Here is a 53,734-nt window from a genome sequence, read left to right on the forward strand (position 1 = left end):
GTTTAGGACTGAAGATGGGAGGAACAGGAATCCTCCAGATTGAGCGCCTTCGGGGACAAACTAGAAACGGAAACATTGGTCAATTGCTTGATATGAAATGGCTCATCTCAAGTGGGAAGGGCTTAAATTTCAACCCTTTAAGCAATACTCAGCCAAGCACTCACCTCTATTGGTAACCCTCCCAGAAATGGCTTCATCCCGGTGCCCCCTCTTTTTGGAGATACTCTAAGAATGACAAAACTCATGTTGACAGCAGCAATACCACTGAGGTTCTTCACAAAATGAATATTTTTAAAACTAAATTTTTAAATTTAAATTTGTAAATATTTTTAAATTGAAAAGATAGCCCAGAGAGTGAGAGCTTAAAAATATGAGTGAAAGCTCCAAACAGGCAAAACCCTAGAACGTGGGGACAAGGCAGACAGGCATGCAAGGTGATCTGCACATTTTTTTGGGGGGGTTGGGTTTTTTACTTTTGTTTATTTATTGATCTTTGATGTTTTGATCTGTACATGTGTTGACATCAAGACCAGGAGATCGCCTAACTCTCATGGAGAAAATTACGTTTTTAAAAAGATAATACTTACAGTAATAAAACACATTCACAACTATTAGCTCACTTGATCTCCCAAATAATCCTATGAAATAAGTTCAGGTGCTATTATTGTTCCCACGTTATAGATAATGGAATGAGATTCAGTAAAAATAAACTGAAATACCGAAGGTCACAGAGCCAGTATACAGCTGACTTCTCCAAGACCAAACGTTATGCTTCACCCTTACCTATTGTATGGTCAGGCCATTCAACGTGAGTGTGGGGTTCTTCTTTCCTCTATTTATGGCTGTGCTGGGTCTTCACTGCCCTATGAATTGTGGGATCTTAGTTCCCTGACCAAGGATTGAACCCAAGTTCCCTGTATTGAGAAGGTGAATTTTTAGCCACTGGACCATGGGGAAGTTTCCCAAAGTGGCTGTTCTCTTTCTCTTTTTATATAAACCAGTCCCTGCTTTACTCACATGACTATCCACTCTTAATTATAGAACTTAAACGGTAACTGCCTATGTGTTTGCCCCTGACCCAGCCGGTAGTTTCCTTGGTAACTGATAAGCCAACCTGATGTCAATTCCCCCTATAAACGGTAGCCTCCTGAGCAGCCTACCCTGAGTAGTGAAGATAAATGCCATGTCCTGCCTGCCACCTGCCATACACAGTAGGGGTGTAGCTCCAAGATATTTTGTTTCAGGTGTGTAAGACTCCCCTGTCTAATAAACCACTGATGTCTGTGTCTCTGGGTTCTTTCTTCAGCCTCAAGGCTGGGCAATTACAAGGCTTGCAGCCCAACAGCCCTACACTAGGCATTGAGACTAACATATAATGAATGTGCTAATTTAATGCAATTATTAATTAATGAATTAATTCAACAAACATGTTTTAATGCCTATTAGGAGCCAGACCAAGGGTAAATCCCTGATCCCAAGGAGCTTACAGTCTAATGGGAAATAAGATATGTAAATAGAATTGTAAATGAAAAGTTTTATAAGAATATATATATATGTGTGCTCTCTAAGTGGCTTCAGTCATGTTCAAGTCTGTGACCCTATGATTGTAGCCCGCCAGGCTCCTCTGTCCATGGGATTCTCCAGGCAAGAATCCTGGAGTGGGTCGCCATGCCCTCCTCCAGGGGATCTTCCTGACCCAGGGATCAAACCCACGTCTCTTACATCTCCTGCATTGGCATGTGGGTTCTTTACCACTACACCTGGGAATCCCATAAGGACATATATATAAGAAAACATCTAAGTGTGCCCAGCAAATTAGACTGTGTTGTCCTAAAACAAGAGTGGCCAGCTGCCTGGAGTCTAGAAAGAAGTCAAAAGGTAGCTTCTTAACAAGGTGTCTTTCACCAGCTCTGACTGAAGTGCCCAGTACTAGTTATTGAAAAAGAAAAAACAACAACAACACTTCTAGTACAGAGAAAAGCAATTCATCCAGTTTTATAACCTGGTAGACATATCCAACCTTTTCTGCTCAAATGCTGAGCTGACCAAACAACCTTTCAAATTTTACTTAGGAACACTGGGTTGACACACTCCGGCAAGAGGAAATAAACACCTACTATAAATAACCTGTTGCTATTTATCCTGCCAAAGTCCTCTTTTTGTTGTGAATTAATAGATGCTTATTCTGGTCTAGAAAGCACCTGTGGCAGACCTATCATGAGTCAATTTTTATACCAGTGCCATCCAGTGGAACTTTCCATGATTATGTTCAAAAGGGTAGCTAGCCAAATGTGGCCATTAAGTGCTTAATAAGGAGCAACTAAAGAAATTATTTATAATGTTATTTAATTTTAATTAATTTAAATAGCCACATGTAGCTAGTGGCTACTGTCTTGGATGTCATAGCTCCAGATCCTTGGTACTCAAAATGTGCCCTGTGGATCAGCCATGTCTGCATCACAAAAAGTTATTAGCTTTTTAGAAACGCAGACTCTCAGGACCCACCTAGGATTCAGAATCTGCATTTTAACAATACCCCCAGGTGATCTGTATACACATTAAAATTTGAAAATGGCAAGGTTACTTCTGAATGACCTAAAAAAAAAATTTTTTTAAGGGATTGACCACCATCTCTGTGGTGACCTCTTCAAAGTGTAGACATCCATATCTGAGGCCAGTGTCCAGCATAAAAGACCTTCTTTGTATCTGTCTCTCATCCATCCATAAACGTAGTGAACAGGAAAAGGAGAAAGCCTGGTACACTGGGTCTTAGGAAAGTTCATACAGGATATAGGAATGGGATGGAAAGAGCAAGAGTTTCTCAGGGATATCTCCGCAAAATAAAATGATGAGATTTCCTTGATGATTATTAAATATGGATGATGGGTATATGGGCATTCATAGGACTATTTTCTTTGGTGTATGTTTGAAATTTTTCAAAATTGAAAAATAGACGTGATTTTTAGAGATGATAAATGTGATATTCAGCCTCCAAGAATGGCCTCCAAAGATCATCTCCTCCTGTATTCATACTTTGTGTAGTCTCCTGCAAAAATGAATTGGGGCTTATCCTCGTGACCAAAGTGAAGGTGACAGGTGTGGCCTCAGGAAGCTAAGTCATGGTGACTTCTGCCTTGTTCTCTCTTGGATCTCTTGCTCTGAGGGAAATTAGCTACCCTGCTGTGAGGAAACTCGGTCTCATAGAGAAGACTTTATGGACAGGAGTCAAGGCCTCTGGCCAAGAGCCAGCCCATCATACAAGTGCGCCATGGAACTGAGCCTCTGCAGAAGTTGATTCTCCAGCCCCAGTCAAGCCTTCCATTGACTGTAGCTCCATTTGACTGCAACTACCAAGTCAGAACTGCCTTTCAAGCCACTCCTGAATCTCTGACCAACAGAAATTGTGAAAGGCAATAAATGTATATTCTTATATTAAAACAGTGAGTTTTGGGGTAATTTTTATGCTGTAATAAAGAACTAATACAATGTGACTTCAAATTTTCCCACCCCCTCAATACCTTCCCTATCTTATCACTGATGCCTGAAATAAATAGGAAAGACCTTTTCACACTGTGCATAGGGTTAACATGCTAATACCCCTTGAAAGCTGGGAGCCAAGAAATTGATGCTTTCAAATCGTGGCACTGGAGAAGACTCTTCAGAGTCCCTTGGATTGTAAGGAAATCAAACCAGTCAACACTAAAGGAAATCAGCCCTGAATATCCATTGGAAGGACGATGCTGAAACTGAAGCACCAATACTTTGACCCAAAGAGCCCAATCACTGGAAAAAAGCCTGATACTGGGAAAGATTGAAAGCAAAAGGAGAAGGGAGCGGCAGAGGATTAGATGGTTAGATAGCATCACCAACACAACAGACATGAATTTGAGTAAACTCTGGGAGATAGTGGAGGACAGAGGAGCCTCGTGTGCTGCAGTCCATGGGATGACAAAGAGTTGGACACAACTTTGCAACTTAACAACAACAACATAACCCCTTGAAGAGATAATACATTCCCTTAAATTTATGGTAAAATATGTGACAGATATAAATTCTTTCCTTTTAAAACTCTTAGCAGGCTAATGTATTGAGACATTAATTTCAGTCTTGCTCTTGCTGTTGTAAGAAACTAGAAAGAACAGAAGGTAAATCTGTTCTTTCTAGTTCTAGCATCTGAAGAACAGCTAAAGTTTTAATTATAAGATCTAGACTCTGCTTATATGCCCTTCTTCCCATGCCCAGCCCTAAAACCCACACTGGTTAACAGCGTCTTGGTGTTTCAGGGATTACCCTAAAGATGACAAGCCTCCCACCCCCTTCATTTTGAGGATTAAGTAACAGAGAAACTATGCTGGAATTGCCCCATGAAGGAAGTGGAAAGAAATTATACTGGTTTAGGAAGACGGCAAGTGGCCAGGCCTAAGGGAGGAATGAGTTCCCCCAGGTTGGGAAAGATGTTTGAGCTTCCAGAAATGGAAACTTGTCCCTGGCTTGTACAAAATTGGGTTGTGTGTGTGTACGTGTGTGTGTATGTGTGTACGTGTGTGTGTGTGTGACAGAGAGTGAGAGATTGCTTCACAGGGTGTACCCCTACTCCTGCCCATCCAGCTTGTAGGTTGTAGAGCTGTACCCTTTAAGGGGTACCCCATGGGTCATGGCATCAAGTATTAAGAAAAAGGCCCTTCTCCAAATCTTTCCCCAAAATGTTGGTGAAGAAGGAATTTATAGGGTCTAGACTCCATCTTAGGCCTGTTCATGCTGATCATGCTCAGCCACCTTTCCAATGGACTCTGAACTCTGTGCCTGAACTTTAGTGCCTGAACTCTGAACTTTAGTGCCTATGAAAACAACAACAGAAGGATAAGACCCCCTCCAGACAGGAGAACCTTGAAGATCGTATCTAGGTTAGACATCGCCTAAGAGAAAACATACACTAATCACCCCTTCCCCCAGACAGGCCATAAATTTTTCTGTATCTATCGGAGTATAACCTCAGGTTTATTGATTACTGGCTAATTGTTTGACTGTTTGAGCACATGAGCACATAGCACATGAATGATGGGTTATTGGGATTGTGTTTTCCTTGGTTTATGTAAGTCTCAAGGAATTTGGGGTGTTGGGTTCGGACACGTACACATAGGGTATAAAAGATTTTCACAAACGCTGGTTGGGGTCCTTAGCTAAGAGGAGACTCTGCCTTGGGCCCGCCGGTGTAATAACCTGCACGGCACTGTCTGCATTGTCCTTCTGAGTGAGTTTGTTTCCTGGAACGCGTGGCTACAACATTGGAACTTCACAACCCTAGCGGGAGGGGAGGGAGTACCTCGGGAACGTGACTAATGAATTTCCCGCCAACATTGACAGCTGGGAGCTGAGCCAGATTTTTCTAATTTGTAAAATTAGAAGACATGTGACGCGTCTCGGCCTGGAGTCAACTGCAGCGAATTCACTTCAGTTAGACCTACTTTTCCTGAGAGCGGTTTGGTAAGTAGAAGGGTGGGGGTTGGGGGGATGAAGAGGATGGAAAAAGGTGGAAGAAGTAACAGGAAAACTAAGGGGCCAGACAGTTTCCTTTTCCAGGTCGGGACCTGTTCTAAGACAGAATGAGCAGCGCGCGGCCGCCCATCCAGCTCCGACACAAACACACGCACGTGCGCCCCGCCCCCGCCGCGCGCACGCGCCCCGAAGCTCGGCGGTGGCGACGGGCGCGCGCGCGGTGCTCGCTGCCCCCACGCCGCTCCCTGCGTTCTGATCGCTGCGTCTCCAGCTCCCCGCACCGCTGCGCGCCTGCCCCGCGGATCCAGAGACGGCGGCCGTGATCTGGGGGCTCCGACGGCGCCGCGCTGGGGGAGCGGAGCGCCTCCCGGCGCGTCCCTGGGAGGCGATGTGACCCGGAGCGGGCCCCTACGTAAGGCGGGCGCCGCGGCAGGCCAGCCGGTGAGGCGCTGCTGGGGCAGGCCGCGACGGAGCTCCCGGACCCGCCATGGGCTGAGACACGTCCTCGCCGAGCAGGTGCAGTGATCAGAGGTCCCGGGGTAGCGGTGGGGAGGCCCCCTCAACAGGCCCCTTCAGCCAGGTTAGGACTCGCCCTGCCTAGCCTGTGCGGGGTCGACCTTCCTTCAGCTCCTCCCCAAAGGCTCTGCTGACCTCGCCTCCAGACCTGGGCCCTGCAACCCCTGTGACCCCAACAGCCCCGGACATCCCGGGAGATCCCGGCCTTCCGCTCCTGTTACCCCAGCCTGGTAGGGCCTTGTGCTCACCTCCTCCTCGGTCCCAGTATTTTGAGCCCACCGCCCGCAAGGTACCTGGGAACAACTCAGCATCGCTTCCTTTCTCTTCTAGCCCTACGAGGGGTGGTGCGGGGTGGGTAGGGGGAGGAGAGCAGAAGGAGGGAGACTGGGTCCTTCCCTCCAGAGACCCTGGTGACCACAAACCTATACTCTCTCGTAAGCCTGTAGTGAAAGTGACCCTTCCTTACCCCACCAGAACACGCCCCGGTGATTTCCTTCCAGACCTTCCTTGTGGCCCTCCTCGCCCTCCGCAGTGACACTATGCAACCCCAAGGAGACCTGCGAGGCCTCTGGCTCCTGCTGCTGTCCCTGTTCCTGCTCCTCTTTGAGGTGGCCAGAGCTGGCCGGCCAGTGGTGAGCTGTCCTGCCGCCTGCCTGTGCGCCAGCAACATCCTCAGCTGCTCCAAGCAGCAGCTGCCCAACGTGCCCCACTCCCTGCCCAGCTACACTGCCCTCCTGGACCTCAGCCACAACAACCTGAGCCGTCTGCGGGCCGAGTGGACCCCCACGCGCCTGACCCACCTGCACTCCCTGCTGCTGAGCCACAACCACCTGAATTTCATCTCCTCTGAGGCCTTTTCCCCGGTTCCCAACCTGCGCTACCTGGACCTCTCCTCCAACCAGCTGCGGACGCTGGATGAGTTCCTGTTCAGTGAACTGCAGGTCCTGGAGGTGCTGCTGCTCTACAATAACCACATTATGGCAGTGGACCGCTGCGCCTTCGACGACATGACCCAGCTGCAGAAACTCTACTTGAGTCAGAACCAGATCTCCCGCTTCCCTCTGGAACTGGTCAAGGAAGGAGCCAAGCTCCCCAAACTAACGCTCCTGGACCTTTCCTCCAACAAGCTGAAGAACTTACCATTGCCTGACCTGCAGAAGCTGCCCGCCTGGATCAAGAATGGGCTGTACCTACACAACAACCCCCTGCACTGCGACTGCGAGCTCTACCAGCTCTTTTCCCACTGGCAGTATCGGCAGCTGAGCTCCGTGATGGACTTTCAGGAGGACCTGTACTGCATGAGCTCCAAGAAACTGCACAATGTCTTCAACCTGAGTTTCCTCAATTGCAGTGAGTACAAGGAGCGTGCCTGGGAGGCCCACCTGGGTGACTCTTTGACCATCAAGTGTGACACCAAGCAGCAGGGGATGACCAAGGTGTGGGTGACACCCAGCAATGAACGAGTGCTGGATGAGGTGGCCAACAGCACGGTGACCGTGTCCAAGGATGGCAGTCTTCATTTCCACCGGGTGCAGATTGAGCATGGGGGTGTGTATACCTGCTATGCCATGGGGGAGGCTTTCAATGAGACCCTGTCTGTGGAGTTGAAAGTGTACAATTTCACCTTGCACGGACACCACGACACCCTCAACACAGCCTATACCACTCTTGTGGGCTGTATCCTCAGCGTAGTCCTGGTCCTCATATACCTGTACCTCACCCCGTGCCGCTGCTGGTGCCGGGGTGTTGAGAAACCTTCCAGCCATCAGGCAGACAGCCTCAGTTCTTCCATGCTTAGTACCACACCCAACCACGACCCTATGGCTGGCGGGGACAAGGATGATGGTTTTGACCGGCGGGTGGCCTTCCTGGAACCTGCTGGACCTGCGCAGGGTCAAAACGGCAAGCTCAAGCCGGGCAACACCCTGCCAGTGCCTGAGGCGACAGGCAAGGGCCAGCGGAGGATGTCGGATCCTGAATCGGTCAGCTCGGTCTTCTCTGATACGCCCATTGTGGTGTGAGCAGAATGGGTTGGTGGGGAGATTCTGCCCCAGGAGAGGTAATGCGCCCTTGAAGGATGTGAGGGGGTGGAAGAGAGGGCTAGCTGCCCAAGGGAGTGGGTTCCCCTCGAACTCAAGGGAATTGGCCACAGGTACAACAGCAGGCAAGTCCCCAAGCAGGGTGTGGCTGCCATGATTTTCAAACGTGGATATATTAATCCTCAGGCAAATACGACACCCCTTCCCAGAGCCCTGACAGCTCTCAAGGTGGTGGAAGAAGAGGGTGTCTGCTGGTGGGAATGAGGAAAGGGGTGAAAGAGCAGAGCCCCTAAACTTTTTCGAAGTCATCCCTAGCTCCTTCAGAGAAAATCATCTGGGAAAAAGTCACTTTTTTCCTTTCTCTGCCCACCCACACCTGTGCTGTTGTGTGTACTGGGGGGAGCTTCCACAGGAGCCACATTAGGGAAGAGCTAGATTGTCCTCCTTGGCCAGGAAGTCACGCGTCACAGCTGGGGAAATGGGAAACCTTTGGAAGAAGAAGTCAGGAAAAGGCTGGGACCTCAATAACATTCCCCAAAGCTGTTGTAAGACTTCCCAGGAACACCTTCCTCTTTCCAGAGGAGGACTGTGTGCATGGGTCTTTGCAGGAGCTTGGCCTGTTGCCTGTCAGATATGGCAACAATGTGAGATGTGGTATCTGTGTCTTGTCCTGGGACCAGTGGCGCAGAGGGGTACAGCATGAACCAAGGGGTCCCTGTGACAGTATAGATGCCAGCACAAAACCTGTAGATGGGGGATAAACTCCAGATTGGAACCGGTTGGTGAAACTCTTGGTTAGCATCTGATTCCCAGCACCCGTGTGTCGGGTCAAGGTGTGGGGTGCTGGAAGCAGAGTGTCTGTGGATGCCTGCCACAGACGTGCGATGAGGGCCTCTTTGCACGAGGAGGTGGACAGTAAACCAGCCCCTGTTATGTAGCATCCAGCGGAATCTACCTGATTTTCTATGTATGCCATCTCTTCATTTGTTCTCCTGATAGGCTCAGGTAGCATTCTGAGTGTTCCCTAATATGCTGCTCTGCAAAAGAAGGAGTCCAAGAAGTCTGGCCCCAGCTGGGTTAGCTTGGGCTCAGGGATGGAGGGGACCAGGCAGACATCTCCTTTGTGCTGACAAAGCCGCCTTGCTCCTCTCTTAGAGATCTCACCCCTGCTGCAGAGCTGGAGCATGGGATTCATCTGCGGGGCTGGAATCAAGTGGTCCCTGCCACAGAGGAATGGCGGTTCGGAGGGTGGCTTAGAGTTCTGCCCTCTCCACAAGGTTCCAGACAGTCTTGTAACAGAGACAGTCAGAGGCACTAAACTTTCAGGAGACCCTCTCAGCCAGAGGTGTGCACAGTTGTCAGACCAGAGGAACTTAAGAGCAGGCCCAACATTCCATTCCATCAAAGTGGCAGAATACTTTGAGCATAGAGGTGGCCACTTCCTTTGACTCTACTGCAGGCCCTGGGGGTTGGTGGCTCTGAGCTTTGGCAAGGGGACATGAAGGGCAAAGGTAAAAATGTTCTCTGACATTGGTCTTTTCAGTCTGTCCCCTCTCTCCCACCAAGTCCCCTGTCCTTGGAAGTTCTCCAGCTCTTCCAGTTTTCCAATCTGCTGTTTAGGTTCCAAGAAGTGTCATTTACCTGTGGGTGAAGGCTGCTTGCTAGGAGGTCCTAACTCCCACTGCCTGTTAAGATCCGAGGTGGGGACTGGAACTCAACATCTTCCCCTTGTCTGTTGCTGGGATGTCCAGACCACTGTCCATCCTTTATTAGTAACCTAGCTTTGTCGAGAGAGGTGCAGCGTCTCCCTCAAGTACTTGCATGCTCATAGGGATGCATGCTTATAGGTCTGCATGCACCCCAGCACCTTGACTTCCATCTGGATGAGTCTTCAGTCCCCACTAATGTCCACTTCCAGAGTGGTTTCTACTTACGTGCACTTCATGCACATGATTTTCTTGCCCTGTAGGAGACCGTGACCATGCCAGGCTCTGCAGATACAGACTTTTGTACTTTTGATTTCTGAATTGCCTAGATCTTCACCCCACATCTCTGTGGCACTCTGTAAAGCCCAGAGTTAGGAGAGCTGCAGGTTGAAGACCTTGAGAGAAGGGTTGATGAGGAGCAAGCTGGCTCTTCAGACTCCTCAGAAACCTTCCTTAGAGTAACGGTATGTCAGAAATAAATGTAAAACTAGGTCAGTGACAAATCCAGAAGAACACTGGCAGGGGACCAAGCAGCTGTAAGTTGCTCTTCCTATGTTAACTGCCCTAGTAAGCTAGAGGCAGGAGGGAAAAATTGTGTGGTCATATTCCAGAGACTTCTAAAGATTCTGACACTGAAGCTGTAGGAACCAGGATCCCCTCCTCAGACTTATCAGAGAAAATCTCACCTCCAGGCAGCATCTTCCCCTCCCATCATCTAGGGCTCTGAAAATCTTTCAAGTGGATGTCAGATGAAGTAGGTCCTCTGGACATCCTGAGTTCCCAAGGACTAGGAAGGCCATTTTCCTCCTAAGTCTTACCCAGTTTAGGGCATGAGGCTCTTAGTCTCCCCACTGTATCCACTAGGTTAGCCAGGACCTACCAGTTTGAGAGCCTGGTAGGTGTTCCTGGCTTCCCCACCGAGACTGAACTGATTGGCCTCTTCCCATGGTTTCAGTGACTAGAACCCAAAGGTAGCTTTCTACTTGAGGGACTGGGTACTCAGCAGATGTAAGCTCACTGGAACCCTATGTAGGAAACTGCCAGGTCTGGTTATAAGAAAAGGTCAAGCAATCACGCCCACCCCCATCAGTCAACCAGACATGTCTCCCAGGAAGCAGGAGTCCCTGGAGACAAGAGTATGTCAGGGCTGTACAATCTGTCTGTGTGATTGTGATCTTTCTTTCCCTGTATTTATGAGGCTCCTAAGAAGGAGCCAGGAGTGGGAGAGTGAAGGCGACTGATTCCAGTTCTCCGTGTGTCCTTACCTCTGTACTTCCTTGTAGCCCTGCTGGCGAAGTGAGCAGGCCTCCCCACGTCCAAGATCCTAGTCCTTCCACTTGTGTACTCCCAGGCTGGCAAACCTTGGAGCCTCTGGGCTCTGAAAACTAGACAATGATCATTAAAACCTGGCTTGAGTCTCTGTTCTGGTGTAGTCTGTGACTGGTTTATCTTTTCAGCCTGTGGGGAGGGTTCACAGCACCTCAGAAGGGTGCAACCTGTCTAGGGGTAGAATAGTTAAATGCTGTTGTGAGGGCATGGGTAGAGTCCACATCGAGGCATGAAGATAATCCAGGGGTCAGCCAGCCTTTTCTGTGAGGAGCCAGACAGGAAACATGTTAGACTTTGCAGCCCGTATAGCCTCTGTTACAGCTCCTCAGTGGTGCCGTTGTGGCAGAAAGGTATAGAAAGTGCACAGACAGACGGTGGCTCTGTTCCAGTCAACTTTATTTATGGACATTGAAATGTGATTTTCATATCATTGTAACATGTATGTGAGGGTTTTTTTCAACCATATATAAATGCAAAAACTCTTACTGGCTCACAAACCACAAAAAAACCAGGCAGCAAGTTGGTTTTGGCCAGCGGACAAATTTGCCAACCCAATGTTCTCAAAAGAAATGTCATTGACACTTTAACAGGAGTCTAGAAATTCCATGACTTGGGGCTAGAGCCTGTAGATAATGAAGGCTTTCTGGATCCCTGGGGAGGACGGTTGTCTCCCTGAAGAGCCCTCTTGAAAGTCTGGATCAAGCCTACAAGCTGTACCATGGAAAATATTTGAATTGGGTTAAAAGAAATGATGGTGAGCAGCTTGGGTCCACAGTATTTTTATTATTAACCAATATATGTTCATGTTGTGAATGGTAACCATCTTAGTTTGGCTTAAAGTATATTAGTCTAATGGGCAGGTGGTATTCATTGACAATGTAATGTGTCCTAGCATTGCATTGAACAGAGAAATGCAGTCCCTGCTTTCTTGGTACAGGAGACAGCCTATCAGAAATTGGTCCAGATTCTACTGAACTCTGAATAGGCAGTTTCTTTGGCTACTCTCTTGGTACTTCTGGAAGGGGACTGTCATGGTAGATTCCCAAAAGGGAGGGGAAATGGTATAACAAAAAAAGAAATGAATCAAAACTGGGGGAATTCCTTGGCTGTCCAGTGGTTAGGACTTGGCATTTTCACTGCCCAGGGCCTGCCTGGGTTCAGTCCCTGGGTGGGAAACTAAGATCCTGCAAGCCGCGCAGTGCAGCTGAAAAAAATAAAGAATCAGAACTTGAATAATTACCTCATTTATTACAACTGCTAAAATCTTGACTGAAGGGTGGTCCTCTTCTGTCTGGAAAGTTGACTTTTTCTTTTCATGAGGGAACAACTAAAGAGTGAGGGATGGAGACACTTCACAGCCAGTCACACCAGACATATCAACCCTGGCAGTCGATGACAGATGTTGACGCCAGGCTGCCCCCCTGAGTCTACACATAGTTGGTATTTTTTAAATTTTTTCAAAGCAGGTTTTGCTATGGCTGAGTTTAGCCAAGAGGACGAGCTGGTAAAGAGAACAGGTCTGGGGAAGAAGACCACTGAAAATCCTCCCCTCTGTTTTGGCCTGTGTCAAGCCCTGTCTCTGCGCCTAGGAAGTTTTGATACTCCTTTCTCCATCATCCCCAGGCTACATCTCTTCAACCCTCCCCATCCCCCTGCCAGTCCCCAAGAAGTTCCATAAATTCTGGCCAAGATGGTCTGCCATGTCTTGCGGCTCTTCCCCTAGCTCCTCTTAGGTAGCACTGCGGGAGAATAGAAAAGGTTAATACGATGGTTATCTTTTAGAACAGAAAATGAGAGTTCAGTGGATTGGCCAGCCTGGTGTCTCTCCCATCTGATCTGTCAACTCCTTCCCTTTCTGCAGTTGTAACTCTTGGACCCCTTATCTTGTCCCTGAAGCGTCACTAGAGGAGCTTCACTTGCCCCACCCACACTGCAGAAAAGACTCAGGACCATTCAGTGGTGTGGTCAGCTTGTTTGGTCTGGCTACAGGGAGCCTACGCTGGATGCTTCCTCTCCCCAGGGCTGAGAGAGGAAAGCTAAAGCAGCTGCCACATCAGGCCCCATCATCAGGCATATAGCCTGTTGTGTGGAAAGCATCAAGGGGTGAAGATACTTAGACCTGCCCTGAGGCCTTCCAGTTGACATCAGCCTGGTTACAGTCCCAGAATCACTGCGGGTGTGGAGAGAACCAACCTTTAGGACACAGACAGGAGCCTGCAAGGACTTCTAGGTGCCTACAGCACTAGCATACATAAAGTAAGGGTCACTGAGCCCAGAGCTGGAGGCTTGTACGCATATGTGTCTGCAAACACACACACGGAGCACCGCAGCTGGACAGACTTCATCCTGCTTTTCCTTCACCTCCCACTGCTCCTTCCCTTGGCCATAGTTTGCTTTAGGTGTGGACCTCAGCAGAAAGGTCGAGCCCAGTCCTGGGAATCCTTAGAAAGCACTGGGAGATAAAGGGGATCTGCCTGAAAGACAAGGGTGCCGGGGGGGCCATACTCAGCGAGACAGAGTTGAATCCTCTGGTACCAGAGGACAGAATCACCTGAAGTAGCTACTTAAAATGCTTTCAAAAGAGGTTTTACAAAATCTAGGAAATTCTGATAGAAGCAGGTAGATTTAAAACTGGGACTTATTCCCTGCACACTGGTGAGTTAGTCAAGGCTTCTGGGTGAGTGGGTGGGTAGGGAGAAGGTTGTCTTACAGGAGGGAATCTGCCTGCTTTAAGCTGAGCTGGAGACCATCTACGTTAAATCACCCTCCGGAGCAGTTCTGGGGCACTGTCCTCCTGCCTTTCAGCTGTGTCTTCCCTGTGTCTACACTGGTGACAGTTGTTGAGGCCGTGACCACAATGCCTGATCAGTGTTTCATTCCTGGATCCCAGGATAGGGGAGGAAAACCACCCAAGATTAAAAAATACTGAAGCCTCCATGCTACTATGGTGCCTGCCTCCCTGGGTCCACTCTAGGAAGACTGCTGACTGTTCTCAAACCAACGGAATGGAAAATATCCTCAAGTTAAACAGAACTGCTTTCATGGTGCATGTGTGTGTGTCAATTCCAATAATGTCCTTTGAGGAGGAAAGGACAGTGATCCTACTCCAAGAGCCTGAAACAAGGAAGGAGAAACAAAGCTGTGAACAAGCCAGGGGCTGTGCCTCGCAGCTACCCACCTCCACCACTGCTGCTCCTCCCTTCCTGGCCTGTCTGCTCCACCTTTCCCTCGGAAGAGCAGGATCAGCCAGGAGAAACTTAGATAAGACTTGCAACCGGGAGCTCCAGACTGGACCTGTGGCATAATTGGACTGACTCCAGATCTGCAATCAGCCCATGACTTGAACACATCAGCTGGCAGCAACTTAGGACAAGCTTCACTACAGTCATAGCTTCCATAGCACTCCTGACCTTGCATCCAGGAGGAAATGTCTGTGTTCTCTGACGGTGGCCAGCAACACAACCTCTCTGAGACTTGGATCCCCTAAGCATCATTATCCATAACTATTTATTACCTCCCTAAAAGAAGTATAAAACCCAGAGCCAGGCTGAGTAAGCGATAAGGACAGGAACATAATAAGCCGCCTGTTTAGATGTGTTTACTACTTTGAACATCCCAATGCCTGTTACCATGCATTCTGTCATCTAGCGCTCACAACATCCCTGTGAGACAGGTCATGTAGTAAGTGATTTGCCTGTGGCCACACCGGTGTCAGGGGCTGGGTAAACCCAGACTGCAAGTTTCCTAGCTCCTGGATCGATGTGCTTTTCACTTCATGATACATAGGCTCTTTATGCCAACCAAACGCAGGGGCAGCGGGAGCCTAAGGTTCCCTGCTCCCTAAGCCTGCAGAGTCATCAGAAATGCTGGGGGAGTCAGGGGTGTCCCCCGGAGGCTGAGACAGGTCAACAGAAGGCTAGGCAGGAGTACTAGAGAGTCAAGGCTAACGACCACCAATGCCACTCCCAGAGTCAGCGAAGCGTGTACTGTGTCCTTTTGTCAGGTGAAAAGACCTGACTGGTTTACTCAGAGGACGCTCAGGGATGCTTCCAGGAGGAAGGCAGGCTCAAAGCATGGCTGGGAGGTAAGGCTTCTGACCCCTCCTCCCTCTGCAGCCCAGGAAGAGGGGGAAGGTGAGGGCTGGCTGACTCAGTCTGCAAGTGCTTGGAGATCTGGAGCTGAAAGGCCCCAGCCCTGTTCAGCTAATGATTATTATTAACTCTGAGCAGGCCTTGGCATAGCAGCCAGCTGGCTCTGGGAGAATGCCTGGATCTCCGACAATGAGGTTTTAAAAACAAGACCCATGGCAGCCATGCCTGGTGTGGTGGGGGTCGGGGGGAGGACAGGCTAGTGTCAGAGAGTGGGGAGGGGTAGTCTGCCCTGTGAGAGGGTGGGGCCAGGAGGTGGCACAGGCTGGCAAGAGATACCTTTAATGCAGCTGAAAAGCCCAGAAGGTGAGGCTGGGAGACTTCCCCACACAGAGCTCCTGCCATTCAACACCACCCCCAGTAGTGGGTGGGGGAGTGGAGTATGGAGGGGAAAGGGTGGTCAAGGGAAAGATGGGGGCTTGGGTGTGGCATCTGAATCCAGAATGGTAATCTTATTACCATCTGGATTTGGATACAAAAACCATCTATATTTCTAATGTCCTCAAGGTTGAGTTTGAATGTAATCATATTTGGAATCAGGACTCAGTGAGCCTGATATGCAAATTTGTGCAAATGACACGGAAATTTAAAAAAGTCTCGAGCACCCTGGCTTTTATTTTTAAAGGCAAAAGAGGCTGGCTACTAGCAGCTTTGCTTAGTCAGACAAGGGCAAAAGGGCAGCCGTTTGTTTCTCCTTCAAGACCTCTGCTTCATTTCTGAGGAGCCCAGATAATACCCCAGATGGGGAGACACTGGATGGTGGCGGGGGGACAGAGGGTGCAGGGGGAGGAAACACAAGCAGGAGGCATATGCAGCCACCAGCTACTGAGATCCCAGCTGGAGGAGGAGTGCCCTGGCACTGAGGTCTAATGGCTGTCCAGCTGCTGCCCTGGGATGGGAGGGCAGGTGGTGATGGAAGGAGCAAGGAACGGAGGGGAGGGAAGTCCCTCCACAATCTGGCCAGCTGGGAAGAAGGACTCCTCCTGGTGACCTCCTCCCAATACTTCAATCAGACTGGCTAAGCAGGCGGAGACCACCTGTGCCCCCACTCTGCCCTGTGCCCCTGCCCACCCCCAGCCGGGGCCTACCGGTCAGAGAAGTGACAGCTGGGACCCCTTCCTTCTGCAGAATATAAATGACTTCCCCCTTCCTCTCAGGGCTGGGAATAGACATCAGCTGGCACTGCCCACGCAAACTGCCGGCTGTCAGCCCGCCTGCCCGCCCACCATCCCCCGCACCACCTGGGAGGAGGCAACACCTCAGGCAGGCTCGGGCTCTCTGGTGTTGCCTGCTTGGCTCCCCAAGCAAGCTCACCCGGCCTTCCTACCCTGCTGGAGACAGAGCGAGACCCCCAGCACTGATTGTACGGGCCAGCAGAGAGGGACTCCCTGGCCAGAATGACCCGAGGTGACAATCTCCTCCATGCAGCCCCAGTAGCCATCTCTCCCAAGGTCAACCATAGTGGAGAGCTGGAAAGCGGGAAAAGGGCAATGAAAGAGACAAGAGTAACCAGCAGGGGCCCCCTTGAGATGCTCAGGGTCTGGAGCGCTTCTAGGAGATGCCATCCGACCCAGCACAGTCTGCTCTGAGGACCCTTCTGCCCCTGCCATTCTCATGCCTGTCCTGTCGAATCATACTGACCTCCCTGCTGCCAAGTCACCCAGGGAAGAGGTCTGGAATCTTCTAAAGGCCTGGGATAGACAAACTATTGCTATCTGGGAACACCTCTCCCTGCTCCTGAGACCTCAAATTCTAGGTCCTACTCCGCAGGTCTCCCAGAGTCCCCAATGAGCTCTCTCTACCTGCCTCAATGCTGCTTTCCAGGCTCGGCCATTCTCAGTTTTCGCCATGATCTATGGAGGTCCCAATCCAATGGACAGAGGAGCCTGGCAGCATACAGTTCATGGGGTTGCAAGAGTCAGACACAACTTAGCAACTAAACCACCACCAACCACCACAATGGAGGTCCCAACTCCCTGAATGAGTCAGACCACAGTTAACCAATGTAACATCCAGCTCTCACCAACGAGGGATGAGGGCAGTCTGCGGAACTACTTTCAGTCTGGAACGAGGAGGGGTCTCTGCAGGGAAGAAAGCCCAGCCCTCATTTGCCAGCTGGCACCAAATTCAGCCGCCTCTTGGGCCAAAGAGCTGGCAAGAGACGACACTGAAGGGAAGCTTAGCTGATGAGGAGAGAAGGAGAACCAGGGAGACTGTTTTCTCTAGATCAGAAGTGCCCTGCCCCATTTCCTTGGCTCTTACTTTGTTCTAAAAGCCTTGGAATAGCTCCAGGAAGCTATGTGCTAAGGCAAGGACCGAAGCCCTAAGAAGGGCAAAACACGAGATGCTCAGGACTGCTCTGCCACAGAGAATGGACGTCTTGCGGCCCCAAGCCCAGATCCCAAGATTAGCTGAAGAAAGTTCTTAGCTGGGCTTAGACACCCAGCCAGGAGCCAAGGCCTGGTTAAGCCAATGCCTTTCTGCTCCTCCAAAGTTTAAGGTGGCTTTAGTGCCCTTACTGTCTTGGTATTCTGGAGACCTTCACCTGGGCCCCTTCTCTCCACAGCTCCTGATGCTTTGTCCCCTGGTGCAGGGGCCAAATCAGCACAGGTTCTTGGAAAGCCGGGAGACTACGTTGGTCCCTCTAGAGGGGTAAGGAGACAATGAATGTAAGAATTACACCCTGAGTCTGATGAGTGGTCCAGCCACGGTTCAGAGCTGGGAAGATGCTCTGTGACATCAACTTGACAGACATTGAATGCTAGGAGAGATTGTTTAGAAACAATCACCCATTACACAGATGAGGAAACTGAGTCCCTGAGACACTGGACTCACATAAAGTTGCACAACAGAGCCTATAAGGACCATACCCATAAAAAAAGTACATTGGCTCTCTCCACTACACTGATTTCTCAAAGTGACCCAAAGAGCTGCTGCCACTCATAAGTTACAGGAATCCAATTTTTCATTAGGCATGCAAGCAAGAAATGACTGCCAGCACCACCCAACACTTCCCTCCCATCAAGAGTGGAGGCTTCAGGATCAAGCTCTCCATCACCTGTCACTTGTGCCCCATCCACTTCCCCGTTTTGGCCCACTGAATCATCTGTCAGCAATGGCAGCTTGGGTTTCTGCAGCCTCCACCCCAGCTAAGACATACAAAAACCCTACCCCTTCTGAAGTGGATCCCTGAAGGTCACTAAAGGAGCCAGTGAAGTCCAAGTCAAGTGTCCCATTTCGATTCAGAGTTTGGAGGAACTCACATTTCCATTTTCTTCCTTGGCAAGTAGGAGCTGGAGATCTGGTGCATTATTACCAGGGCTGGATAGAGGGGCAGCACCAGGCACAGGTACCAGGCTGCACCTTTGATCTGAGCCTGGAACCACACAGAGTGCATGCCCAGAAGCACTGTTACTGTAGCCATCAGGTAGACCACCAGTCCACATGTCAGATGGTAGAGCTTGAGACGAGCCACCCTTGAGACCCTGGCTGCCCGGGGACACAGGAGGCAAAGTCCACACAGTGCCTGGCCGATAGTGGCCAGCAGCGTCAGAGCTCCTACCCAGCTGTGCCAGGACGCCAGGTGGGGCAGCTCACTGCGGATCCTGCTGGAGATGATGAAGCCCAAGCCCAGGGCTGCACAGAGGATGGCTAGGGTCTGCCCTGCCCAGTGGAGTCGGATCCGGGCCTTTCGGGAGCAGAAGAAGAACAGGGAGTGCTCAGGCGAGAAGAGCAGGATGGCCTCAGCCATGCAGAGGCAGAACTGTGAACACAGGAGAGGGCCAGTGAGCCTCAGGCCCGGCTCAGAGGCCTGCAAAAGGGGAGGTGCCCTCATACTTCCAAACAAGGAAGACAGAGGGTGGGGGCTAAAGAACTCCCACCAGACCACCTGCCTCACAGGTGGGCATTTGTGGGCAGAATTGGGAATCCATGCTTGAGTGGAAGTGTCATCATTCAGGCTGACATCCATGCCCTACCCCCCGCCCCACATCCTCAACAGCAAGGACTCTCATTTCTTGACCAATGGGAACAACAAAAGTTAAACCTTCTCCTGAACTCTGGGGGTGGGGAGCAACTGGATAACGCCCCTTCCACTTTCTCTTTTCAGGCCCAGAGTGGAGAAAATAATGGTATCTTCCATGCCCTCCCACCCCATTATACCACCTGATTACTTATAGCCCAGCCCTCCATGTTTCCTAATCTCAGTGGTTGCAAGGAAAGACAGGGCCCTGGGTATTTCCCCCCACCTCTCTGAGCCAAAGGAAGGTTAAGCCTTCTAAAGGCTAGATGCTTCCTTTGGGGCATATCCAAACCAATCACCCAAACTCACCGCCAAGGCCATGAATACAGGGTGCCAGGAGAAAAGACCTAAGAATCAAAGAGAACAGACTGACGGCGGGGCACTATTGGTTCTGCCCCTGTGGCTGGCTGGAGCCCAAAGAATCTGGCTGGAGGGGAAAGGTCAGTGTAGTGTCTTCAACCCTAATCAGTAATCAGGATCTCCAGACAAAGTGGTCCAACCAAAGGGCCTTAGGCTGAGCAACCAAGAGGGCAAACATACCAGTTTGGCCTGGATTCCCCATTCAGCACTTCGCAGCTACCAGCCCAGTCCTAAAATAGACCTGGGCCTCCCTCCTTTACTGTTGCATCCATGAGGGGCTCTCCTGGTGACGAACTAGCGAGTTCAGTTAGTTCGCTTCAGGCTTCTCCTCTCCTCCCAGCACCCAAAGCCCCACCCTTCCAAGACCCACCCCCAGGACCACGCCCCACCACGCCCTTACTACCCCTCGACAGTCGCCCATCCACTCACTCACGCCTCTTAGCGCTCCAAGCCAAGCGCAGCCCCTCAAATATCTCGGCTCCGCCCCCTTTCCTGGCTCCGCCCCTCCCTGCACACTCACTGGTTCCTGGCCGGGACAGCACAGTCAGGAAGATGGTGAAGCCCACGGCGACCAGATGCGCCAAGATCCCACTGCCTCTCCGCAGCCAGCGGGTCAGTCTCGGCTCCCTCGGCGGAGCGAGAACCGGACCTACCTCCAGAGACTGCATGGCGGCGCCCGGCAGCCGCACACTCCCAGCTGCCAGGGCAAGTCTTCCGGGTTTGCGATCGCGGAGGCGGCCGCGGATGCGGGAGAGGCTCCTCCCCGGGACGCCGCCGGCAATGCGGCGGCTCGCCCACAGCGCCCTCTGCAGAGTGGGGGAAAGAGCCTCGGTCCTGGAGAGCCCCGAGGGCAGGAAGCGAGTGGACAGCTCCGGGCCGACCTTGTTTCTTCAGCCAATCTCATTGGTATTTTTATGTCTACACGGGCTTATGGGGCTTATGTCTCAAATAGCCTGTGAAAATTACTTTCATGACAACTGATTTCACCCAAGTCACAAATCTGGTATACAGAACCAAGAGTGTGAAACCAGTTTTGAGCAAAACTACTGGATTTCCCTGATTGCCCACTCTCTCCTGCCACCCCTCCTTCCGTCTTGTTAAGGGAGTTAGAGTCCCCTCTGCCTACAAGCAAGGAGACTGAAAACGAACGAATAAAGCTAAAAACTAGTGCCCCGTGCCTGGTGAATTAGGGTTTGAGGACCAAAGGAGGGACACCCAACAGTCGTGTCCCCTATCTGCACAGTAGCTGTTGTCCCCAGTGAGACAAATGGAAAATCTAGGGCACTCCCAGCCCTTGCCGCCTGCACACCATCTGCTCAGCCCTGGGGAGCCAGGTGATCCTGAGGGACTAGGACCTCCCACACGCTGGCTGCCTCCCACACCAAGGGGAATTCTGCAAGTGGTCTTAGCTTTTCCCTTTCTGCCTCCAGAAAAGGTGTGCTTCCACTTAAGGAGGCCTACCTGGGAGAGGCTGCACCCCTTCCTTAAGGGTAAACCCACAGGCCATGGGGTGAGAGACCAAAACAGGTAGTCCCACAGGAATCAGGGACATCCTGAGAGCAATTACCAACTCCACTTCTGCCCCAGTGGTTGAGAAAATGAGGCTACTAGTAGGAGGCAGGAGGAGCTGAAGAAACTGAGGCAGTGATTCAGAGACAGGATGCAGGCATCAGGTTGCTGGAAGACCAGAATAGGGCCACAGGCTGATTCTCCTAGACCTTCAAGGCAAAGATCCAAGAGTAGACCCGGAGGTGTGGCTCCCCTCCCCATCAAGTTTCCTTCCCCAATAGGACAGTAGTCCCCTTGCTCACTAGGAGCCACATGCCTCCTCATCCTAAGACTCCCCCAGTGACACAACCCCTAGCCATTTCCAGAGACTAAAAGTACAAAAGCATATGAGCATAAGAGATTCTTTTGCAGGCAAGTGATAGGAGCTGGAGGCTGGCTGCCTATCAGGTCAGCCTCTTGGGGTGTAGCTGGGGACAGTAAGGACACTCATTTTATTACACTTCTTTCCTTCCTATGTTTCTGTTTTTATATTTTCTTAGCAGCAACAGAACAGGAAGACAGTCTTGAGGTATTTTAAAGAGGTTTTTTTTTTTTTCTTAAAAAAAATAATATAAAGTTATAAAAAGCGGCAGCAGCCTGGGGCCCGGATCTGGAGGGGAGGAGGTGCTGGCGGCTCCATTGCAGTGGGCAGGCACTTTCTCGTTAATGGGCTTTTGACTGCAAGAAGACAAGAGGCAAGAGACAGGGTCAGGCTAGGGGGTCTACCTGTGCTTCTATCTAGCGAACTATGTGGGCCATAAAAGCTAAGGTTCCATATCCTCCTACTGGTCTGTTGAGTAAAGCTAGGCACGGGGGAGGATAAATGCCTGCCCAGCAGAGGCAGTCTGGAGATCACCCATGCAAGCGGGGGACACAAACACACTCAAACCCTGGGCAACTGTCAACTTATTATTACTCTCATATGGGTGCCAAATGTGTTGGGATGCATCTGGTCAGTGCCTAAACCAGGAGGGCATCCCCCCTTCCCACCCAACTCATCCCTCCTGGCTAAGATCGTAAGTATAGCTCAGAGAATGCTACTCCAGGGCTCCCATCAGAAGAGACAAATAAATCTGGCTACTGGCTTTACTGGAAACCCTGGAGAGTTTGCCTGACGCCTGAAAACTTGGCAATGGATACATGTGCAAGGTGGGCAGTCATGCATATGGGGACCTTGGGTGGTGTCCCTGCCCTTTCAGGCCCTAATGCCCGGACACAAAACCAACGAACAAGACCAGCCCACCCACCCTGTGCCCAGCGTGTTAGGCCACAGCTCTGGGACCCCAGCTCAACCCCACTGCCCAAACCTTTCTTATCAGAGCTCATGGAGTCCAACTTCCTTTCCTTCAGGGAACAGAGGTAGCTCCAGTTCCTGGAGTGAGGGCCACAGCCAATTCAGAAAGTGGCCCTTTAATTAAAGCAAAAGTGGGGGAAGAGGGAGAGGCAGAGGCAACATCTCCTTAGCCCAAGAGAGAGGGCTGGGGACAGGGGAAGGCCCACCAAGCCAGAGCTGGGGTCACCTCTCCCTAGAGAAGATGGCCAGGAACTCTCAACTTCCCCAGTCTTCCCCTCCCTGCACAAATGTTTTACTTAGGCACCTCTTTCTGTCAGGTTCCTGCTGGGCACGCCAACCTCATCCATCCTGACCCTTCCCCGCCCCCGCTCTTCAGGGAGCCGGGCTGGTACCTGCAGTGTAGAACACTTCTCCTCAAAGGCCAGAGCCGGACCTGGCTTCTTGCGGCGCACAGAGCAGGCCGCGTCGGCAGGGGCACCGGCCTGGCAGTGCTTGGCCTTCACTGGCCGGCAGTAAGTGGCCAGGTTTTTCCGCTTCTTGGCTACCTCCTCCTCAGAGAGGCAGTTGGTTGGCAGGGCCTTGGCCGCGTGTCCAGCCACCCCCTGGCTGTCCAGCTGAGAGGCCTTGACTGGCGTGGGGGGCTGATGAGGGGAACCCCGACAATCCAGAGGCCCTGACCTCTTCACTCTTGGCCCCACCGTCCCATTAAGCCCCAGGCCCAGAGTGGGTTTAGTCTTGGCTGTGAGGCCCCGGCATCCAGAGGGCTTGCCTTTTCCAGTGGGCTCCAGGATGCAAGTCCGTTTGAAAGTGGTGGGGCCGGGCGATAACTTTCGCTTTCGAGAAGGAGCCTCCACCTCAAGCCTGTCCTTGCCTTTGGACGACTTGCTGGCCTTGGAAGGTGGGAGCTTGCTGAAGGATGGGGACGGCGTGTTGGCAGGCAGTGGTGAGGTGATGGCCTGGCTCCCGCCCGTGCACTCCGCCTGACTACAGGCGGCTGCCACGTTGGGGGAGCCTGCAGGGTAGCTGGGGACAAAGCTGTCCTTGGTCGGGGGCGTAGAGGCGGGGCAGGCGGGTCTGGGGGGTGGGCCTGGAAGGCGAGGGCTGCTGCCCGCAGGGGATGGACTCAGGGGAGCAGATGGGAGGGAGCTGACAAGGTGGGATGGAGGCTCAGCCGCCGGTGGGATCTTCCTGCGGCAAAAAGAGAGCCCCACTGTGATGCCAAGCAAGCCAGAGGGCATCCCCACCAATATACAGCAGCCTTTCCGCCCCCACGGAGAAATGGCCCAGAAACCCTGGCAGTGCTGCCATCTGCTGGGAGACGCTGGAACTGAGGAACATGAAGAAGGCCCAGGGACAGACAGAGATGGAACTAATACATAGATGCTTTAAGAATCTCACTGTAAATCTCAGGTTAGCCATCCCCTATCCCTACTTACCTAAAAGGTACTGGAAGTGACAGGTAAGTGTTAAGATCCACCCCTAGACGACCCATTCATGCCTGACCTTAGCCTAGCTCTAGGCCGCCAAGTTTCCCCACTTCCTCTTCATCCTACTTGGGGGTTTCCTGGCCAATAGCCAAGCCACGTCTCTAGGTATGTGTGAAGAATTAGGGCTTCTGAAGCCCACGAGTGCCTGGGACCCAGGGAGGGAAGTTCTGGGGCCGAGAGACTCACTTCCACATGTGGGAGCTGAGGTGCCGTTCCAGCATGGAGCTCAGGGCCGAGCAGAACCGGTCCAGCCGGCGGCTAAACACGTAGCATCCTGGACTCACCAGCCGGCTCCCAAAGGTGCAGAACTGGAGGCAGAAGGAAGGTACATGGTTACCAGTGCCTGAAATACAGGGAGAGTACCTTCACACAGAATCGGACCTCCTTCCCACACTCTGGGCCAGGAGGGCTGCCCCCTCACCCCCACCCCCCAGGGTCCTTACCGCCTGTGGCCGAGGGGGCCGGTTTGCATAATGGCAGTCAGTAGGGAGGTGGAGTTCATCAGATGTCCCCTCCTCCTCACTCTCCTCGCTGGAGGCCTGGGCCCCACCCCGGGGCAGGGGGAAGGGGAACAGGCCTGGATCCCCATCACCACCACAAGGGCCTTCATCATCCAACTCACTCTCAGAGGAAGCCCGGGACCTGGAAGGGCCAAAGGGGACGTGAGGGCAACATGACGGAACTGGGGCGGGGGCGGGGTGGGTTGTCCCTGAACCCGCCAAGCTCAAAAAGCCAGGGCAGACACCCTGTGGGCCATCAGACAAAGAGGAAGGGGGCCAGGGAGGGAGGGGACAACAGAGCTCACAGAGTTAAGGGCCGGAAAGATCAGGGGCCACAGCTCCCAAGGGATTCTCTCCCCAGCCCCTTCATTTCCCAGGCCCTGCCTCCTGAGGGGAAAATCTGCTCCAGATTCGCCTCCTCCAGAAAATCTTCTGAGTGTAACTGCACTCAGCTCAGGTCAACCCAGTCAATCTTCTCAACCCCTTTCTTGCACCACATATTCCTGTGAGCCTGTCTGTGAGCTGAGCCTGTGTTTCGTGTCTGCCCCTCGTGTTACAGGCAGAGATGGGTGTGTGTCTCCTTCGGCAAGGCAGGCTCTCCCCCGGGTCCAGCACAGCCTCTGCACACGAAGGGGCCAGTGAATAAATACACAGAAGGACTGCCTCACCCAGGACCCTGACCCTTCTGGCTCCCAAGTGACGACTTTTCACCTGGTGGGAGCAGCTGGGAGAGGGTTTTTATCCTGGGTGTTGGATCGCTACAGAGAGGCAGGGGTATTGCAGTATGCCAGCATAGCAGTGGGGGAATCACCTGCTTCCACACGACTGCCAGGGCTCCTCCCCCCACATCAGGGTGGAGTGAGCAGCATCTTCCAGGACAGCCCCCGGGCCTGTCTCCAGGGGTCCCTGACAGTTTGGGGCCAAGCGTCCCCAGGTCAGATGGGTGCTGGCTCCAGGACCTACCTGGGCAGTGCACAGTAGGGGTAGGTCGGCTTGGCACGAGCAGAGAAGGCGCCGCTGGGAGCAGCCGCTGCTGCCACAAGTTGGACTGAGGCGGGGGGCTCCTGGGAGGGGCGCTCTAGAGCTGCCTCCTTGCGCCCTGGGCTCTTCTCCTTGGGAGACTCCCCTTTGCGGGAGTTGGCCTTCAGCTCTGCCACCAGCACGTCAAAGTCCTTGGCTCGGCCCTGGACCTCCCGGCGCTGGTGTACCGAGTGGATCTAGGACACAGCAGGGTGGAGGGTGGGGAGAGGGTGCGAGCTGAGCAAGGGAAGGGGCAGCAGTGTGCTCCGGCTTAGGCAAGCAGAGAGATTGGGGGGATCTGGGAGCCACCCCCCTGCCTGCTGTCCCTACCTTGGGCCCACTGGGGCAGCCCCTTCTCCCCATCCCTGGTCTGGGCTTAATCCCTATCCCTTGAGTTGGACCTTGGATAAGATCGCACTTCCTCTCCCTTCCCAGGGCCCAGGTTCTCCCTCACCAGGCAGAGGGAGTAGAGCTTACCTTGCAAGTGAGAAGGCGGGTACAGATCTTTTTCGTCTCTGGATTTATTACCCCACACTGCCTGTTGAGGTCGCACTCCTTCCCTGTGGGGAAAGCAGGTCCCATGAACCCCACAGCCACTTAGAGGAGGCCCAGGGGAAGGTCTGGCATCTTCATGCCAAAGGCCTGGGAAGAGCTGGGCCTAAGGCAGGAAAGCCTCTGGCTCTCAAGTCTGCGGCTGTAGCCTTCCAGACAAACTCCTCTGGGCATCAGCAGCTCTCTGCTGAGTATAAGAACCATCCCGTCCCCATTACCAGCCCAAGAATCCTTTGGGGGGCTCCAAGCCCCCAAAAGAGCAACATATACCAAGAAAGAGGAGCAGCCACAGGCATCTGGAATGCCAGGGAAACCAGCTATGGGAGGTTTCTGGTGCCCTGGATCTAGGTGAGAAAAAAGATAAAGGTCCATAGCCCAGTGTGAGGAACAGTACCTTCACCTACTTGGGCACAGGCTCCCATAGCCTTAATCAGGACAGCTGGACTGAAGAGAATCTTCCAAGAGAGTAAGCAGGTCAAGTGAGTGCCCACTTCAAGGGATGACCAGGGGTCCCTGTACCCCAGCAATCTGTGATGGCCAAGCCCCCTCTTCACTGACCCCCTCTCCATCAGACCCAAGGACAAAGCTGTCCAAAGGAGTCCCCACTCTACCTTCCTGACCCCCAAGACCATGACTACTCACGAGCCATCTTCCGGTGGGTTTTAGGGGGCAGCTTGGCCCCACCAGGCTCCTTTTCAGAAGGGCTGCCTTCAGTCCGGTGACTGGGGCCCTCGCTAGGGGCTATCTCGATGCTCTCTCTGCCAGGAAGTTCTTTAGAAGGGGATGCCATGGGATTTTTTCCAGGGGAGTCCTTGGTGAGGCCACCTGGCTGGCTGAGGAAAGCAGAGGGCGGGGCCACCCTGATTCCATGTCCATCGGGCTTCGGAAGACTGGACATCTTCTCCAGATTCACCACAGGCACGAAAAGGCTATACGTGGAGAGACGGTGTGGGCTGGGAGGTAGGGAGGCTGGGTCTGGGCCCCGGATTCTAGCCCAGGACCATCTCCTTTCCCAGAATTTGGGTGGGCTCCTGCAGGGGTGCAGAACTCAGGACAAGGGAATCCCATATTCCCTGAAGCCAGCGGAAGGGAGCTGCAGAGAGAGCTGGCTCCCTCCCACCACGAGCAGTGCCCGTCGCCCCATGGCTGCTTCCACTTGTGTCAACCCCTCCTTGGGCTATGTGATCAGGGTTTGCTTCAGGGAGTCTCCAGCCTTTCCTTACCAGAGGTTGTCCTTCTGGGTCTTCTCAGGAGGCTGGTGGCCACGGCTGCGAGACCCCTGGCCCTTCTCCCTGGAGGAGGTTTTGGTAGAACCTGGGGCCCTACAAGCAGGGCCCTGCCCATTCACTACATGACATTTCTGAGAGCTGGCAGGGGCTGGAGGTGGAGGTGGGGCCCGGGTGTAGAGCTTGCTGAGGGGCCCATGTCTTCTTTCTGTCGCAGGAGATGGAGAGAGCAATCGAGGTGAGTGCTGTTAACTGCCTCCTGCCCCATCCTCCTAACCCTGCTCACAGATTTATGATAGAGAATCTACAGTTTCCGAATGTTAGGTTTTAGATTTGCCTCCTTCCCCTTTGAATCTGCACCTTCAAGACTGAAAATTCTAGGACTCTGCTTCCTGAACCTCTTAGCTCTTCCCAGATGCTAGAAACTTTCCTCCACCAGATGCTAGAAGTTTGCTTAAACAATAATCCCAACCAACCACAATGTCTGAAGCTCCACCCCACCCCACCTTCCTATTCACAAAGCCTCCCTCCATTACCCATGTGACCTCCCAACTAGCCCTGTCCTCCGAGTTCCAAGTTCCATCTTCCCCTGTTCCCTCTATCTCCTCCCTAGGGCTCCCCTCACCGCAGTGCTTCTGGAAAGCTTGAGGCTTCACCACTTGGCTGCAATGGTTACATACAACCAAATAGAAGTCGTCATGGGCAGGGCAGTGCCCGAAGATGGACATGTCTGCAACGACAGAAGCCCTTATCACTGGGGCTGGGGATACCAGGGTTTCCCGGTAAGATCAGAAAACAGACCCACCCACCACTCAGATGACACTTCCCCTCCCAGCTGATATAACAGGCTTTATGATGGATGCTTCCAGAGTTCAATCTAACCAATCCCTAAGAATGCAAGCTTTCAGGTGCTGCTGCTGCTAAGTCGCTTCACTTGTGTTCGACTGTGTGTGACCCTGTAGATGGCAGCCCACCAGGCTCCCCTGTCCCTGGGATTCTCCAGGCAAGAACACTGGAGCGGGTTGCCATTTCCTTCTCCAATGCATGGAAGTGAAAAGTGAAAGTGAAGTCACTCAATCGTGTCTGACTCTTAGGAACCCCATGGACTGCAGCCCACCAGGCTCCTCCGTCCATGGGATTTTCCAGGCAAGAGTACTGGAGTGGGGTGCCATTGCCTTCTCCGAGGCTTTCAGGTGAGAGAGCACCAAACCTCAATGATTAGGATCTCCCTCAGTAAGTCACAGGAGCCAGAGGAAGAGGCTGACTCAGACCTATCAAAGTGAGAATGCCCAGACTGGCTGCTTCACCGGCTGCAGCCACCTCCTGGGTGGTGGTGGAAGAAGGAAAAGTGGTCCTGTCTGCCCTGGGCCCCAGCCCTAATGTGTGCCGACTCCCACCTTCTTTAATGAGGGTCATGGCATCCAACTTCTTCGGGTTTTTGTTACTCTCCTCCAACTCAGTCCCTGAAGGAGAAACACAGCTCAGAAGGACCACTCCCATCCCAGACACCCATCTCCAACCCGACCAGGTGCTGTGGCCAAGCAGGAGGAAGCCTCTGCCTCTTGACAAGCACCTGGTCCTTAGGACCACCCAGAGAACCAGTCAGTGAATCTTTCTCAAGTGGTCATTCTTTCTTCACTTGCTACCTCTGGAATAAGCTGGCTTCATCAGGAGGATCCTTTCGTATGGCTCCTTTACTCCAAGGTGCAGTTCAGGATCCCATCGCAGACTAGTTGGGTGACTGTGGGTACTTGTCTCTTTTCTGGGCCTGCTTCCCCATGTAAATGGGGAACAGTCCTTCACTTATTTTACTACAGATCCCTGAGGCCCTTCTTGAGATTTCTCAGATGTGTTCTTTCTGCTTTTCTGTGGCATCCCAAACAGATACTCTCCCAGGTTCCCAACCTTAATTTTGTTTCACTTGGGTTGCCATGGCATTGTGAAAGTTACACCCAGTTGCTCAGGTCCTGCACTGACAGGATGGCCGTAGAGCAGAGAAACTACTATCTTGGGGCCCTTCAGCGTCTTCAAAGTCCCCTCGGTCAGCTACACAAACCCTCTTCCTCTTAAGGGGGTTTGGGCAAGGGTTGCCCTTGTACCTCAGTTTCTAGGTTGATGACAAAAACATCTTAGCTATGCAAAGCAGCTCTTTCCCCATCCCCCTACCTTACTGCTCTTCCCTCCCTCCTCTACGCCCCCTCCCTGTCCCTTGGGAAAAAAAAAATCAATTCTGAGTCACCAAACCTGTCTGATTCCGTTTCCGGTTCTCAATGCACCCAGACCCTGACAATGGCCCCATCCTTGCCCACCCAGCATGGGGCAGTTCTAGGGTGGCCTGAGGTTCCCACTTAGGTCTGCTTCTGACACCTACTAACAGACTTGCGCCTTTCTAGAATGAGAATACTGACAGTCTTATATAATCTCCAGATGTGGAGGGGGGGTGGGTTAGGTATGCAGGAGACAAGGGGCAGCCCCCACTCTGAAGTCCGTTAAAATGCAGTGATGGACAGAACTGAGCTGGGAGTTGGATGTCTCAGAGGAGAACAAGTGTCATCAGAGACGGCTCCATGCGGTCTCCTCCTCCACCTCTTCTCACTTGCAAACTTCTTCAGGGGCGTGATGCCTGCTGTCACCCCAAAGGCCACGAGGCCAGATGCCCCCTGGGGCCCAGGAGACAAAGATCAGGAAAGGGGCTGTCAGTCCGCTCCACCAAAAGCACTCAGGGGCCTAGAGAAGGTGGGTGTCAGGGGAGAGAGCCCGGGAGGTAGGGCAAGAGGCCCGGGAAAGGACGGGGGGTTGGAGGCATGGATGGATGGACAGAAGGAGGGAGGAAGGGAGGATGGATAGATGGATGGACCGATGAACTAATGCGGACGAGGCGGGGGTCCAGTGGCACTGCAGTCGACAGGCAAACGCCGAAAAGGAGCAGAAGGTGTGGGGCAGAAGGCGACGGAACAAGGGGGGTTGGGAGGGGGGCACAGAAGTGGGGTGCGTGGGAAACACGTGGAGAGGACTGTTGCGGATGGGGAAAGCCCGAGGCAGGTGCAGGAGGGGCGGAAGCTGGAGGACAGCAGGCAAGAAGAAACATAAAGGAAAACAGATGTAGGGGCAGGTTATTGGGCGACGGCAGAGACAGAGGTGGGCAGGGTGGGCTGCTGCCGGAGAGCCGGCGCTAGGACCCGGAGGCGCGAAGGTTGCGGAGAAGGCGGGCACTAGGACCCGGCGGGTCCTTTGTTTGGGGGGCCGGGGAGCCGGACGGCGGCTCCCGTCGGCAGCTCCCCTCTGCTGGCGGGGGCCCGGAGGGGGGGAGGGGAGACAGGGATGGGGTCTTTAGACTCTAGGGGAGCTTCACTCACCGTCGGCCGCGGGCAGATCGGCCCGCTCCACCCACGAGCTCCAGCTCTGTCCCGCGAAGTCATCGAGACTCGGCACCCGCCGCTCCAGAGCGGCCATTGCTGCCGCCGCGCGTTCACGCACCGCCATCACCGCCGCGGACGCGCGCCCGCCCCGGCGCCGCCGCCGCGCGGCCCCCTCCCCTCATCCCTGCCGCGGGCACGCCTCCCCTCTCCCTCCCACCTTTCCAGCTCTCTTGCGCAAGTGCATCACTGTTCGTCTGGCTCTCAGTGTCTCGCCCACATAGCCTTCTGGGAAATGTAGTCAGCTAGGTGGTGCTGTTGCCTACTGAACTTGCCGCGAGAGCCCCTCCAAAATGCATGACTGCGGGGGTAGAAAGAGACCAAAGCCTCAGGACCTCCTCTCCTAAGCCTTGTGAACACATTCTTTCTGCTACCAGCCCCTCTCTTAAACTCACTGCACACAGACCCCAGTTCCAAACCTCTCCGCCCAAGATGCCCCTTTAAGCCGTGCCTCCGCCAGCTGACTGGCTCCCCTTCCCGGGCTGGCGGCCACGAGCGACTTCGCTTCCCTGTAGATCGAATAGGGTAGGTGCAGGGAGGTGGGCGCTGTGAATCAGAAGGGCAAAGGGAGGGGGTCTGTAGGATGTGCTGAAGGACACAGGGGTTGGAGTGGGGGAGGATCCTCAACTCTGGTGTTGTGCCTTTGTGGGAAACCCACGCTGCCCTGATGCAGAGCAGAGGGTTGGAGTAGCGTTTTCTGGATTTGGTAGGTCCTAGCTGAGCTGACCAAGATCACCTGTCAGGATGACAGAAGGCTATCTGTGAGCCAGAGCCAGCCCCCGAACAGGGGTAGCCCCGAGGCTGCTGGTGTTTGCAGCATCTCTGCTGATCCGTCTCTCCTCTTCAGATAACTGCGATCGATGATCGATACCCTGTATCGCCTCTTCCCAAACCCTGGTTGGACCCTGACTTCATCCATCACTTTGGCTTCTTTTTCTAACGAATATTTTCTGTGCTGGCAGGGCTGCTACCAGAGCTTCGTCATAGGGTGATTTCTCATCAGATCTGTTATTTTCCTTGCTAAGGCCTAGAAAATATTGATACCTTAATCACCCACATCTTTCTCCTCAGCTGATAACGTTCTTTCTCACCGTCATACACTCAACAGACAAAAGCCTGTCCCCTACCCCATCACATCGGAAAAGAGATACTAATTATCTTTTCCCTTACACCTCACCCCGTATTCATTCTTTCATCTCAGGGAAAACCAAACTGGAGGCAAATAAGTCAAGGTCTGACTTCAAGACCTCTGAGCATCTTCTCACTTTCACCCAAGGAATGTTAAAGTACTTCAAGGATGATCTCTGATGGTAGAGCTTCTTAATCTGAAAACCATAGATGATTCCTAGGAGGTTGGTGAACCTGGTGACATTGAGTGTAATATTTTGCCCAAGTGTATTTTTCAAGGGAATATAAATGAACCCTGTGACTATCTGTCAGAAGGGGCATAGAGGTGCAAGTTTGTAAGGTTGAGAGGGCAACGCATAAGGCCCTCAACTCCTGACAGAAAGCTAGATTAGGTCACAAATGGTAGGAGAGCATATGGAAACAGCATTATGGAAGCCACTATCTCCTGCCTTTGGAGTTTGCTCTAAATTTATTAATGAGTCTCAGTTATTTTGGACTGAGGAGATGTCACCAGGCTGAGGTCTGCCAGGAACAACTCAGCCTTCAGACCCTTATCACTGGGAGTGCAGAGTGGAGAGGAGTAGAATGATGTTTTGGTTGAAAATGCTGATATTTGTCCAAGAACTTAAAGCAAGGGAAGGAGGAAAAAAAAAATCCCCATAAGGGCTACATTCTTGGCTCCTTCATGCCAAATGCTTGAAGCACTGTTTATTCATATGTATAATGACAAGCACCAGAAAACAACATGCAACATTCTCCCCCCACCCCTGATCTGCAATCCCAGAAGAAGGACATCTACGACCATGATAGTGGAGGGAATTCGTGTTCAGAAAAGGTCCAAGGTGGGCATCCTGGCAGGGTCAGAATTTACTAGGGCAAAGGCAAGTGCCCCGCCAACTGGCCTCCTCCTAGCAGCTGGAGAAACCAGACACCTTCTCCTACCTCAGGCCCCACTAGGCAAAGTGGTGATGCCAGCCCTGGTTGGAGGGAACATGAGTCCTCTGAGGACAGTCCAGCCCTCTGAAGGTAATGAGGTGAAGCAGCCTTTCCTTTTAGGATGGGCATGAAGAGAGAGGCCATAGCCTAGATCAAGGCTCTTCTGGCTGAGAACAAGCCAGCCACTTAAGAGGATAAAAGAGCCTTCTTGGCCTAAGGGAGAGTTCTGGGCTAGGAGTCCTTGGCAGGAGTGTATACCTACCCACCCCCTTTCCCTAGCTGAAGGGCCAATTAGTAACTTAGGCCCCCCAAATGAGAACACTTTATCCATCACATTTCAGATGAATTATAAATACGTACACAGAATGAAACATAGTTCCAGTAGAAGCTGCGCACAGACCCTCACAGGGGCCAGCCTGAAAAAACATGAAGGAACCCCTTTGTTCTCTGTGGCTCTGGAGCTGCAGGCAAAGCTGTCCCACCTTGTCCTTGAGTAATCACGGGGACAGCTCAGGACAGAGAGAGGTTCAGACTTAGAAACACCCTCATCCCCATCTCCCAGCTTCCCTCCTCAAATCCTTTCCCCGAGAGCTAAAAAAACCAAAATACCTAGTTTTTCACTGAAGGACTCTGGGGCATTTGAAGATATAAATCTCACACTCCCCTATCAAGCGGGGAAACTCTGACCCAAAAGATTGGCCCGAAGTCAAAGGTCCTGCCACCCAGGTTCCCCAGTAATGCACACGTTACTGTGGAGGGTGCTGAGGAAGGCGAGAAGGTTGGAGGGGTTGACTCAGTCCTGAGGAGGAACCGGCACAGGACACATCCACCTTTGGGATGACAAATGGGCTAACTGGCACTGGTTTGGAAAATGGCTGGATTCTGCCTTCATCATTCTTCCCTGGGCAGCTCTATGACCAGGGCAGGCTGACATGTTTTGAGTGGCATGGGAGGCAGGTGGCCCTTATCCAGTTAGCAGTGACTCTTGGGCCCTGGGGTCCAGAGAGGGACTGAAGGAGGTGTCAGGAAGAGGAGACACACCAAGGACAAATATGGAACTGGGTCCCGAAGTGAAGAAGCACCAATAGCATCGGCCTGCCCTGGACTGAGGTGGGGGTGCGGGCTGGGGGGATAGAGCTTGGAAAAAATGAGACAGAGGAGGAATGGAGGACAAAGTGAGAGGGCATATTCTTTCATAAAGGTGAGAAGGGGAAGTGTGAACCAGCGTCCAGAGAAGGAGCAGGGAGGAGAAAAAAAAGGAGAAGAGAGTGAAGGGGAAGTGGGCCCATCCATCCATGTCCTAGGGCTCTGGGGCAGCTTAGACTCATGATGGTCCTTTTTCCTCCTTCCAACACCCCTAGCTGGCCCCACAAGAATGAAAGGAAGGCCTGAACAGACTCCGAAAGGGACCTTGAATGCTTCAGATCTAAGAGGCTGGGGAAGGGGGCTGGACAGAGAGGCAGGAGGTGGGGAGGGCTGAAACAGAGAGCCTCCTCGCTCCCTCATCTTGTGTCCCAAGTGTAAGACAAGCCCAAGAAGGAGGACAGGGAGAAAGGTAGAGAATTTCTAGGGCAAGTAGGAGTTCAGAGTGTTGGTGGAAAGTGCCCCAGCAGGGAGGGGTGGGAGAACTAAGGGAACAGAGAAAACTGATTCCCCAGCAAGTTTCCTGGCTACTGTTTCTTAAAGTTGCAATTCAGTTGCAACTGGGACCCTCTGGAAGGCTGCTTTCTAGGCAAGTCAGCCTCCTGGGTTCAAACATGATGGACTCTGTGGGCAAACAGGGGCCAGAGGAGGGAGTGGGGAACATACTGAGCTCAGACTGATGTCAGGTCAGTGCAGACATGGCCTTGATGACAGCCACTGAAAAGAGGTCACTAAACCACTGGTGGGCCCTCCATGCAAGAGAGCAGGGAGAAGGCTGCCAACCAATTTTCCCTCCCCCCAATTTTATTGAAGCTGGACAGATCGATAGATGTGGCAGCAAGGAACCAGTCTCAGGTCTCCTGACCCCAGCCCTTGCCTGCAGCAGAGGCTGGTTCTCAGAGGCTGTGAGGGTACGTGTAAGACCCCAAGGAAGATGCCTGTGTCCAGGCAGTAGACAAAAAGCACTGAGCTCCTGCCATCTGGGACTCCAGGAAGAGGAGGGATAGGAAGGCACTGGGAGGGCTGCCCAGGTTTCCGACAGCTGGTGCCTGCCCATCAGTGAAGACGTCTCAAAGCCCAGAATGATGGGGGAGGGAAGTTGGAGGAGAAGGAAGAGGGAGGTCCTGGAAGCCGGAGGTGGTTGAAGAGGTGCTGTCCTGTTCGGGAGTAGCTGGGGCCTGCTTACTGCTTCTCCACCGCTCCCTGCTCAGCTGCGCTCTCCGGACTGGCGCCCTGACCCTGGTCCTGGCCCTGCCCATGCCACGGGGTCTCCTTGAACACAAACCAACAGTTCCCGGCCCACAGGAAGAAGTTGATAAAGCCGAAGAGCTGCAAAGACATGGTGGGGGGAGGAAGGTCGTGAGAATAGGAAGGAAGGCATTGTGGGAACAGGGAGGGGGGATTCCTGCATGAGGTTGGGGGAGGGAGGCATAGAGGGTTAGAAAGCCTGAAAGACAGAGGACTGGCTGTAGAAGCATGGTGTAGGGCCATCACCCATTAAGGAGCTCTCTGATGAAGGTTATCTAACTCTGTCTGCAGCATGCACCCAAATTGTGGCTTGGTTGCTGGAAGAATGTGATTCCTGGAGTGGAGTACCATGCAAAGCAGAGCAAAGAGCAAGGGCTCTCATGGTGCCTCGCCCAGCATCCTTGGGGCCTCCTGGGGTGGGCGGGGCCAGAGCTGTCCAAGGTGCTCCTTTCCTAGGGCAGCCACCCAGCTGGCTCTATCCAAATATTTATTCAAAATACTTAAAAAGCTATCAGCAGGAAGTATTTAGGGGAGGTGTATGGATGTCTGCAATTAACTTTGAAATGCATTAACAATAAGATGGATTGATAGATGAACAGAGGCAGATAGATATGTGATAAAGCAAGTCTAGTAAAATATTAATGGTACAGTCTAGTTGATTAGTGTGTGGGTGTTCATTGTAAAAATTCTTTCAACTTCACTGTATGTGAACCTTTTTACAGTACAGTCTTTGGGGGGGGGAGTGGTGGGGAGGTGGAACCTATCATCAAAATTCCAGCAAGGTCTAGAAAGCTCCCTGGTGTACCAGCCATTAAACCTTTCAGTTACTGGGCCTTAGGGATGTTTTGACCATTTTCAGGGAGAGATTTCCCTAAGTAAAAGTCTCTCAGTTGTGTCCGACTCTGCAACCCCATGGACTATACAGTCCATGGAATTCTCCAGGCCAGAATACTGGAGTAGGTAGCCTTTCCCTTCTCCAGGGGATCTTTCCAACCCAGGGTTCGAACCCAGGTCTCTATCTGGGGATGTTTAAGCCAAAGCTTTCCAGGGCAGGGCTGAAGTGGCTGGGATGACAGGGGTACATTTGCAAAACTCGAGGCCTCAGCTATTTACCAACTGATATAGAGATATTTTGATGTTCTAACAACTAAGGTGGCCAATACATGCATACCAGCTGGACCCACCACTGCCCAAAACTCTTTTCCAGCCTGGAGCTCCTTCTCATGCACTCTGGGTCAGCTCCCAGCTTTGAGCCCCACCACAGCCCTAGGCGCCTTCTTCATGCACTTCTGTGCGTGCACACACACACACATAAAGAGACAGGAGGAGTGGGAGGTGGTCACAGCAAGCATGCCAGGAGGTGGGGAGAACAGAGGGAAATGGGAGGCAGAGGGCAGGAGGGGGAAGAAACGGGAGGTTGAGTGGCCCTTCCCAAATGTCCCTTGGGGTCAGCCAGAGGTCAGCAGCCAGCGTGAAGCAGAGGGGATGTGCTGGCTGCAGGTGCTGGGGATACCAGCTGTGAGGACACCCTCCGTGTTCTTCTCAGCCCTTACTGCTGTGACTGGCCTGGGCATTAGGGACAGTGCTGCCTCCCCCAGACCCCATCAGTGGCCACAACTCTCACCACGGAGATGTTGGCCAGTCCCATGGAGGGTGTGGCCCCGGCACTGCACACCGCTTCCTCTCCATGGCACACAGACATGGCGGCAGTCAGGCTGGATGGCCGTGTGGCCCCCTTGACATCAGTCAGGCCCTTGCCCCAGGCAGCTGCAGCTACCAGCCAAAAAAAGGTGAAGGAGACAGTCACACAGAAGTCCTGGGAGGAGCAGAGGGACAGGAAATACAGTCAGAAAGGACTCCATGATTCTGCACTTCTTTTCCTCTTGCCCTAATCCACTGTGATCCTGGGGTCCCAAGACAGCTGCCTCTTCCCACTCTACCCAACAGCTGGAGGCTCAGGGAGCCTAGATCATTCTGGGGAATCTGCCATCAAGAGAATCCTGCCAGCCAGGGCTCCCTTGCCCATGCCCTCAGAACTGAGGTCAGGGAACAAGTCATCTATTGGTCAGTGTCATCCCCAAACCCAAGCAGCCTAAATGTACCATGCTCCCCTGCCCCAGCCTTTGCTTTGATCACCATTGCTCAGTTACACCTGGTGGCAGAGTTAGGGCAGGCTGCAGGAGATAAGTGGGGATCCCCTAAGGCACCCTTTCCACCTTGCATGCCTAGGATAAGAAGAAAGCAAAGGGGAAATAGCATTAATAATAGCTGGCACTTATGGAGGCTAACTATATACTATATATTTTTATACCAGATATTTTATCCTTCCAAAACAGTGAGATAGTTATTGTTATCTTTCCATTTTCTAGTCGAGGAAACTGACATTTAAAGAGGTTAAATAACTTGTCAAGAGCATATGGCTAGTAAGGGACAGTGCTGGGGTTTGAACCCAAGCAAATTTGACTCTAGAGCCTGCTTCTTGAAGCTGTTGTGCCTCCTGTGAGCAGAGCGAGTGATGGGAAGTCGGTAGACACAGAGCCTTGCGACGTGGGCCTTCTACAGGCCCAAGGAACTGGCAGCCCCAGCACCCAAAGGGACCAACAGCAAAGAGCTGGCAGGGAGATTGAGGATGTTCACCTGCAAGGGTCAGGGACCCAGGAAAGCTGCCATGCTTGTCCTCAGCCAGGACGTACACCTCCTCAGTATCTCCTCCCCACCCCATCCCTCCTGGCTGTGCCCACTCACCACCAGTGGGAAGCGCCTATTTTCCGTATAGAGTTTGTGGAAACGCAGGTAGATGACAAGCGCAGCTATGGTGTAGAAGAAGGAAAAGATGCCCAGGGTCACGAAGAACTCGGCGGGGGCAGAGAAGTCTCCCATGAGGTGCATGGTCTTGGAGGTGGATTCATCATCACAGAGGGGCATCTCATACTGGACCCGGTTCAACCTGCAGGTGGCATGAAGCCAACCTTGAGCTCAGGGCGATCCTCTCCCTGTGCAAGCAGCAGGCCCTCCCTGCCCCAGAGGTAGTCCTGCTCCAGTTCTCGCCCAAGGACTCTTGCAGAGCCAAGAGAGGGGCATGTAGGGAGGAAAGTTTATGGAGGGAACCTTGGAGTCAAGACAGGAATTTCCCTGGAATTCTGGCCAAAGTCTACCTCCCGCTCGGCCACCACCCCACATTCGTCCACGCTGTCCAGACACAGTGACCCTGTATTCCCAAGTATCTCCAGGACCCTTTAGGTCATAACCACAATATATATAGTTCATCTATTTCTGTCAGCCAAACTATCAGGGGAATCAGCTTCATTCTGCCCCTGGGAAAGCACTGTGCCCAAGTTAAGATTGGAATTACCAGTTCTCAAAATTTAAGTCCCCTAGTGAGACCACATTAGACCAAATCAAGAAAGGAGAACAAACACACTATTATGTGCAAGAGACAGCTGATCTAACTTGGATGCTGCTACTAGAAATTTCTGAAGAGGTGAGCCCTGTCCCTATTCCCCTCTGAACACTTGGGCTCCCCTTCTCTAAGCTCCTAGATACCCAGGAAAGAGTATTCCCTTCTACCTCCTGGTCAAGGTGTGCCTCCTCATATTCTGGTGGTACAGGTGAGTGTCCCCCTTCACCTCTTTAGGATCTGAGTACTGACAAGCTTCCTTACCTTCAAGGCAGGGAGGAGGCTGTGGAGGGTAGAAGAGACTTGCCCAACTAGCCCAGACTCCTATAAGTCTCCACCCCACACAGTGGGGTTCTTTCTGTAGGAGTGTCATTACTTGCTATTGGTTATTCATGGACTGGAACATTATTAAAACAAGAGTTTATCTGAGTTTCCCTTATATTTTTCTCTGGCTGCTGCTGCTGCTGCTAAGTCGTTTCAGTCGTGTCCGACTCTGTGCAGCCCCATAGATGGCAGCCCACCAGGCTTCTCTGTCCCTGGGATTCTCCAGGCAAGAACACTGGAGTGGGTTGCCATTTCCTTCTCCAATGCATGAAATTGAAAAGTGAAAGTGAAGTCGCTCAGTCGTGTCCAACTCATAGCAGCCCCACAGACTGCAGCCTACCAGCCTCCTCCATCCATGGGATTTTCCAGGCAAGAGTACTGGAGTGGGGTGCCATTGCCTTCTCCTGTCTGAAATTCCTAAAGGGCAGGAAGGTTCTGTGCCTTGTAATTCTATCTGAAACTGGAGTGGCACACAACAAAAGGTCTTTAGGTTTCTGGAGGAGGAGGAGACCACGCAGGTCCTGCCAATCCAATGAGAGAGGATGTGCTGGGTCAGAATCAGCTCATGCTCACCTGAAGGGATAGCCGAATGAAACAATGATGGCGCTCACATCCTTGGCTTCGTTGTTGCAGCGAACCGTTGCTCCTGTCTCCCCGCTGTAGGAACCGCAGGACCCGAAGGCGAAAATAGCAAAGAGCTGAGGGATAGTGAAGCCCGTTTGAGAGTCAGAAGGTCTCAGCTGGCCAAGATCTATCCCTCTGAACCACCCTCTCACCCCTAGCAGGTGCAGATATGGGATGGGGCCAAGTGAAAGTGAAAATGAAAGTCGCTCAGTCATGTCTGACTCTTTGTGACCCCACAGACTATAGTCCACTAGGCTCCTCTGTCCATGGAATCTCCAGGCAAGAATGCTGGAGTGGGTAGCCATTCCCAGGAGTCCCTTTAATCAAGTCCCTTCTGGCCAGGGACCCATGGCTTCTGTTGGTCTCCCAGCCTCAGGGTGCTCTGTTCACTGCACAGGATGCTGGACCAAATAGCCAAATGCATAGGGTTGACTTTGACTGGTACCTGGGAGGGAAATGAAGAGGGAGAAATGGGCAGTTTCTAGGTCTCCCCACTGGATGTGACATTGGAGACCACAGATAGCCTCCATAAGATGACGACTAACACAAAGCAATTTAGGCTTTGGAAACTTCTATCTCAAAGGTGCACTTGAATTTCCTCCCCAAGGGAGAGGCATCCTAGAAATTCCCCTGTGCCAACCGAGATCAGGCATGCATGGAATTCTTTCCATTTCTCCTCTGAAGGCATCATTCACTCTTGTCATTACCTTCTTGCTAACTTACAGTAACTTCGTGCCTCAGTGGAGATATAGCTGGAGGGGACCACTTCTGCCAAGCCTTCAGAGGGGCAAAGGGGGCAGGGGCCGGGCTGCTGTCCCATGGTACCACCAGCTAACTTCTCTTCCCCTAAAGGCACCTTTCCTTCAGCAACAGTGCTGGCTGGGTTGATGCCGTCAGTCCTGGCTCAAACCCAGAGAAAAGTATCCTCCACTTGCCTTATCAGCCTTTGCTATTTCCCCAGTGGTGTTTCACTTTATAATCTGTTGATGCTGCCATTTCTCGGTGTTGAGAACCAAAGGCATTTCAGATTACTTGAATTGTTTTCCTCTTCACCTCTCATCATGTTACTAAACCTCCTATCCTTTTTTTTTTTTTTAAGAGAACCAGAAGACATTTAATTTACAGTAAGGAGGAGACATTAGCTTGGTGATTCAGTAAAATAAGCATCAAAAAGTTAAGTTAAACCTCCTATCTGGAGTGAAATGGAATTTCCTCATCCTACAATTTTCTAATTTCTTCCTGGGGACACACACTTTGGTTAGAAAAGGAGGTGAGAAATTGGAATTTCTTATTCTCCCACATCATCTGTTGAAGCCCCATTTCCTGTGTTCTTACCATTGGCTTGTGCATGATATAATCCTTTGTGTTAAGCAGTGAGCTTATTCTGTTAATTGTTCACTTTTTGTATGTTTCTTGGTGATTCAGTATCTCAGACATGAATTACCTAGAAGACAGCTAATTCACGTCCCAACCCTGCATCCAGAGTTGATAGAATAGAGTTGTGTGCATGGTATCTTGCTAATGCTCGATAGTGTTGTGGAAGGAAAAGAGACCTGGGTTAGGAGTCTGGAAATCTGGGTCCTAGTCCTGGTCCTGTCACTAATGAGCCAGCAACTTCTAACAAGCCATTCTGTTCTCTGCATCTCAGTTTCCTCATCTGTAAAACGAGAGGTTTGGAGCAGGCCATCCCAAGGCCTTTTCCAGCTCTGTGGTTCTCTCACTCTGAGGATAGCTCTCTCCATGTGCTCTTGGCTAGGTTTGCCAGCAGCTGCACTCTGGCCCTGGGTGGTGTCTGGTGCCACTGCCCCACCTTGCATTGCCTGGCCTGGCAGATCTTCTCCGGGCTGGAGCCACTGACCCCTCTCTAAAGGTCATGTGGGTACCTCTCTGTTTCTAGGAGGTTTAATTCGAACAAACAAGAATTGTCTCCATCTTAACACTCCTCCAGGAAAGGAGATAGTGTAATCTCTCTCTAGTGCCTGAATATTCCTGATCTGACTTAAACTACAGAGGCCACAGTGGAACCCTGTTTGCTCATCTTCTTGACAGAACTGGAGAGAAGTCACTCAGAACCTCTGCCTCATTACCTTTACATACTCCAGGTTGCCTCCCTGGCATAACCGTGGCACTCCTCTAGCTCATCCTCATAAGGATTCTCTAATCTTTTGTCAGCTCTGTGGTTCTCTGAGTGCTCATGGAAGTATCTTTGTTCCTCTTAGCTTCTGGTGTCCAGAACTGGACACCATTAGGACGTACCATTCTAGGAAGGGCAGACAGTTGGATATATTTTTACTGTTGGCAGTTAGTGAGTGGCTCTATATAGGTCCCCCCTAAAAGTTGGTACTTCTCACCTAGGGCAATGAACAGTTAGTTATGGAGCTTCTGTTTTACCAGCACTCTCTTGACTGACACTCCTGACCAGCTACAGAAAGATGTCATTTATTGAGCATCTACTATGTCCCAGGCATTGTTCTAGGTGATATGACTTATTAGTGAACAAAAGAGAAAAACAAAATCTCTGTCTTCATGGAGCTTGTATCCTAGAGCTTCACTATCCACTATGGTAGCAATTAGCCAAATGTGGCTATTTACATTTAAATTAATTAAAAGTAAATAACATTTAAGATTCAGTGGCTCGGTCACACTATCCACATTTCAAGTGCTCACTAGCCACATGTGACTAACAGGTTCCATACTGAACCACACAGATTATAGAACTTTTCCATCATTGCAGAAAGTTCTGCTATGTCCAGAAGATAGGCTTGAGGTTCTAAAAATCCTGAACCCTGCTTTATGATTCCTCCATGGGCAAAATATACCCATAGTAACTTTAGTATTAACTGTATTCTCTTCTGTTCTGATTCTTTGAAAGTCAGGAGTCTCTAAACAACTTACATAATTTTATTAACCAGAATATATGGTTAAATCAGAACAACACAGTCAGAAGGTGTCAGATAACAGATGACAGTTTGCTATTAAGTGAACGGACAGTGGAATCTCCGGGAAATCTCTCAAGTTCACAGAACAGCAGAGCAAAAAGGATCTCAGAGATTATCAAGCGCAACAGTTTCATTTCATAGAGGTGGAAACTGAAGTCCCAAAAGATTAGGTGACTTTCCCAAGGTCACATTTAGCCAATGTGAGAGCCAGACTTAGAATTCACAACTCCTGATTGCTGGTTCACTGCTCTTTCTATGTCATTCATTCATTAATCAACAGTTATCAAGCATCTACTTTGTGCCAGATGCTGCAGAATCCAAGATGAATGAGACCAGTATCTGCTCTCAAGAGTTTGCATCCAGAAAGGAGTCATGCTCAAATAAAAGCCAAAACATAACTCAGGATCACAGAATTATTTAGGCTGAAAAAAGAGATCTCCTCTCTGTGCAGGGAGGGTTGCAAAGAGGGAGGAAGTAGCTGTGCACCTTGGGATGCAGGATCAGAGAAAGATGCTTTCCCAGCTCCTTCCACCTTTCTGCACCAGATATGCCTTTTTCCTGAACTGTGTCAGGGGACTGAGCCACAGGGAAGAGTGCAGAAGGCCAGTAATCACCCCTGTTACTAGGCACCAAGCTGGTCATAAAGAACAGAAGCCAAGGAAAGATGGAGACCCTGAGACAAGGGGCATCTCCAGGGCTCTGACACCAACTAGCCTTCCTCCTCATGGACCTGCATTGCTGGGAACAGCAGTGGCCATACTATCCTCCTCCTCCTCCTCTTCCTCCTTCTTTTCCTCTTCCTCCTGCCTCTGCATCTCTTTTGGAAAGATGTAAGAATAACCTTGCTAGTTTAAGGATGAGGCTTCACTTTGGCGCTGACTTGCTTTTCGGTGATAACCTTTGTCAGTCCTGAGAACACTAACATTTCCACTTAGTGCAGAGCACAAGGAAGACAAGTTCTCCCCCAAAGCCTATTCCCACAATCATCTCATTGGTTGTTACAGACTGTGATGGTGTGCTTTTGAATTCTCCATATTTATTGAAATATCTTATTTTCACTACCAAGACCCCAGAGCCAAATAAGTGACTTTGGTACCTCAAAGGTGAATTACTGATCAAGGGCATGCCCAATTAAAAATAATATGACATTATTGGAACAGCGGGCTTCCCTTGTAAGAATCCACTTGCAATGCAGGAGACCTCGGTTCGATGCCTGGGTTGGGAAGATCCCCTGGAGAAGGGAAAGGTTACCTACTCCAGTATTCTGGCCTAGAGAATTCCATGGACTATACCCATGGGGTTGCCAAGAGTTGGACACGACTGAGCGACTTTCACTTTCATTGGAACAGTGACTGAATAATCCAAGTGATTCATACCTTACCCTCAGAGTGGGATAAAGGAGAGAGGGAGGATAAGGAGGAAGATAAGAAGAAGGGTAAGGAGGAAAAGGGGGCAACAGAGGATGAGATGGTTGGATGGCATCACCAATTCAATGGACATGAGTTTGAGCAAACTCCAGGAGATGGTGAAGGACAGGGAAGCCTGGCTTGCTACGGTCTATGGGATCACAAAGAGTTGGACACAACTTAGCAAATGAACAAGAACAGAGTAGGGATTTGGCAGTAACATCTAAATGATCTTACCAAAGGACAGGTCTAGCTGACAGTCTGCATAAGGGGGAAAGTTAGGGAGAATGAGAGGTTTGGGAACCAACATTTCCTGAATACCTCTTGGATTGCCAGGCTCACCATGGTCTTCTCAGATGCTCCAATGCTTTACAGATATTACTTTCTGTAATCTTTCCAGAGAGCTCATGAGATGTATCCTACCCTCATTTACAGATAAGAAACTGAGACCCACGAAGATTTCATCACTTATCCAAGCTTCCATAGCTAGAAAGCTGAGAAAAACTAGTTCCCCAATAATTGGTATATGCCCATGTTCTTTGCCTAGCTTAGTGTAGACTCAGTGAGACCCCAGAACTGAAATTGAGGTGAGATTAGTTCATGTTAAAATTTTAAAAAGATACACTAATAGAAGAATAACATTACTTTATCTCACCAGGATTCCAGTAAAAGCTTTGCATTTTTGGTAATAGTGACAAACACAACAGAGCTTTCAGTTATCATTACAGTAACTGCAAGCTTTGTGTGTGGTGTTTTTTTTCCCCTCGAGACAGGAGCATTTGATCCCTCCAAGCAGGAAATATGCAAAAAGTCCCAAATGATATTTTCACTGTCATTTTGGTGCTGGTTCCTGGGGCCAGTTCCTATGTTCACCTGGAGAGACTCAGGGCAAGTGAAACTCACTTTGGATTCAGGTTACCAGGATGGCAGTAAAAGCAAAGCGTATCTCTTTATGAGGCTACCCTGTGAATGAAAGCTGAGTTCAGAGCCTAGCCACGGACTCCTGGATTGAGTATTATGAGAGAAAAGCATAACTTCCTCTCTAAGAAACTGAGGATCTTAAAAGTCAAACAGGTTTTAACTCTTAGGGATCAGAGCTGACTGTGGACGGGACCAGGCATTGCTTTGTGCAGCCTTACAGAAATGTTATGGGTATTGGCTAGGGGTGGGTTGGGAAAAGGACCGAAAGGCTGAAGAAAGAAGCCTTTCAGAATCCCCCCCATGGAGGATGATTCCGTGGTCTAATAACCTCATTGTTTTCCTCATCCCTTGATAGTCTTTCTCAAATTTCCCTTAGATTCAATTGTCTAGTTTAACGATAAAACCATACTATTTTATTTCCGGTTCTGCTCCTCTGGATTGCTCATAATGGCTTTCCAGCTCTGGAAAGCAGACACCTGGAGCCTTAAGATCACTCTTCCATGGACCCCTCAGATACTCAAGGGGTGCGTCAGAGCAGGGAAGTGAGGAGAGGTGAAAGAGCTCAGTCAGCAGTCATTCCAAATGCTCTTGAGGCAGTATGAAGAGTGGAAAGTCCCCACTAGGTCCCAGAGTTTGCACTCGGGGAGCTCCCCAGGCTGGCCTGTAGCCCCAGTCAGGGTCTCAGATATCAGAAGATAACCCCAAACGCACTATTGCTCCTGAATTTCAGATCTGATGATTCTCATCCAAAGGATGATTTACGAATCAGTGACACAGTGTTAACTCCTGTCTCCAGAGAGTTAAAAGCCCTTTAGAACTCAATCCTCCTCAGTATTAATGGTAACTTATTCCCCAGCTGAATTTTGTGCTGAAAGCACATTAATTAAGTTATTCACACACCATTTGGTGCGCGGATTGTCTAACAAATCTCTTCTGTGATAGTGCACTAAATGCTCCCGACAGGTCTTCATAATTTGAAAGAGTGACTGCACCTGTCCAGGTTCCTAATTTATACACTGGGAAGGACAGAGAACATGCTAAGGTCTCAAAGTACCAGTCAGGCAGGAGAAGATGGTGTTTCCCCTATACCACTACAGGGAAACTGAGGCCCTGGGCAAATGATTTCTTCAAGGTCACAGAATAAGTCTAATCAAGGGTAATGTTCTAGCATGCCAACCCATTTAGAGCAGAAAGGGACCCTAGGGACCGTCTGATCAACATTTGATTAATATTGGAAACTGAAGCCCAAAGAAGAGATTTTTGCCAAGGTCGGGTAGGTAGAAAAGGCAGGTCCAGGTCTGCAACCTAAGGCCCCAGCTTTCCAGCTCAATGTTCTATCTTAGTCTGCTGCTGCCACTGCTGCTAAGTCGCTTCAGTCGTGTCCGACTCTGTGCGACCCCATAGACGGCAGCCCACCAGGCTCCGCCGTCCCTGGGATTCTCCAGGCAAGAGTACTGGAGTGGGTTGCCATTGCCTTCTCCATGTCTTAGTCTGCAAGGCACGTTTGGCTGACTTCTATTGTCTTATTTTTCTTTTCTTTATTTCATCCCAGAGCCATGAAATCCATTCATTCATTCACGCTCTTGCTCCCGCAGTTACAGCAACGCAGATTACTCTAGTGATCCCAACAGAGCAGGCCTGCCAGCCAGGACCCTGTCCCTTGAGTCCACCTCCAGGATCAGTCGGGCCCTGGCAGGTCTGGGGACAGGATGGTACCCGTCGCCTGCCTCCTTCCCTCCTCTGCCCTCCGCAGCTTTCCTCGTCCCCCTTGTCCTCCTCGCCCCTCCCGCCACCCGGGAGTGGTATGTGCAGGATCAGAGTTCTGGAAAGGTTACACCCGGGTCCTCTCGCCCGGGTGAAATGTGAGCGCCCTGGGCAAAAGCTCCTTGCACATAGAAGGACTGAATCGGGCCTCCGCATGCCTCGCTCCTCACCCTCCTGCCACCAAGCGCTGGACAAGCAACCCCAGGCCGCCCCTCCCCCGCCCACCTGTCGCCGCCCCCCACCCTTCCGCCCGGCCAGCCGCAGCACCTCGCCACACCACCCCCCAACTCCGGCCACATTGCTTAGGGTCAGCGTCACAGCCCAGGCTCCCGAAATAGCCCTCGGCTGGGGTTGCGACTCACCCACTGGAGAACTTTGATGAAGCCCAGCGGCTCCTCCAGCCGCCGCCAGCGCAGCCCCACGAGCAGGCGGTCCACCTGCAGAGACACAGCCCGCCCGGGGTCAGGGCGGTGGGACCAGGGAGGGCGCTGCCCTCTTTCTCCCACTCACATGCGGGAGAAGGGGCGGAATAAGGGTCGGCCCGACACCCCGGTAGAGGAGGAGAGACGAGAGGGAGCCTCAGGGGCGTGAGGGGAGTACCTGCTGGCGCGGCGACTTGTCCGCGGTGCGGCTGGAGCTCTCCGTCGAGGACATGCTGGCGCAGCGGGGCCGGGGCGCGGCGCGGGGGCTGCGGGGGCTGCGGGGACTGTGGTGGGGCTGAGGGCTGCTGACCCGCGGCGCGGGAAGCGGGCGGTACCGGAGCTGGAGCGGCCGTCGGCCGCCCGGGATCCAGGCTGGCTGGGTGGGTCGCGGGGGGCGCTGCTGCTCGCGCTCTCCGAGGCCGCGGCCGCCGCTCTGCCCGGCCGGCTGCAGAAAGCCCCCGAGTCCAATTCAAACTTCTGTCAAACTCACGAACCAACTTGGCAGCCGAGTCACGTGGCGCCCGCTCTCAAGTCCTCCTCCCGCCCCCTTAGCTCCCGGGTCCCTGCCCGCGGGACGCCTTAAAGGGACCTGTGGCCTCTGCGGGCAGTTCGGCCGCGAGGGGGCTCCGGTTCTTTGCCAGAACCTCCAGGGGTCAGCGAGACACCGCGGCCACCCCGACCCACAACCCAAGTGGGGAACTGGCCCGGCGCGCTGGCAGTCACCGGCTCCCAAGTTTATCTCTCCCAACTTTCCTGGATTTGGAGCTACTCAGTGCCTTTCTTCTTCCTTAACATGTAGAACCTAAAGCATTCTCATCAAAGCATTTTATCAGTACTGAAATAAAGTTCTAAAACTTCTGGTTAGCAAGCTGCTTTCTCCCAAAATCTTCAAAGCCAGAACTGACGAAAAGGGCAATAGAAGATACTCAATTTTTGCTGTCTAGTTAGGCGTTGCCGTCTATGGGGTCGCACAGAGTCGGAAAAGACTGAAGCGACTTAGCAGCAGCAGTAGGCGTTGCTTTAATTTTTTTAACAGCAAAAACCATTCTTACCTTAGTGATTTAAAAGTTATGGATCACTGAAAAGTTTAAAATAGCCACTGCCATTTAAATGAGAGTGAAAAATAGTCTTTGAGGAATGGAAGGGGCTCAGAAGATGTACTTTGTGTTGAAAATTTGACGTTGTTACTTAGGATCTACCACAAATCGGTCCCTAATTTTCAAATTGGGTTCTGCACGAGCCGGAATGAGGAATGATGCATATTACACGTTCGGTTCACAGGAGTGTAAATGTTAAGTACTGAGAGGTTAAGTGATTTGTCCAAAGTCATTGAGCAAGCCAGTGGGGATGGGGGTGGGGCATAGTCAAAGAAACTGCCTTCACCTTCTAAAAACTGGCTGTAAGTGTGTAACCATCGCCTGAGTATCATTCCTGGAAGTCCCTTCTGGTACTTCAGAATGACTTTTGAGGGAACATTTAGCTATTATTAATGCGATTTGTCCCCTAAGTAAGTGCCTTCCAAGCTTGGAGGTGGTCAGTGAGGCGGGTCAAGTCACCTGGGCTTGAAGGGAATTTCTCCAGTGGACTTCCATGCAAATCTAGGCTAAGCAAGGAACTGCTGAGTCCCCAATCCATGAGTGCCTACATGCTCAGTTGTGACACTCTGTGGCCCTATGGACTGTAGCCCACCAGGCTCTTCTGTCCATGGGGTATCTCAGGCAAGAATACTGGAGTGGGTTGCCATTTCCTTCTCCAGGGGGTCTTGCAGACCCAGGGATTGAACCTGTATCTCTTGCATCTCCTGCACTAGCAGGTAGATTCTTCACCACAGTGCCACCTGGGAAGCCCTCCCCTCCACCAATCCAGTTGTTAATAAATTATCCTGCAGTCTCAGAGATTCCTTTTCTATGGAATAGGGATAATAATTTCTGTCCTTATTTCATAAAGTGATCAGCAGCTTAAGTGGTATAAGGTATGGAAATACCCACACTACACACATGAAATAATACACTCATTAGCGATGTCAACAACAATATGCATGTGGAATACAATGCAATCAGAGAAGAGTCAGAGTAACACAGCAAAAATCCACATACCCACCAATCAGCCTTGTGAAATTTTAACGCTCTTCTTCATTTGTCTCAAATCTATTCTTTAAAAACAAAAGTAAAATTGCATGTAAAATTGAACCCCTGGGTGTACCCTCATATCATTCTCTCCCTTTTTCCTTGCTGTAAGTAACAACTATCCCATCCTGCATTTGTTTTTAGTTAGCCTCATGGATATTTTAGTGCTTTTTCTATATATATATAACTATATACATGACTGTGTGACTGTATCTAGAAATAATATACATTTACCATAGTATTATTTTTCGGATTGTTTTAAATGTTATATAAACAATATCATATGTTAGGTATCCTTCCTCTGCTTTTTTTTTTAAACATAATGTTGTGTTTGTAAGAGTCATCTAGCCTGATGCATGTACCTTTAGTTCATTCTTTTTAGCTATAAGGAATTCCACTACATACATATACCATATGTATTCACTTATTTTCATATTGATGGACATTGAGGTTATTTCCAAACATCTATTCTCACAAACAGTTCTGCATAGCATGTGTACATATGTCCTTCTGCATCTGTGCTTAGGTTACTTCACAGCAAGACATTTCCAAACTTTTCTTTTTTAATACAAATGCTGGTAAGAAATACATTTTTATGTCATGATCCATGATATAAATGGAAACAAAAGTTTCACAAAAAGCTTTCATATTTTCTATTCCATTTCATTTTTTTAAAAAGTCTGATGATCCAGAAGCAGATCCAGGTTTTGTGGGGGCTAAAGTTTATACAATTTGGGCACTCTCTTTAGAAAAAGAATAGAAAATTATGAATAAAAATATATTAGCCAGGTATTGGAAGAAGCTTTGCAAGTGAGAGGTCCTGAAGCTTAAGCTTCATTAGTTTTAGGGTCCCTCTGAGTAGACACACTAAATTAATTTAATGATTCATTTATAATGATGGATCTCTACCAGCAGCTTGAGAAACATTACTCTATACCTAAAAGTGAGCTAGCTGGGTCGTGAGAAGTGAACACTGCAACTCTGAGTTTTGATAAATGTTTATACCCATGTAACTACCACCACGATCAAGATAACAAAAGCTTCCATCATTCCCAAGTGCTTCTTCCTGCCATTTTGCTGTCAGTCCCCAGTCAACTGCTGATCTGCTTTGTCATTATAAATTTGCTTTGCATTTGCCTAACCCTAGGTCACATATGGAGAAGGCAATGGCACCCCACTCCAGTACTCTTGCCTGGAAAATCCCATGGACAGAGGAGCCTGGTAGGCTGCAGTCCATGGGGTTGCTACTAGTCGGACCCGACTGAGCGACTTCACTTTCAATTTTCCCTTTCATGCATTGGAGAAGGAAATGGCAACCCACTCCAGTGTTCTTGCCTGGAGAATCCCAGGGACGGGGGAGCCTGGTGGGCTGCCGTCCATGGGGTCGCACAGAGTCTGACACGACTGAAGCCACTTAGCAGCAGCAGCAGCAGGTCACATATATTTTCTATGTATTATCCTAAATGTTTATAGTTATATGCTTTCCACTTGGATATTTTTGAGCTTTCTTTTTTTTTTTAAATAAGTTATGTAATTTAAATCAAGCTTCTTTCTTTATTCTTTCTTTCCTTCCTCCTTCTCCTCTCCGTCCACCCTTTCTAAGCATGTAGATATTCAGTCGTTCTAACATCATTTTTTGAAAAGACTATTCTTTCTCCATTTAATTGCTTCTGTGCTTTTGTGAAAAAAAAAAATCAGTTGGTCATATTTGTGTGAGTCTATTTCTGGACTGTCTGTCTAATCTGCGTCTCTATGCCCTTGCCAGTACCACACTGTGTTGGATACTGTAGCTTTAAAGTAAATCTTAAAATAGAGTGATACAGTTCCTCCAACTTTAGTGGTCTTCTTCAAAATTATTTAGCTATTCTAGTTCCTTTGCCTTTCAAAATAAATGTTAAGATCAGCTTGTCCATATCTTCAAAAAATTCTGCTAGAAGTTTTATTAAAATTACATTAAATCTACCTGCCTAGATCAATTTAGGCAAAATTGACATGAATTTTATGTTGCATTTTTCAATCTATAAACATGACATGCTTCTCCATTTATTTAGGGCTTCAATTGCTTTCATCAGCATTTGCAGTTTTCAGCATACAGATCATGTACATGTTTTGGTAGATTTATTCTCAACTATTTAATTTGTGAGAGGAGCCATTATAAATTATATTATTTTTTAATATAATTTTAAACTTAAGTTTCCTTTTGACAATTGTTAGCATATGGAAACATGATTGATGTTGTTTCTGTTGACATTGTATCCTGTGACTTTCCTAAACTCACGTTTTAGTTCCACGAGTTTTTTTGTAGGTTCCTTGGGATTTTCTATGTAAACAATTATATCGTCTGCAAAGAGAGAAAGTTTTATTTCTTCCTTTATAAACTGTATGCCTTTTATTTATTTCCCTTGTCCTACTGCACTGGCTAGGACTTTCAGTATGATGTTGAATAGGACTGGTGACAATGGACATCATTGCCTTGTTCCTGACCATCGGACAAAGTATCTAGCTTTTCACCATTTCATGTGATGTTAACTCTATGTTTTTTATTAATGCCCTTACCAGCTTCTGTCAGTTTCTTTTCTATTTCGAGTTTGCTGAGAGTTTTTAATCATGGATGGATGTTGAATTTGTCACGTGCTTTTTCTGTATCAATTGATAATGATCATATATTTTTTCTTCTTTGGACAATTATGACAAGTATGGTAGATTACACTGATAATTTTTTTAGAATTTTTTTTGGCTACACTGGGTCTTTGTGGCTGCACACAGCCTTTCTCTAGCCTTCCCACTACCCTGCCTTCCCACCATCCCCTGGCAACTCAGGGCTAGGCTCTAGTTTCGGTGCACGGGCTTCTCATTGTGGTGGCTTCTCTTGCTGCAGAGCACAGGCTCTAGGGTGTGCAGGCTTCAGTAGTGGCATGCGGGCTTGGTAGTTGCGGCTCATGGGCTCTAAAGCATGGGTTCAGTAGTTGCAGCATGGACGCTTAGTTGCCCTGTGGCATGTGGAATCTTCCCAGACCAGGGATAGAACCTGTGTCTCCCGCATTAGAAAGCAGATTCTTAATCACTGGACCACCAGGGAAGTCCTACTTTTTAGAATTTTAAAAGGATATGTAAATATATGTCTATATAAAATTATATAGAAATATATATATCAGGCTATGGTTTTTCCAGTGGTCATGTGTGGATGTGAGAGTTGGACTGTGAAGAAAGCTGAGTGCTGAAGAATTGATGCTTTTGAACTGTGGTGTTGGAGAAGACTCTTGAGAGTCCCTTGGACTGCAAGAGGATCCAACCAGTCCATTCTGAAGGAGATCAGCCCTGGGATTTCTTTGGAAGGAATGATGCTAAAGCTGAAACTCCAGTACTCTGGCCACCTCATGCGAAGAGTTGACTCATTAGAAAAGACGCTGATGTTGGGAGGGATTGGGGGCAGGAGGAGAAGGGGATGACAGAGGATGAGATGGCTGGATGGCATCACTGACTCGATGGACGTGAGTCTGAGTGAACTCCGGGAGTTGGTGATGGACAGGGAGGCCTGGTATGCTGCAATTCATGGGGTTGCAAAGAGTCGGACACGACTGAGCGACTGAACTGAACTGAACTGATGTATATCATTTTAAAATAAAGCATTAATACATGTATACACACATACATATATGTGTATATATATATATATATATATATACATATACATACATACATACATTTTACTTTTAGAGCAGTTTTAGGTTCAGAGTAAAATTTGGCAAAATGTGCACAGAATTCCCACCTCCCTACCCTGTCCCTGAACACAGCCTCTCCGATCATCAACAACCCAAATCAGTACGGTACATTTATTTATAACAATCAATGAGCCAACATTGACACATCATTATCAACCAAAGTCCCTAGTTTACATTAGGGTTTACTCTTTGTATATCATATAGTCTATGGATTTTGACAAATGTATAATGACATGTATTCACTCTTATAATGTTATGCAAATAATTTCACCACCCTAAAAATATCCCAAGCTTTACCTGTTCATCCCTGCCTTCCCACCACCCCCTGGCAACCAGCTACTTATCTTCCTGCCTCCCTACTTTTGTTTTATCCTGAATATCACACAGTTGGAATCATTCATTACATAGCCTTCACAGATTGACTTCTTTCACTGAGTAATATAAGTTTCCGTTTCAGTTCAGTTGCTCAGTCATGTCCAAATCTTTGCGACCCCATGGACTGCAGCACGCCAGGCTTCCCTGTCCATCACCAACTCCTGGAGCTTGCTCAGTGTCCACGTCCATTGAGTCAGTGGTGGCATCCAACTATCTCATCCTCTATCATCCCTTTCTCCTCCCTCCTTCAATCTTTCCCAGCATCAGGGTCTTTTCAAATGAGTCAGTTCTTCACATCAGGTGGCCAAAGTATTGGAACTTCAGCTTCAGCATCAGTCCTTCCAGTGAATATTCCGGACTGACTTCCTTTAGGATGGACTGGTTGGATCTCCTTGCAGTTCAAGGGACTCTCAAGAGTCTTCTTCAACACCACAGTTCAAAAGCATCAGTTCTTCGGCGCTCAGCTTGCTTTATAGTCCAACTGTCACATCCATATGTGACTACTGGAAAACCCATAGTTCTGACTAGACGGACCTTTGTTGGCAAAGTAATGTCTCTGTTTTTTAATATGCTGTCTAGGTTGGTCATAGCTTTTCTTCCA

The 53,734-nt window shown here is 50.4% G+C and overlaps 4 protein-coding genes across 14 annotated transcripts; 1 reads left to right on the forward strand and 3 right to left on the reverse strand.

Moving 5' to 3' along the window:
• Positions 1-5,811: 5,811 nt before the first annotated feature.
• Positions 5,812-11,177, forward strand: AMIGO1 (adhesion molecule with Ig like domain 1). The gene is made up of 2 exons (XM_040232126.1): positions 5,812-6,012; positions 6,487-11,177. Exon 2 carries the CDS (start codon positions 6,552-6,554, stop codon positions 8,031-8,033), a length of 1,482 nt encoding a protein of 493 aa, XP_040088060.1. The 5' UTR covers positions 5,812-6,012; positions 6,487-6,551; the 3' UTR covers positions 8,034-11,177.
• Positions 11,178-11,465: 288 nt separating this feature from the next.
• LOC120856735 (cytochrome b561 domain-containing protein 1) lies at positions 11,466-21,538 on the reverse strand. 6 transcript variants are annotated; one of them, XR_005719469.1, is made up of 4 exons: positions 20,136-21,538; positions 19,565-19,602; positions 18,406-18,997; positions 11,466-12,825 (listed from the first exon to the last, which is right to left on the reverse strand). XR_005719469.1 is itself a non-coding variant. In XM_040232128.1 (4 exons), the coding sequence occupies exons 1-4, from the start codon at positions 20,281-20,283 to the stop codon at positions 12,816-12,818; spliced, it is 696 nt and encodes a 231-aa protein (XP_040088062.1). In that variant the 5' UTR covers positions 20,284-21,538; the 3' UTR covers positions 11,466-12,815. The 6 variants fall into 6 exon arrangements, 5 of the variants coding, with proteins under 5 accessions (XP_040088062.1, XP_040088061.1, XP_040088065.1 ...); XM_040232128.1 differs by having other exon boundaries at positions 18,498-18,997; XM_040232127.1 differs by having other exon boundaries at positions 11,466-13,560; positions 18,498-18,997.
• An 89-nt stretch (positions 21,539-21,627) lies between these two features.
• Positions 21,628-30,751, reverse strand: ATXN7L2 (ataxin 7 like 2). 6 transcript variants are annotated; one of them, XM_040232121.1, is made up of 12 exons: positions 30,599-30,745; positions 28,640-28,705; positions 27,868-27,972; positions 27,240-27,450; positions 26,659-26,945; positions 25,942-26,024; positions 25,408-25,661; positions 24,388-24,586; positions 24,131-24,252; positions 22,850-23,645; positions 22,471-22,535; positions 21,628-21,841 (listed from the first exon to the last, which is right to left on the reverse strand). In XM_040232121.1, exons 1-11 carry the CDS (start codon positions 30,723-30,725, stop codon positions 22,479-22,481), a joined length of 2,307 nt encoding a protein of 768 aa, XP_040088055.1. In that variant the 5' UTR covers positions 30,726-30,745; the 3' UTR covers positions 21,628-21,841; positions 22,471-22,478. The 6 variants fall into 6 exon arrangements, with proteins under 6 accessions (XP_040088055.1, XP_040088054.1, XP_040088057.1 ...); XM_040232120.1 differs by having other exon boundaries at positions 22,471-22,571; XM_040232123.1 differs by having other exon boundaries at positions 22,471-22,571; positions 26,659-26,849; positions 30,599-30,725.
• Positions 30,752-32,453: 1,702 nt separating this feature from the next.
• Positions 32,454-47,376, reverse strand: SYPL2 (synaptophysin like 2). Its single transcript, XM_040232133.1, has 6 exons — positions 47,089-47,376; positions 46,851-46,925; positions 39,408-39,532; positions 37,859-38,060; positions 36,738-36,929; positions 32,454-35,194 (listed from the first exon to the last, which is right to left on the reverse strand). Exons 1-6 carry the CDS (start codon positions 47,140-47,142, stop codon positions 35,048-35,050), a joined length of 795 nt encoding a protein of 264 aa, XP_040088067.1. The 5' UTR covers positions 47,143-47,376; the 3' UTR covers positions 32,454-35,047.
• Between the last annotated feature and the right edge of the window lie 6,358 nt (positions 47,377-53,734).

The sequence above is a fragment of the Oryx dammah genome, unplaced genomic scaffold (genome assembly GCF_014754425.2).
Source record: "Oryx dammah isolate SB20612 unplaced genomic scaffold, SCBI_Odam_1.1 HiC_scaffold_28, whole genome shotgun sequence".
In the NCBI taxonomy this organism is placed as follows: Eukaryota; Metazoa; Chordata; class Mammalia; order Artiodactyla; family Bovidae; genus Oryx; species Oryx dammah.

Coding starts and splice junctions, on each gene's coding strand:
- SYPL2 (XM_040232133.1), bottom strand. CDS start 47,142: ATGTCCTCGACGGAGAGCTCCAGCCGCACCGCGGACAAGTCGCCGCGC. Junction 46,926..47,088: donor ACAAGTCGCCGCGCCAGCAG/GTACTCCCCTCA, acceptor GTGTCTCTGCAG/GTGGACCGCCTGCTCGTGGG. Junction 39,533..46,850: donor TCATCAAAGTTCTCCAGTGG/GTGAGTCGCAAC, acceptor ACTATCCCTCAG/CTCTTTGCTATTTTCGCCTT.
- LOC120856735 (XM_040232127.1), bottom strand. CDS start 20,283: ATGCAGTCTCTGGAGGTAGGTCCGGTTCTCGCTCCGCCGAGGGAGCCG. Junction 19,603..20,135: donor GCTGTCCCGGCCAGGAACCA/GTGAGTGTGCAG, acceptor TTTGATTCTTAG/GTCTTTTCTCCTGGCACCCT. Junction 18,998..19,564: donor CTGTATTCATGGCCTTGGCG/GTGAGTTTGGGT, acceptor CTGTGTTCACAG/TTCTGCCTCTGCATGGCTGA.
- ATXN7L2 (XM_040232120.1), bottom strand. CDS start 30,725: ATGGCGGTGCGTGAACGCGCGGCGGCAGCAATGGCCGCTCTGGAGCGG. Junction 24,253..24,387: donor GGCCCCCTCGGCCACAGGCG/GTAAGGACCCTG, acceptor TTCTGCCTCCAG/TTCTGCACCTTTGGGAGCCG. Junction 22,572..22,849: donor AGAAGTGTTCTACACTGCAG/GTACCAGCCCGG, acceptor CTTTAATTAAAG/GGCCACTTTCTGAATTGGCT.
- AMIGO1 (XM_040232126.1), top strand. CDS start 6,552: ATGCAACCCCAAGGAGACCTGCGAGGCCTCTGGCTCCTGCTGCTGTCC.